Here is a 71920-nt window from a genome sequence, read left to right on the forward strand (position 1 = left end):
TGACAGCAGGCAGATTTGTGTGGTGGGTGGGGGAGGGTGATGGGTGAAGGACAGGATGCCTACTGGTCTCTGGAAGGACTGGAGCCAGGTAGGTAATCCTACCAGTTGCCTGACCAGCCTCTTCCAAGTCCCAGCACTAATCCTGGGGCAATCAGCTGGCCCCGCCCACCACCACCCGGACTGTCGGACTGTCGAGTTTCAGCCTCATTTCCACACCTGGGCCACCTCCAACCACATTTCCCTACCTAGGCAAATGTGCTTCATCTCTCTAGCTGCGGCCCTGGTGCCAGCAGGTGTTGGCAGAAAAGCGGGGACTGCGAGTGACAATCCTTCTGCAGCTAAAGGCAAAGTGCCCCAACCCAGAGATAATCCTATAAGTCCACTTTCAAAGGGCCTGAATGGAGTGGAGTGTCCCTTGTCCCTTCTTTAGCCATAAATCTTTAGGCTGGGGAAGGTAATCGTCCTCCTCTTGAGGAAGCTATAAAGAGCATGGCCCATCAACAGTTGGCAGAGTGCCGGACTATACCCGTCCCTCTGGGTGGGGCCCAGACCGTGCACTCTCTGCCTGCTGAACTGTCCTCTCCCTGCCCCCTGGCACAGCCTGTGCCATCTCAGGAGGGCCTGTTGGAGGATGCAGGGCTCTGCGGCTTGTGCTGGAGGCTTCCATGGAACATTTGCCCTGTAAATAACTGAACTCCCTTCAGCTGCTCAGCCATGCTGACACCACTTTACTTCTCACGGATAAGAGGAGCACTGTAAAGGGAGTTCAGCTCTGCTGTGTGGCTGTGGGTGACTGACTTCCCTCTCAGAGTCTTGATTTGCTTTGAGGTGAAGGGGTAAAGAGGGTGGACTGGATGACCCAGAAGGCTGCTGTCAGCTCTAATGTCACAGCTCGCCCTCCTGAGAGCAAGGCTGTATGAAGGTCTTCCCTTGAGCTCCTGAATTATCAGGAAAACCATAGCTGGCAAGACCAGAGTAAAACACAGCAGAAAAATAATAGGCTTGAAAATCACTCCTTTTTGTATTTTCATTCCTTCTATATCTGGCCTCAAGGTAATAGCAGTATAGAGAGAACAGCATTGGACAAAGGAGTCTCCAAGGCCTGAATTCATTTCCTGTTCTGTCCCTTACTGGCAGCATCATTAGGGGTGAGTCATTTTTCCCTCTGTGGGACTCAGTTTGCTCATCTGTGAAATAGGGATATTTCACATTGCATTCAGCAGGCACTTGCTGAGCACCTGCTCTGTGCTTGGCCCAGTGCTTGGTGGGGGAGATAAAAAGGTGAGAAGACACGATGCTAACTCTCAAGTTGCCCACAGTCTGGTAGGAAGACAGCCAGGTAAAAGGGTGATTGTAATACAGGGTGGTGAGCAATATGGTAAGGAGCATAATAGACACAGTGATAATAGCTAGCATTCACTTGCATCTTATTAGTGTTTGGCTCTCTGCTAGGGGCTTGATCATTTCATTTAATCCTATAACAACCCTATGAGCTGAGCACCACAATACCCCATGTCAGGGGTGCTCACGGAAGGCGGCCCAGAGGACATGGTGCCCGAAGGGCTGGGAGCCTCTGGACTGACCAAAGGCCTGCACAGGCATGGAGCCCACTGGTGGCTGGGTTGGGGGAGGGGGCTGGTAGGCAGTGACGCCATGTGAAGGGCTCAGGGAGCAGTGAGAAAGGGGAGGAGACCTACGGATCTGTTAATGGCAGATCACCCACTTGGAGGCTGTTGTCATAGTTTCAGGAAGAAGGAAGGGCCCGGGCTTAGGGACTGGTGGCCATGTGGGTACAAGGTGATGAAAGCTAATGAGATCGTGTATCCAGGCAGCCTCCTGGAAAGGTAGAGCCTGCAGGTTCTCCCCTGTCCTACCATCAGTCTCACTCCCAAAGTGACCACTGACCCAACCGCCATCTCAGTTGTCAATACACTGGGCACTAGCACCAGGATAGAGGGGCAGAGGGCTGAATACACTGGGAAGCCTACTACAGCCCTGTGGGAGTATAAGCAGGTAGCATCTGAGCAACAAAGCACGTCAAACCCAGGAAGGATGGTGTGATTATTAAATCAGTGGTACAGAGATGATCAGAGAGGCATACAGTTACAACATCTCTGCCTCATATCACACATCCAAATAAAACTCTAATGTCTGTGAAAGAGCTGCATGTAAGTCAACAAACAATTGGAAAACACCATCCAGCAATGGAGAACTGGTTAAAATCACGACGTAGTGACTGTGGACTACTCTCAAGTCATTAAAATCATGTTTTAGGAAAATATTTAAGGCTATCATAGGTTATTAAATAAAATAGCAGACTATCCAAAACTACACAGGTTATTATCACAATTTTGTAGACTAACTTCCCACCCTATAGATCGAAGAGTGATCATATGAGTCCACATGGATGGCATACACTCATACTCACACATGCATGTATCATCAAAAGTCTACAATGAACTTAAAAATTTTTTTAAACAAAAAAAGAAAAAAAGAAAGAAAAGGAAAAAGGGACACCTGGGTGGCTCAGTTGGTTAAGCATCTGACTCTTGGTTTTGGCTCAAGTCATGATGTCACGGTTTGGTGAGTTCGACTGCACAGAGCCTGCTTGGGATTCTCTGTCTCCCTCTCTCTCTGCCCCACCCCCACTCACCCTGTCTCTGTCTCTCTATAAATAAATAAATAAATAAATAAACTTAAAAAAAAATTTTAAGTTTAAAATGAAACACCAAAATGGTAATAGCAATCATCACAAGTCATTTTTACTTACACATACTTACTGGTTGATTTTTTTTTTTTTTGAAAAAATTCTATAGTGAAGATAGATTCATTACTTTTATAATATGGAAAAGAGGGGCACTTGGGTGGCTCAGTCAATTGAGCATCCGACTTCGGCTCAGGTCATGATCTCACGGTTCAGTTCGTGCATTCGAGCCCCGCGTCGGGCTCTTCACTGACAGTTCAGAGCCTAGAGCCTGCTTTGGGTTGTGTCTCCCTCTCTCTCTCTGCCCCACCCCCCTTGCACTCTGTCTCTGTCTCTCTCTTAAAAATAAATATTAAAATTTTTTTTTATAATATGGAAAAGAGATAAATGTTATTTAGAAAATTAACTACATAGGCTCTAATATTAAATAATTTAAATACTTTGGTGAAAGAAAGTGAAAACAAATCTGGGAAACATACTTCATGAAGGCTGGTAATCCAGTTGCCCAAGGACCTCAACTTTTTCCTAATCCCCTGCTGCAAAGTGGCCAAATATTAACGCTCTTGGAACCTGACAGCAGCTTGTGCTTCTCTGGAGAGGGAATTGGCTCCTGTGTTCTACAAGATAGCCCAGCTGACCCAAGGGAAAGTTCATGGTTAGCGCTGTTTTCAATTAAAATTTATCTGCTATAAGATTTTCTTAAACATTTGATGCCTGAAGTTACTGGTATATTAGAATCCAGTATAAGATGATACCAGATTTAGTCCTGTCTATATATTTAACTATAGCAATATGTCACCCTTTCGGTATGCACTGGTTCTCAAAAGAATGAAGACTCCAACAGTCCGAGTTTCTGTTTTTCACAAGTTCTCCAGGTGATTCTGAGACTTGCCAGCTTGAGACCCACTGCTTTTGCTCCTTCTTAGGTAGTAGGTCTCAAACTTTGCTGTAATTAGAATCGCTGGTACATATTTTAAACCTGCTAATGGCAAGACTGCACCCCAGGCTGATAAACTCAGAATCTGTAGTTTTTAAACTTCTCCAGGTTCGAGATTCAGCGCTCTACTTACTGAGAGCGACGTGAAATCTAGGTGCCCGGGCTCCCAAGCCTGAGAAACAAGCCCCGGGTCTAAACGACTTTATGTTCTCTGTCTCCATCTGCTGGCCATTCTGCTGCATTGCCACAATTTACCTGAACAAGAGGTGATGCTTCTTTATAGTTTTAAGAACGTCTGCCTCAAGAAACAAAGAAAAAAGAGTTGAAATTTTTAAGTAATAAAAATAGCTACAGAATATATTCTTGTATGTAATAGGATGGGTTAAGTTATACCTGCGGTAGGATGACACATCCAGGATCTTTTCTGTGCTTGGTAAATTAAAAGCAGCCAAAAGATGTTAGTTAGCTCTTATCATTATTATTAGCAATATTGGCCCCCATATTTTGAGTACAGTGAGTGATTTCTTTCTTTTGTAAGTTTATTTATTTTGAGAGAGAGAGAGACAGAGAGCGTGAGCAGGGGAGGGGCAGAGAGATAGAAGGAGAGAGAGAATCCCAAGCAGCCTCCATGCTGCCAGTGCAGGGCCTCACACTGGGCTCGGGGCTCCGAGCTGGATCTCATGAATTGTGACATCACTGCCTGAGCTGAAATCAAGAGTCAGAGGTTTAACCAACTGAGCCACCCAGGCGCCCTGAGTACAGTGAGTCATTTCGGAATGAATGCTTTTCATCCATTTAAAAGATAGGTTTAGTGCTACTCTACCTGGCACACTGTCCACTATGGGTACCTAAAGGTGAACACTCTGTACACTGAATGAGAGAGAGAGAGAGAGAGAGATAAAGATGTTTTAAATTATCATTATTGGGGCACCTGGTGGCTCAGTCGGTTAAGCTTGATTTTCGGCTCAGGTCATGATCTCACAGTTGGTGAGATCGTGTGGAACCTGCTTCAGGTTCTCTCCCTCGCTCTCCTTCTGCCTCTCCCCCACTTATCATTGTTATAGACTTTTGAGGGAGTATATGTTCCGGAGTCTCTGAATAGATTTATGTAACCACCACAACAAGGATTCCATCAACCCCAAAACACTCCTTCAGGCTTCCCTGCAGTTGGATGCTTCCTCCCATCCTAATCCTTAGCAAACACAGATTTGTTTTTCCTGCCTATGTTTTGCCTTTTCCATAATGCCATGTACATAGCATCATCTGGTATGTAACATTTTGAGAGTGGCTTCCTTCACTCAGCATAATTTTCTTCCTTCTGCTTGCTTTAGGTTTCTCTTATTTTTCTACAACTTGTGTTTGAAATGGAGATTATTGATTTGAGACTGTTCTTCCTTTCTAATTTTTCTAATGCTGCAGATTTCCATCAAAGCCCTGCTTTAGCTGCACCTATACATTTGTATTTTTTGTTTTTGTTCAGTTTAAATGATTTTCTGATTTTCTAATGTCCTCAGAGACTTTCCCTTGGACCAGGGGTTACTTAGAAGTATGTCCATTTCCAAGGATTTAGAGATTTTTCCAGTTATTGATTTCTGGTTTAATTCCTTTGTGGTCAGAGCTCATATTGTGTGATTTTAACTCCTCGAAATTTGTTGAGATTCACTTTATGATCCAGACTATAGTCTATTCATTCTATTATTGGTTACTGAAGAAGGAGTAAGTGTTGAAGTCTCCACCTCTAATAGTATGTGGATTCAACATCTCTCTTTTCGGTTCTAGCAGTGTTTGCTTCACAGTTTAAATATTTGTTGTTAGGTACATGGCCATTTAGGATTACTATGTCTTCGTTGCGTGTTGACCTTCTATAATGTCCTCCTTTATCGCTGGTAAATGTCCTTGCTCTGATGTTGATTTTGTCTGATGTTAATGTAGCTATTCCAGCTTTCTTTTGATCAGTATCTTCATGCTATAGTTTTCTTTTTTGTCCTTTTATTTTTAACCTACACTATTTACTTAAAATGGGTGTCTAATAAATAATAAATAGGTCTTGAGGTGTTTTTTTTCTTTTTTTTTTTTTAACATCCTGACAATCTCTTTTAACTAGCATAACTTAGATCTTTGAATTTAATTGTTGACATGTTTAGATTTAGGGCTACTCTTTTATTACTTGTTTTCTATTTGTTCCCTATGTTTTTCATTCCTGTTTTTCTTGTCTTCTTCCAGATTATCTGAAATGTTGTTTGCATCCCATTTTTTAAAAATTGCATCCCATTGTTAAAAATGTGTCTATTGAGCTTTTTTACTGTATCTTTATGTGTGATTTTTTTAATTTAGAAAGAGAGCACAGGAGCGCTTGAGAGAGCGGTGGGGGAGGGGCAGAGGGCATGAGAGGGTCTTAAGCAGGTTCTCAGCGTGGGATGTGGGGTGGTGCCCAGTGAGGGACTCAATCTCACAACCAACCAGGAAGGAGATCATGAGCTGAGCCGAAATCAAGAGTCGGGTGCTCAACTGACTAAGCCACCCAGGTGCCCCATTTTTGTGTAATTTTTAAATGTGGTTTCTCTAGGGATTTCAAAAAACACTTAACTTTTCATAGTCTATTTAGGATTAATATTTTGTCACTTCAAGTGAAGTGTAGAAATCTTTACTACCATATAGATATACATTTACTAAAAGTCCCACCAGACCATGTTATGTAAATTTTGCTTTCGCCGATTATACACATTATAAAGGGCTCAAGATGAAAAAAATAGTTGGTTACATTTACCCAAATAATTCCTATTTCTGTTGCTCTTCTTCCATTCCCAAAGTTTCAAATTTCCCTTTGGTGTCAGAGTTCTATTAAGAAAATGCCATCGGAGCACCTGCGTGTCTCTGTCGGTTGAGTGTCTGACTTCAGCTTAGGTCATGATCTCACGTCTCTTGAGTTCTAGCCCTGCATCAAGCTCTGTGCTGACAGCTCAGAGCCTGGAGCCTGCTTCCAATTCTGTGTCTCTGTTTCTCTCTGCCCCTCTGCTGCTCGTGCTCTCCCTCTCTCTCTCTCAAAAATGAATAAGCAAGCAAGCAAGCAAGCAAGAAAGAAGAAAATGTCATCACAGTAAGAGGTCCAATAAGAAAACCCAGAGGGAGAGAGGGAGAGAGAAAGCAATGGTCATCACTCACAATGGTCATCACTCCCTTGCAGCAGGGGACTGCGGCTCCACTGGACAGAGAGGAGTTCCTTCCCTGCACTTTTAGGCACCTGCCGCGGTGGGCTGCGGTGGGCTTGCCAAGGGGCTGGTGTCAGGGAGAAGCAACAACAAACAAACAGGACTCCCCCCACTCCACCCCAGGGTCCTCCTTCCCTGTCCTAGAATAGGAGATAGCTTCTCTCCGTCTGCATCTTGTCTGCAGGGCCAGGTCTCTGTCTGCTTGGAGTCCAGGCCAGGGGAGACCAGAGGGGGAAAATGGCAAACCTCATGCCGGTTTGGTGGGGCTCTGACTTCTCTGGTCCCTCCCTGAGGTTCCCGTTTATTCCTTCTGTTCATGATAGCTTCTCCATGCATTTAGTCCAGGCTCCATAGCTGCATCTGGTGGGAGAAACAGCATGGAGTAGGACTGGAATGAAAGATGGATTTTTATGTAGCAGGGCGTGTAGATTTACAGAGCATGGAAAGTGCTTCCATGGGGCACACTATTTGAGGGAGAAATTCTCTTTTCTCTCACGGGGTGGTAGCCAAAAGCCTCATTCCTTGGTTTGAATTTTTGCATTTACTTTTCTAGATGAAATTTAGAATCATTTTGTCATTTTAAAAAATCTTATTTTGACTTTGATGGGAATGTGGTTAAATTTATAGATTTAAAGAGAAGTGGTCTTTATAATATTGAGTCCTTCTATCTAGAACATCGTATACCTTCTCTTTTTTAAATGTCTCTTGTGACCTTTGAAAATTTTATTTTCGCACAAATTCCTTGGACTGGCTTTCTTTATTTCTAGGTATTTTATTACTTTTGTGACTTTTGTGAACGGAATCTTTTTTGACAAAAAAATATCGCAGCCATTATTGCTGACATACGGAAGAGCTAGCGATTTGGGCATATTTGTAAACAGCTGCCTTACAGAACTTTCATTAGTTCTATTTGCCGAGTTGATTTATCTCGACTTTCTGCAAATGGTGCTTTGTGGATTCAGTCTCTCAGACTGGTGTTCTACAAATAATCATAATTTGGAAACTCTTTGAAAAAACTTTCTGGAAAATTAATTGCATGGTTGGTTTAATCACCTTGATCATTAAATCTTGTATGTTAGGTAACAGTCGTGATGACAGGGTTCCTTGTCTTGATTCTGACGTTTTAAGGAGTCACTGATAAGATAGGTATACTTTATGATGTTAACAATGTATCTTTAGTTTTTTTAAAAGAATTTTCATCAAAAAAGGACATTGAGCTTTGTCAAATGCTCTTTCAGCATTCATAAAAATGACCATTTGGGTTTTTTTTATTTGATATGTGATAAATTTTGTTAATAGAACTTCTCATTCAAGAAATGCCCCTATTCCTACAGTAAATACCAGCTGGTCATGGAATCAATGGCAGAGCAGTGATTTCCTTTCCTTTTTTTTAATTTTTAAAAATGTTTTATTTTTGAGAGAGAGAGCACAAGTGGGAGAGGGGCAGAGGGGGACAGCGGATCCAAAGCGGGCTCTGCACTGATGTGGGGCTCAAACTCAAACCACAAGAACGTGAACTGAGTAGAAGTCAGACGCTCAACCGACTGAGCCACCCAGTCGCCCCAACAGGGCAGTAATTTTCAAGGAAAGGTTTTTGCAAATGGCATACGCTGCCGCTGCTTGGAATTAAACCCGCAGGCCGCATTCCTGTGGGCTGTTGTTACTGGTGGCAGTGCTTTAGTCCTCTGACCCCAACCCTAATACAATATCCTTGTCCACTGGAGCTGACGATCCCTTCAGTTGTGACCCGAGGCCTCCAGGTGTGTACCAAAAGCAGGTCCCACTCCAATGACCTTTCTCCAGTGAAGAGACAGACATTCAAGCCCAGGAAGGACATCAGAGAGGTGTGACAAGGGCACCGTTTATTGCTGAGTGCTTGGTCTGTGCCAGCTCCGAGCCAGATATCATGCGACCTACTCCTGAAACCCTAGGAGGTACTATTATCCCCATTTTACAGATGAGAGGTCAAGTAACTTGCCCAGGGATGTGGTTATTAAGTTGCAGAGTTGTCCTGCAAAACCCAGGTGTAATTCCAAAGCTTGTGGAAACTGGATGTTAATTCCTGACTGGCCCTTGGGGATGCGTCCTGAGGCAGAACTAGGAAAGGGGTCACTACTGCCCCGTTAAGTATGTGGCCTCCCACACATCCAGGCATTTCCCTTGTCCATGGGGTCCTGTAGGGGCAAGACGGAGGGCCGTATCTGGCAGGCTACCGAGGTCCTGGGGTGGTGCCTCTCCCATACTGCTGGATTCAGGTTCCCGAGGCATCCCAGGTAACACCTCACCTGAGGGTGCAGTCAGGAGACTCCAGCTATTTACCAACACGAAAGGTCATGGTATGTCGACTGTATTTCTGTCTAGTGCTCTGAAAGTTCAAGGAAAATAAGTATCTGACATTTATTGGGTGCCAGAAGCTGTCTGAAGAACTCTCCGCATACTAACTCATTTACTCATTATAATATCCTTATGAGGTAGGCACTATTATCCCTCTTTTGCAGATGGGAAAACTGAGGCACAAGATGTTCACAGATAGAAAGCAGCAGAGCCAGGGTTCAACCCTGGGCTCTGAAGCACTGCACTGTATTCACAAAGTGAAGGCCAAATGAAGCCGAGTAGCTAGAATTCACAGAACTCTTAGGCTGGAAAGACGGTGATGTTCAGCTCAGGGTCTGTGTTCACGCACAGATGTCAAAATCAAGGAAGCTCTTGCCCTGGTGTTCCACGGTGGGGGGGGGGGGGGGGCGTTTCTGCTGCCCTGTAATCACCATAGGACCCCTGCTTTACCATGAACTACTACCATACAACAGGTTATAGCGTGTGCCTTCCTCAAGTTCTCCAAGTGGGTTGGAATTAGTGGCTTTTAGTGGTCACAGACAACTTCAAAAGTAAGCAAGGTGTCATCATGCTGTCAGTTTATTAAACAGAGGCTCTAGCCATCTGTACCTGGATGGCCCCTTCTCCTGTTTGTTTTCCTTTTAATTTTTTTAAATGTTTATTTTTGAGAGACAGAGAGAGAGAGAGAGAGAGAGAGAGAGAGAGAGTCACAGAGTGCGAAGATGGGGGGCGGGGGCAGAGAAAGACGGAGACACAGAATCCGAAGCAGGCCCCAGGCTCTGAGCTGTAAGCACAGAGCCCGATGCGGGGCTTGAACTCACGAACTCATGACCTAAGCTGAAGTTGGACGCTCAACCAACTGAGCCACCTAGATGCCCCTGGTTTTTTCCCTTTTAAACATCAAAAGAAAGTTCAGAGTTTGGCATTCTGAATTAGAATTCTGCATCAGAGCCAGACTTTCTATTGTTTCTGCATCAGAATCAGTTCTAACCCTTTACTGTTTGTGAGGCTTCCTTTCACGATGGCAGCTTTCCTGAGGCACCAGCGCAGGGCGTGTGGGAGCCCCTGCCCTTGGGGTATACCCACAGTGCTACGGCAAGGAGAGAACCAGCATCCCATCCAGACAGAAGCTGTACCCCGGGCTCCTGGAGTTTCTAGAAGTGCTTACCCTTCGGCTTTCCCTGCATATGAGTACACTAACATCTGTTTTCAGAGACAAGGAAACCTGTACAGAAGTGAAAGTTTCTTCAAAAAATGAAGTTTTATTCAAGATAAACAAAGGATAAGAGCAAATCATCAAATCAGACCACTCAAAGTCATTTCACAAATATTTTTATCAAGAAGGTCACCAGTGAAAGCCCCCCAAACAGTGGGTATCTATGCCACATTTTTACTTTTAGGACAGGGACAAGTAAACAAGCTGCTGCTCAGAACATATTCCTTAAAGAGATGGAAGTTCCAAGATTCATCATTAGGATCAGTACAGGTTCAACTCAGTCCCTAGGCCTCTGTAATAATTCGTGTCCAGAGTCATCTCCAAAGAAAAGCAACTTTAAAGAATGTTCTACATGGGTGTTTTTACTGTACCATAGTCTAATTGTTTGGAAACTGGTTGGCATTCTACCAATGGAAAAGTGGGCCTTCAGTTACCGGACTAATCTGTTCCCCGGTCTGCTTGGATAGTATTTCCTGAACAATCAACAACATAGTAGAGGGAAAAGAGCAACTCAGGGGCAAATGAGAAATGCTGAGGACATATGTATGCCCTAAAATATGAATTTTAAGCTAAATAACAACAGTTAAATAATGTATTGCCAAAATCCATTCTATGTATCTTGATTTTTATTTATCCCAGATCAAATATAAGTATGGAGTAATTTTAGTTGGTTCTTTTGTGGATTGAAGTTCCTACCTGAAATCAATTCTCCTTAAACTGTTGGTGGTTAATAGAGGAATGCAAAATTTAAATGTAAATAATTCTTCAGGGAGAAATCACTTTTATAACGGCTTAGACATTATCAAAATATAGTTTAAAAAGCTTTATAACCATCTAAATTAAATTAGAGAATTCTTTTTCTAAGGCACAGGTGCAAAGGTGGTGAAACAACCATACCTTTAGTGTACGGACCACACTCTCCTCGGGGACTTTAGAAGCTGAGACGGAAGTGGGTGGTGCGGCTACGGCGAACTGGACGCGGGCCCAGGGTGGCAGCCAGGTGCCAGGAGGCAGCTCTTTAGCTAGCGGCTCGTGGGGAGGCACACGGAGGGCTTCCAGGGTGCGTACCTGGGAAGCTCAGTGCAGTAGCTGTTTAGCAGCCTGTGAGGAACTTCTCAGTATTTTAGCAACTGAAGCAGCTACACCAGTGCAGACTGGCCAAACATCAGCTCTGCCTGAGGCTTTCTATAAACACAACTTGATCTAAAAACAGAGAAGGTTATGGGCACGCTAGTTTTCATTAGTTTATTACAAAAAGAAAAACAACTCCAAGACACAATATATAACATAACGGTTCCTAAATTCATTCGTTTTTTTGTCTTTATCTTCGTGTCTGAGGCCAAACACCCTTCGCAACCGTCCAGTCTGCTCAGCCCGCCCTACAACCATATTTCCCGGCTCCCGGCTGCACAGGTCAGAGGTTCCAACAACCTGGACCGTGGCCAATGCAGTGGAACCACTCCCTAAAGTGGTTGAGCCCTTTGGGAAAAATTTAAATAGATGTGAGCCCATTCTGAATAAAATTGAATGGGTTGTTTCTGCCCCTAAAATTGAATCCTGCATATCTGATTCTCAAGCTTGGGTCTTTCCATTACCACGACACCTGGAAGGTATGGCAGACCATTCACCGATCTGTCAGTCCCAGGAGTGCTACCTGTGATCCAGAGGAGTCAAAATAAATGGTGAGGGTATCCTCTAGAAAGTCCATGATGGCCCTTTTGGCTGAGTCGCCAGCCAGTGCCTGGATGCTGCTTATGTGCTCCAGGGCCGTTCTGACCATCTGGTCTCTTTCGTGCAAGCTGTGGGGTGCTCCGGTATCATCTCCCTCTGCTCCTGATTTTAAAAACTGTAGGATAAAGGACTGCACCATGTCCCCATTCGATTCGAGGGTTTCTCTGATGCAGGGCAGGTCTGAGGCACTGGCCAAACTCAAGAGGTGGATCAGTGCCTGGCAGATTTGGGTCCGTAGGCTGGCACAGTACTTGAATTCCAAAAAGTCTGTGGTGTCTTCGCTCTTTTGTAAGGCAGTGACCAATGCGTTCCAGATCTGAACATACTGCTCAGCTGACCCATACTGCTCTCTCTTGCTCGGGATGGAAAGGGCAGTGGCAGATCTGATGCGCACTTTGAAGTTCTTGCATGATGTCACAACCGACGTCAGGGCGTTGTAGGCCTGGGAGGTCCACGGGGCTGTTCCTAGAAAGAACCCACCGGCATTACAACAGATGAAGGCTTAGAAACAAGCAGGGGAGTGGAGAGGGTGGAGGAAATACCACTTATGCTCCAGCTGACACTAGGTTTTCATTCAATTCTCACGCTAACCCTATAGGATCAGGGTGACCGGTACTCACTGTGGGATTCTAGGGAAGGGGTTGAGTACGGATTCCCAAACTTCCCATTTCCTTAAACAGTCTGCCGCACATATGGGGGCCTCTGCTACTCTAAATGGGGACTTTGGCGACAGTGAAAGAGGCAGCTTCTCTGGGAAGAGGCTGTCCTACAGGGGTAAGGCTTGAGGAGCTCGGACTAAACTGTAGTGCCACTTGTGCTCAGTTGCCTGCTTCTGAGCAGTGCACACACTGCACAACCGTATGCCCAGCCTTGTTCCTGATGACAAAAAAATATCTCATCACCCAGATTAGCATCCAGACACTGCTCTGGACATAGCAAGTCATGTGTTTTATTGCAAAGAAAAAGAAGGTACTATCTAGGCAGTGACTAAGGAACAGAGGACTCAGATTAACCAAAGGTGCAATTCTCTAATTTTGAGAAGATGATGTCCCAGTTTCTGTCTTCTTTCCCTTCCTGTTGGTCAGTCTCAGGAAATCAGCCTGCTTTCTTCCTCATCAGAACTACCACTCCCCACTCAATTTTGGGGTGGCTCTTATTCCTCAAGATGGACAGTAGAATAGAATTCAGCTTCCCTGGGGTGCCTGGGTGGCTCAGTCTGTTTAAACATCTGACTTCAGCTCGCTCATGATCTCACAATTCATGAGTTTGAACCCCGCTTCGGGCTCTGTGCTGACAATGCAGAGCCTGTGTGGGATTCTCTCTCTTTCTCTCTCTGTGCCCCTCACTCACTCATGCCCTCTCTCAAAAATAAATTAATTAAAAAAAATTTTTTTTAGAAGCGCCTTGATGGCTCAGTCGGTTAGGTGTCTGACTTCAGCTCAGGTCTTATCATGGTTTGTGGGTTTGAGCCCCGCATCAGGCTCTGTGCTAACAACTCAGAGCCTGGAGCCTGCTTTAGATTGTGTCCTGCTCTCTCTCTGCCCCACCCTGACTCCTGCTCTGTCTCTCTCTCTTTTTCTCTCTCAAAAATGAATAAACGTTAAAAAAAATTTTTTTTTTTTTAAAGAATTCAGCTTCCCTCTTTCAGCCCTTCCGAACTTCTCTGCTGTCTTTGAAGGCAGGCAGGCAGACATCCACCTTAATGAGCTCCAACTCCAAAGGTCACTTTGGGTTATTTCCTCTGTAGAAAACGCCATGAAGCTACTTCTCCATTAGCCCTCGGTTGGGAGCATTTTTTTTTTTAAATTGAATTTATTTATTTATTTAAGCAATCTCTACCCCCAGCGTGGGACTCAAACTCATGACCCTGAGATTAAGAGTCACGTGCTCTTCCAACTGAGCCAGCCAGGCACCCCCTGGCTGGAAGATTGTGGCAATAAAGGGGAGCAGAGCCAGATCTCCCTAACCTGATGCATGCTCTGCTGGCCCAGAATGGTTTTACCTCTCCAGGAACATAACTTGTTTCAAATCTTGTCACAGAGACAAATGTATAAGGCAAATGCTGGTAAGGAGAGGGAATGGGGATTTGGAGGCTTTGACCTGTATGCCTAAGCAGCTATAAGCCACTGATGCTCTATCAAGGTGCAAGGCACGTCATTACTGAGATGCCCTCCTACACAGCAGCCCACTTCAGTACCAAGGGCTCATTTGGGATTTCCAATCTGTACCTCTTCTTCCATGCCAGCTTTTCTCCTTCATTGCCCTCTCCCCCTCCCCCCGGTTGTTAGAACAACATTTTCTTATAGAAAATGAAAGCAGACAAAAGTCCTACTCATCATCCCCTCCAGAGGCAACCACCGTTAATGATTAGGCTAATTTCCTTTCACTCTTTTTTCCACCCATTTATTGAGATCATGTCGTAGAAACAACTGCATATCCTGTTTTAATTTGCTTAACATCAGAAGTACTTTCCCAGATTATCAAAAACTTTTTGTACACATAATTCTAAAGGATCCCTTTGAATATATATACTATGATATATACTATGATTCCCCTAAAGTTGGGCATTCAAAACATTTCCATTTTTTCTAATATGTGATAAGTAAAACTACGAGGAACATCTTGAATACTACTGTAGGCTGGAGTGTGCTGTCCTGAGGCCCTGCACCAGAGAGACACCTTCTTACCTAATGGAAGAGCAGGATTTTTAAATACATTCCCCACTGCGTAGCAAGCATTCCATCGGACTTTCATGGCAGCCTCATTCAGCACAGTAGAGATGAGGGCCTGGATAGACTCCTCAATGATTTCAGCAAACCTGGGCTTTTCTATATGAGACGGTTGCAAAAAATGAAGCAAATTTCCAAGGGCCCGCACTGCGTTGCTTTTTACCTATAATAAAATGTAAAAAAAAGCATTCGAAATCTGCTTTGCCAAAGATATGTTACAGAAAGTATCATTTCAGCTTTAAAAAACCCAGGAGGTCTTGGACAGCTTAAAGTCAGAAAGCCAATGAAAACACCAGCCTGTAAAAGTGTGGCTTCTTGAAACTGCAAGGTCTTATGTGCTGAACAGCCTATGCCATCAGAGAGGTGAGGTCTTCCACAGCTCCTCACTGGTATTTTTGGATTAGACTCCAGAGAGGTCTGTCTTCCTCGTTTTACAGAGACCGTGTGGAAGACCCAGAGGCTACAGGGCAAAGCTGGTTTGCAGCAAGGTGACGAGGAGAGGCGAGGTTTCAAAATTCCAGTCCAGTACTTTTCCATTAGAAAGTCTCTCTCAACCTTCGCAGCACACTAGAATCATCCGAGGAGCTTTCTTTCTCCAAAACCAATTCCCATGCCCTAGTCCCAGAAATTCTGAACAGATTAGTCCACATAGGGCTTCCCAGGTTTTCAGAGTCACTGTACTAAATTAAGCACTCGGTATGGGTCAGGTATCATGCTAGGTACTTTAACACAAGGCATCTCCGAGGCCACTGAGGTAGATGTAATGACTTCCAGGTTCCAGATGAGGAAACAGACCTTCAGAGAAGTTAATGATATACCAAACGTCACCTGGCTACTAAAGGGCAAGCCAGGATTTGAACCATGTCTACCTGACCCTAAAACCCATTTCTATGCTTTTAACTTATTAGTCTAATGGGAGCTATACAAAGCCAAGGGCTGTTCATTTTTCTGACTTGTCACTTCTACTTAAAGATTTTTTAGAAAAAAACAAAAACAAAAACAAAAACCAAAAGCAGACTAATATTAAAACAAACACGGACAGATCATGGAGCAGTATGACAAAGAGCATTGATATTTTTCATGACACAGGACACAGGAAGGAAACTGTACAAGTGTGGAGTAGGCCACATTATACCTGAGTACTCTCTTGATCTCCTTTCAACAGGGATACATTTGGGGGATACAACTATAATACACTAAGTATCTAATGGAGAAATACCAGGCTTTGCTGTGGGTCTACCTTGTCTTTATCCCTGGACGCTTCTATAGCTGATCGCAACATCTTCAAGAGCAGGAGACCAGAGAACTCTTCCTGGAAACTTGGGTCTGGGGTTTCCCTGTTCCATCCAAAGCAGACAAAACACGTTAAAAGTTAAAACTCAGTTAAATATATACATATACACAGGCATTCACTTAGTAGAACTATAAAAATGTGGGAAAACAGCTCAACAAATCTGTTCCGATTATATCAAGAACTTAAAAGTTTATACCTTTTGACCCAGTAGGCCCACATCTAGGAATGTGACCAAAAGGTGTATCTTGAAATAAAGATTTTATGTACAAAAATGTTCATTGGTTAGAAAAGCCTAAGATAATGCACATGTTCGGTAACGGAGTGGTTAAATAATCACTTCACAGTGGTGATTATGTAATAGTAATGAACAATTTATAAAAAGCCAGCAGAAGTTGGGAGGATGCTTAGACATGCTGTATGGGAGAACTAAGCAATGATAAGCAGGGCACTAGTACATGAGGGACAATAGCTGCCTCTAGGGAGGAAGGTTTTATACTGATGACCCCTTTTGTATTGTTTCAATTTTTTTTTTTATTACTCTGAAAAATTACAAATTTGATATTTAAAGAGTAGTGCGACCTATATTATGGTTTTGAATTTCTACTTTAGTATTTTCCACATTTTCTATAATGTGGATACGTTACTTATATCAGCATACAGTATTAAATACACACACACAAACACATACATGTATATATAAAGAATGACTTACTAATCTCATTACTTGAAGGAGAATAAAACACAACAAAGCATGAAGACTGACTACACGATATGGGAGAATTACTGTTCTTTTATAGTAGAGATCAAAGATACCCTCCTGGGACCTCAACCTCAGAAGTCACCCAGGGGAAATGAGCTGAGTCACCTACATGTTGACAATCAGAGTGTCTGTCAAGTTGCCCAGGGACCAGGCTGCTTTGGCCCGGACATTCAGAGATTTGTCTTGAAGTGACATCAATATTGCATTCGCTGTGTCTGCAACAAATATGACATCCTGTAAGAGAAAATAAAACACTGTAGTTACTTTGGGAGCTCACACAGCTGCCTTAGAAATTCTGAAATTTATTTTCAGACAATGATATAAGCCTTTACCACAATTTCTATTTGAAAATCAAAATTTATTTACTCAATTTACTATTCTTATTATAATGTGGACACTCATTAAAACCCCACGGGAAGGTCTTCTGGGATTCTGGTATGTGCCACGCGCACCCGTGGGGCCTATGGATTTTGCTCTTGTTGAACATCTTATAACCTGGTCTGCGACAGTGATCCATGAAATCTGTGCTTAGACTGATTTCCACCTTGGGAAATGACACTGCCAATGAAATGCATTTCTAAAACACATCCTATTCATTACACACTTCACAGTGAGATGTCACAACTAAGAGTGAAAAAGAAATTTATTCGCTTCTTAGCAAAAATTCTACATCAGCTTTCTAAATTATTATTATCCCATGGCAATATCCCACTTCCTTTTTTTTCAATTATTCATTAATGTAAATCTAGGGTCCTGGACAGTGTGCTAAATAATTAGAAATAAATGAACTTACAGGCATTACCGTATTTTAGTAGCAATTAAAGAAACTAAGAGCAATTTGGTGTCCCTTACTGTCCAACTCAGAAGCTCTGCATGCACCCAAATCAACACTGCCCTGGCCTATCACAGAGGCAGAGAAGGGCTGTGCAGGCTCGCTCTGACCTGTCTGAGACAGGGGAAAAGCACATAGACTCCAAGGGCCCGCGAGGTCGCCGCTTTCACTAGACGGTTCTTGCTGTCGTTCAGCCCAAGCAGCATGGTGATGCACAGGATCTGCCTGTCGCTCTGTAGTGAGAAAGGTGGGTGGAGGGAAAGTGAGAAAGAAAGAACCATGAGCCACTGTCCTCAACATGCGACTGGGACGTGTCTGCATCTGAACACAAGGGAGACCTTGAGGCTACCTTAGCAGAGAGCACAGGGGCAACACGGATCCAGGTATTGGGTGAGTGCCTGCTTGGTGCTGGGCACACACAGCACCTGTGACCATTAACCTTTCCCACTGTATGAGTTAGGTCACCGTGTTCTCCTACTTCCTGAAAGCAGCCTCTTTATAAAAGCTAATTCATGCAAATGCCACTGAGGACTAAAGAAGGGGAGCAGCCTGAATATACATGTGGTGGGCACTGGCCAAGTACTGCTCACACTTCGTGTTATTCCTCACATCGTGCCCCTTTTATAGATGAGAACACTCAGGTTAGAGATGTTAAGAAAATCAGGGAGTGGAGTGGAAGAGATAAACCCAGGTCCTCCTAACTCTTGGTTTTGAAGTCTTTCTGAAACGTCTCTTCCAAGCCTCCTCCCTCACCTGCCCTCCGAGGACAGGGAGGAAAGGCTCCCCTGAGACATTAAGACTTGAAGTGTTTCCACCGCCCTCACCCCACACTCAAGCCAGGGATGACGCTGAATACTGGCTCAAGATGACAACGAATCTGAATCAAACTCAAGCTCTGCTGCTTGGGGGCACCACGTAAGGTGAGAAAACACTCCTGGAGTTACCGGCAGGCTGCTGAAGGCTTCGGGCAGGATGGAAGACAGGGCGTCACAGGTGCTCGCCTGCAGGGTCGGGTGCTCTGAGTTCTGCAGGGCTCTGGGCAGAGGGCCGTTTAGCATCATCGTCCAGAACATCACCACCTGGATCAGGGGCACAGTTACAGCTGTGGCCCCAGACACTACAGCAGAACCAACTTGCCGCTAAGACTACCTCAGGTGGCCCTAGTAATGCAACGTTCTTTAAAGCAGTAGCCTTCGGGGTGCCTGGGTGGCTCAGTTGGTTAAGCGTCCGACTTCAACTCAGGGCATGATCTCGTGGTCTGTGAGTTCGAGCCCCGCATCGGGCTCTGGGCTGATGGCTCAGAGCCTGGAGCCGGCTTTGGATTCTGTGTCTCCCTCTCTCTCTCTCTGCCCCTCCCCCGTTCATGCTCTGTCTCTCTCTGTCTCAAAAATAAATAAATGTTAAAAAAAAATTTAAAGCAGTAGCCTTTTGTCAATGCTTCCGCTAGTCCTTGCACAGCAGGGGAAGGAGCTTTAGAAAACAATTGCAGGGGCGCCTGGGTGGCTCAGTCGGTTAAGCCTCCAACTTTGCCTCAGGTCACGATCTTGTCTTTCCCGAGTTCAAGCCCCACATCGGGCTCTGGGCTGACAGCTCAGAGCCTGGAGACTGCTTTGGATTTTGTGTCTCCCTCTCTCTCTGCCCTCCCCTGCTTGTGCTCTCTCTCCTTCTCTCAAAAATAAGTAAACATTAAAAAAATGAAAAGAAAAAAAAGAAAACAATGACTGCATCCTTCCACTTTATGAACTAGGAAACAGCTGGCTACAGCTAGGTGGCCGGAGTGATGGGAGTGATGATGATCATGAGGAAGGGCAGGGGGTGATGGTGGTAACGGCGGCCATGGCTCGTGTTTTCCAGAAAGCCTCTCACACGCCAGGCACTGCTCTAAGCTTTACACATATCTACCCATTTCAATCCTCAGTACAACTAAATGAAGTATGTGTCATTATCTCCATTTTCACACAAGGAAACTGAGGCACAAACATATGGTGTAACTTGCTAGTGGGCATTAGGGCCCTGCACAGCCCAGAGGCCATGTGCCAGAGTCTAAAGAGCACCGGATCCAGGGGCAGAGCTGGGGCTGAATCCTTCAGTGGCTGTTTCCCATCTCTGCAACCTTGGGCAAGTCCCTGAACCTAAGTATTGATTCCTCTTCAGTAACACAGGGTGAAGATGTCTACTTGGCAGAGTCTTGGTGACAGTAAAATGTAACACTGTGTGTCAAGTTCCTTGCACAGTGTCAGGTGCACAGTGGAGACTCTTAAATTGAGCACTGGGCTCTCTTGTGGGTACTATGAAGATTTACCTTTTTTTTTTTTTAATCTTTATTTATTTTTGAGAGACAGAGTGTGAGCAGGGGAGGAGCAGAGAGAGAGGGAGACACAGAATCCGAGGCAGGCTCCAGGCTCTGAGCTGTCAGCACAGAACCCGATGTGGGGCTCGAACTCACAAACTGTGAGATCATGACCTGAGCTGAAGTCGGACGCTCAACCGACTGGGCCAGCCAGGCGCCCCTACCTCACTTTTATTAAAGCTCTCAAGGCAGGCATCTGAAGAGTACCTTGAACCGTTTCTTTCCCATGCTTTCTAAAAATCCTAGGATTTCAGGTGCATTTGCAACTGTCTGTGGTTTTGGAGTCTCTACTTTCTGCCCCACGGATTTAGTCCCAAGTTTTGCCATGTGTCCCACACATCAATTCTGTCCTCCCCTAAATCCTAGTTTCTAGAAACCCAATCTGGGCCTTCCCCACCCCAAACCAGAAGACTTTAGACAGGTATGCTTGCCAGCCTCCAACATGGCCCATACGGATTCTTGTCTCCCAATGTTAAGGAGGTGGCCCCCCACCTAGCCCCTGTCCAGGCTGACCTGTGTAACCAGTAGGGTGCTATGGAAATTAACAGTGTGAAACTTCCAAAGCAAGGGTGGGATGCCTGGGTGGCTCAGTTGGTTAAGTGTTCAATTCTTGATTTCAGTTCAGGTCATGATCTCACAATTCATGAGTTCGCGCCCCAAGTCAGGCTCCGCGTTGATAATGAGGAGCTTGCCTAAGATTCTCTCTCCCCCTCTCTCTGCCCCTCCCCTGCTTATGTGTTCTCTCTCTCAAAATAAATAAATAAACTTAAAAAAAAAACAACCCAAAACAAGGTTATAAGAACACAGGGGTGGGGCGCCTGGGTGGCTCAGTCGGTTGGGCGACCAACTTTGGCTCAGGTCATGATCTCGTGGTCCATGAGTTCGAGCCCCACGTCGGGCTCTGTGCTGACAGCTCAGAGCCTGGAGCCTGTTTCGGATTCTGTGTCTCCCTCTCTCTCTGACCTTCCCCCATTCATGCTCTGTCTCTCTCTGTCTCTAAAATGAATAAACGTTAAAAAAAAAAATTAAAAAAAAAAAAAAAACAAACAAAAAAACCACAGGGGTGCCTTGGGTGGCTCAGTCGGTTAAGCGTCTGATTTCAGCTTAGGTCATGATCTCATGGTTTGTGGGTTTGAGCCCCGCGTCAGGTTCTGTGCTGACAGCTCAGAGCCAGGAGCCTACTTTGGATTCTGTGTCTCCCTCTCTCTCGGCCCCTCCCCTCCCTCACACTGTGTCTCTCTCTCTCTCTCAAAAATAAATAAACATTTAAAAAAAAAAAAAAAGAACACCACAGCTTCTGTCTTGCTCTGTCTTGATTCTCTTGCTATGGGGGAAGCCAGCTGCCATATCCACAGGACACTCAAGCAGCCCTCTGGAGAGTTCCTTGTGGGAAGGAAGTAAGAGAGGCCTGCTGCCAAAAGCCAGCACTAACTTGCTAGGTATGTGAGTGAGCTGTGTTGGAAGAAGATCCTCAAACCCCTGTCAAGTTCAGTTGACTGCAGCCCCTGCCAGCATCTTGACTGCAAGCTCAGAAGGACAAAGCTAAGCTACTCCCAATTCCTGAGCCACAGAAACTATGTGAGAGAATATATATTGTTGTAAGATGCTAAGTGTTTTGGCTAATTTACTACTCAGCAACTGACAAGTAATATAGAAAGTATATCTCTTTTTTACAAATGAAAAAACCTGAACGTGATGCCTACAGTCATTTGACCAGCAGGGGGAGAAGTCCAGGTGCAAACCCAGGTCTGTTTGAGCAAAGTTCAACTCCTCTCCCTGTGAACGGTGACGTTTCAGCTTGAGTGGCAGTCTCAGGAAAGGACTAGGGCTAGATATTCTTAATTGCTTGCAGGGATGATGGAAATTGCAAAGGGAAAAGAATGGGCAGGATGAGGAGGGCAGAAGGTAAAAAACACCACTAATGTTGAGTTGACTTTGCTTTTGGCACCAAGTAGAAGCCCTTTTTGGTAGGGTCACGTGTTCCTCCTCCAAAGAACTGGCGCAGTATGGAGACAACAGAAACAACCTAAGGTCACAGGAATTTTCTAGGAATCCTGGAGCGGGGTGGTGAGGGAGTTAAGGGAATCAACATCTATCAAGCACCTACTATTTGCCAGCAGCTTTACATTTTATTCAATCTAGTTACAGATTATTATTCCTCTTTATGAGGAAACTGTGCTCACACATCCATTAATGTGCTCCCTACATTTGCTCTCATGTCTTCGGATCCCAAATCCTTGGCTCTTCCCACCATTCTAGTCTACCTCTTGGGCAGGATGAGGAACCACATGAGGTTTTACGCGAAAGAAATACTGGTTTTTCAATTGCTGGCTGTACGTTGCACATAATCCGACCACATACTGAACTGCAAATAAACAGAAATGCAAATAAATCTTATTCATGCTAGTCTCCTGTCATCACATATCATTAGCTGTAGTTTTTGACACTGGAAGAAACTACACAGTTTATTTCACTTCATCACTGAGCCTCACAACTGACTGCAGCACTAGGAGAGCACTGAACAACGTGTACTTACCACAGTGACTGGCACTCTCTGGTCAGGAGCTATGGTAGAATCTGGTTTATACTGCTGTATTAAGCCTGTCCCCAGTTCTTCCAGAAGCTGCCAAGGCAAAAGAAATATAGATTATCAAAGCAGATTTGATAATCCGAATTACGGAGGCAGAAGACCTCACTTGTTTGGAGACGACCTCAAATCAAAGGGAAAAATAGTTTCCAACCGAATTTTCTTTCTTCTTTCAGTAATTCTGACATCAGAGGCATTCTTTCAGGAGCAAAACCACCAGAAACATATTGTTTATTTATTATCAAATGAATTCTTTGGGTTTCTCTGGCGAGCTGAAAATGAAGGAATGTATGACTTTCCCTACCCTGATACCCCTTTAAGAAACCTCAGAACTGACAGACATAGAACAGAGGGAAGAACATAAAGGAAGAGAAGAAAATAGCAGGTGGCTTTTCATCAAAGTTACCTTTGCTCCATGAAGCTGAATAGACGGATCTGCTTCCCCCATGCACTTGCAAATCACCTCTCCAAGCTCCATTAAGTACACTTGAGCCATTGAAAAGTAGCCCTTGGCCAGATGAGCTAACACCTGCAAAGAGAACAGAGGAATAACCTCAAGACCTAAATGCAGGGCTGCAATATCCAGAAAAGTGTTTTAATATTTCAGAAATCACTCACATTTAACAAGGGGTAGGCAGGAATCTGATGTTGAATGAAATGAACAACCATAATCTTTATTTTATGACTGAAATCAGTTAACTCTATCATGTAACTTCACGGTGCTTTATAATTTTTGAAATGTGTTTCATTAAGGTTGTCAATACTATTCAAGCCTGGGAACAATTTTCTGAGGCAGGTACTAACTGAATATTTCAGCTAAAGAAGCTAAGGCTAAAAAAGTTAAAGGTTAAAGGACATGTTTAATATCAACCGCACAATCAGCAGCAGAGCCCAGAACCAAACCCATGTCTCAGATCACAGCTGAGTACCAAAGAAGCAAATAAATTAATCTAGGGTTGTTTTCTTCCTGTTGTCTCTAAGCAGACAGAAGATGGAAGAGAAGTTATGGAGAATTAAATATTGAAAGTCTCAGAAATCAAAGCTTAACTGTACAACGTCTTTCAGAATTACTATATAATCCAGCATACCCAACCTGTCACATAAAAACTATGGTCACTAAAGTGACTTGCAACAAAAAGGAATAAATGTGACATTTACAACCAAGTCTTCTCCTAACTGCTGCCAAAACCAAAACAACAAAGCACTCACACCTAAAGCACAGCTCTCTAACACCACTGACCTGCGGCTCAGTTATATGTTATTTTCATAGACTCACTCCTCACAATCAATCAATACTTTGAAAGAAGAGTGATTACTTCCATTCTAAAAATGAGGAAACCTCCTACCTGTAAGGCCTCCAATCGCATGGGGGATGGTTCATAGATGCTCCCCGTTGCACAGCCAGCATCGCTACTGGAACAGGACTCCTCCTTGGGCAGTACAACAGTGGAAATGCAAAGTCGGATGAGCCAGCAAGGCTCTGAAGACCCCTTAGGGGAGCTAACTGAAGCCTCTTCCAAAAAGGGTCCCGAGGGGGCTTTCTTCCACCAATCAGGAGCGCTGAGGTGAGGAGTTGCCGAATTGCTATTGCTGAGTCCAGAAGAGCAGGGCTGTTGTAAAAGGAGCTGGACTTCAGGTAGAGGCGCGTGAGTGGACACTATGGCTCCCAAGAGAGTGAGGCTTGACACTCGAACATTCACATCTGTCAAAGTTGATGGGAATCACTATCACTGTGGGAACAGCTATCGCAAGGATCACAATTATTCCCGCAGACAATGAAGAATGATGGCGTCCTTGTGTAACCTGAATCCAATGAAACCTCCAGACCCAACTTCCAGTTTATAGAAATACATGGGACAGAAACAGAATTTAAACAACACTGTAGGGGTGCCTGGGTGGCTCAGTCGGTTAAGCGGCTGACTTCGGCTCAGGTCATGATCTCGCGGTCCGTGAGTTCGAGCCCCGCGTGGGGCTCTGTGCTGACAGCTCAGAGCCTGGAGCCTGTTTCAGATTCTGTGTCTCCCTCTCTCTGACCCTCCCCCGTTCATGCTTTGTCTCTCTCTGTCTCAAAAATAAACGTTAAAAAAAAATTAAAAAAAAAAAATAAACAACACTGTAAAGAACCTATCTGGCAAACTGAGAAGGTAAAACAGGCTTTAAGACAACAGTCTTGGACTTTTCCCCAAATCAGCGTGGTGAAAGAACAAAAGGGTGATGGGACTACTCTAGATTAGAAGAGACTAAACTGACATAATAATGACATGAAATGCATGAACCAGGAATGAACCCAAGTCCTCACAAAAAGGGAGGGAAGACTTTTTGAGACATATGGTGGAATGTGAATGTGGAGTAGATATGAAACAATATTATGGAATTGATGTGGATTTCTTAGGTGTGAGAATAGGGATGTGTTTTTTAGGAAATTGTCTTTGTTCTTGTAAGATGCATGCTGAGGTATTCAGGATGAAATATCATGTCTGGAGTTTACTTTCTTTTTTAAAATTTTTTTATTAAAACAAAAAAAATTTCTTTAACATTTATTTATTTTTGAGAGACAGAGACAGAGCACAAGCAGGAGAGGGGCAGAGAGAGAGGGAGACAGAGAATCCGAAGCAGGCTCCAGGCTCTGAGCTGTCAGCCCGGAGCCCGACGTGGGGCTCGAATTCACAAACAGCGAGATCGTGACCTGAGCCGAAGTCTGACACTTAACCGACTGAGCCACCCAGGCGCCCCAGAAGTTTACTTTCAAATGGTTCAAAAATATACCTATTTATACACATGTATACACACGTACACAGATACATACATGCAGAGACAAAGCAAATATGACAAATGTTAATAACTGTTAAGTCTAGGTAGAGATATGCACATGTTCACTGTACTATTCTTTCAAGTTTCTGAGGGTTTGACCATTTTATTCATGAAAATGCTGAAAGACAAAGCCAGACACTTGGGAGGGACGTGAGACATGGTCCGCTCCTCTCAGTTTACAGATGAAGAAAAGCTGGTGCAGCGGAATGAGCAGGGGACTGAGCCCAAAGACTTGAGTTGTTTCAATCTTACTTCTGCCACTGACATGAGAGATGTCAAAGGCAAGATTTATCTTTCTGGGTCCCATTTTACACATTGGTGAAACAAGTGAACTGGACCGTGATGTCCAGTGATACATGTGTATACATCATCATCTCCTTTAAGCCTTATAAAAATCTTCCGAGGTAGGTCAACGTCTTCCTGTTAGGAGGAAATGACGGTTCTGACAGAGCCACAGTTATGAGATGGAGGAAATGGGAATGGGCTGCAGACCCTCAGCCTGACTCCAGGTCTAGTACCCCTCCCATGACGTCACAGAAACATCACTGCCTCCTTCAAGAACTCTGACTGAAAAACTTACCAGAATGTGGTCTGGTAATAGACCACATAGTACTTTCACTGCCTGCTTGCTAGCAAAAGAAAAACAAATGTTCTCTAGGCAAATGTTTATAGCACAGATATATCACGTGTGGGAGTAAGTCAGGAAATAACAAGAAATAAGACTCTGCAGTAAGTGGGGGAGTTGAGGTTCTGGAATTTTATCTAAACTGCAGAGGAGATAATCTTACAGCAGTTATGTTTTATATTCGTTTTTCTTTCCAAAAAGAGGATGATGTCTATGTGATTGTCCACCCATCCTTACTTCTGCCTTAAGGATAGAAACTACGTATTGTGTACCAGAGCACTGCCCCCCCATCCACCCCCGCGCCCCCCCCCCAGCGCCGGCCCCCTGCACTTGGCTCAACCAGAACTCTAAAGTCACTACACTGCAGCAGCAAAGAACCACTAATCTTTACAATTGATTCTCCAGCTCACTTCTTCCAGGTGTCCACTGGGGCTTCTGGGGTCAAAAGCAGGCTTCTAGCAATAGCTGCTTTCCCTGAAAACTTGAGAATGAGTAGAGATATCTTAGAGCTGTAAAAATGCTCTCAATATTTTTAAAACTAATAATCTAGATTTGATTGATACAAAAAAGCAATCGATTTTAAACTACCACCAACCTTTGTGGCGGATATAAGGCTTTATCTGGTTCCAGACTTTGGTCAACAGGCTGAGTTTCAGACGGTTGTAAGGTGAATTTGATACTAAATTTGCAAGGCACTGCAAAAGACAAGAATAGCCCATCAATAGGCCTGATTAAGCCACAGCACAGATACAAAATGTTATAGCATTTAATTAAAAAAGAAAAGTCTATGAAGACTCATTTGAAAATCAGTTTTTTTCTTTTTTTGTCCTTTTTTTTAGGGGACTTGCACTTGTGTTCTCATTGGTACAACTTAATACTAAAAATATGGGAGTATTTTTAGTAAATCATTTATTTGGATATACAAAGAGTGTAGGTAAGATCAAGCGAGGAGGCACAATAGGCTAGCTTTTTTTTTTTTAATAGAATAGCTTTAAATAAAACAAATAGGATAACTTTAAATAAAATTGTTACTTCTATTCTTAAGTCAAATTACTTTTGGACAATGTAAAACATTATACAAGATCGAAACAGAGAAAACCCATCCAGAACCCGTTGATAACTTGGCATGCTTACCTTAATTATCTGAGTGAGGGTCTGTGAGGATGACTCCGCCACCAAAGCTAACAAAAGACATCTGTGTAACTCTCTAATGCTGGATGCGATCATCACGGAGAAGGGAGTAAAAGCCCTTCTGTGGTCACTGGTGTCTTCAGCAACAGAAAGAAACTGCTTTGAGCCTTCCAAGATGGCGGATAAAACTTGCAGAGCACACGCACGTGTCTGAAATTTCAGAATGATTCACCTTGATTAGTTAATAATCAGGAGTCAAATCCCCTTCTTCCTATTTTTGTTTTTAATTTTTGAAGTATTTAGGATCATTTTAATTAGAAAATTAGAGGCATTAAGATTATCTATCAGGTCCTAAAAGTAGCCATGAACTAGGCCACTTGCACCCTCACTTTAAAAAAACTTCTAACACATTGCTGTTAGGTTTTCTTACAGGAAGGAGTAAGTCTAAGCTACATGATAATATAAAACCCTGAAATCATGAACATGAGAATAACTTAAAAGATTAGAAGTCTAGTTTATTCAAGCATAAGGCCAAGTAAAAAGAGAGAACTAAATAGCTCGTGGGGTAGGAAAAAAAATACCCAAGTCTAGAGTCTGTTTCACACTAAACATGCGACACTGAAGCATCCATGAGTGCTCGAAGTTAATTAAACAGTATATTAGGAACTTTGTGCACATTCAAGTTGGCAGGCATCATTAGTGATCCAACTTTTCAGAAATAGTCTTAGGTACAGAAAATAATACTGCCTGTAGTGAGAGTCTTTGATAATCAAAGAAAGGAAAACTATTAACTATAACCTTATGGAAGGAAAGGAAAATATGTGCACCTTTGTCAATGGTCTGCTGTACTTGTCAGGAAAAGTGTCAATGAAGCAAAATTTTGTTTATAAGATTAAAGGATTACTTTCAATTGGTACTCTGATGATTCCGTGGTATTAAAAATCAGGAAAGAGGGGAGCCTGGGTGGCTCAGTCAGTTAAGCATCCGAATCTTGGTTTCGGCTCAGGTCATGATTTCGCAGTTGTGGGACTGAGTCCCACATCTCTCTCCCTCTCTCTCTGCCCCTGTCCTGCTTGCACACACTCTCTCTCAAAATGATTAAATAAACATTAAAAGCAAGCAAACAAAAAATCAGGTAAGAAAAAAATAAAAAGAAAGCCAATTTAACCATAATGGAATGCAGGTGATAAATGTAGGACCAGTTATATAATACTGTACCCTCTTTGGCCAGCCCCCCAAAATACCAACTAAATACTTCCAGATATTTTAAAAGTGGGGAATCAACATTATAATTCTAATCTAAATATTTGCTCATCATGAAGCATATCTGAGTTTGGTGTGAAAAAGGTTCTCCAGAAAATCTTCAACTATATCATCTCCAAGTAACTAAGGAATAAATCATTTCTGCGCATCTTTTGTAGAGTGGGCTCACAAACAAAAAACTAAAGATTTACCGCTCTGAGAATAAATTTGTAGTATGACAATATAAGTCTTCAGAATCAAGCATAATCATTTAAGTTAGGAAGCTGACAATGTATTAGGAAATTCTGTGTGTGTGTGTTTGTGTGTGTGTATGGGTGAGAGGGTGGGTGAGAGAGAGAGAGAGAGAGAGAGAGAGAGAGAGAGAAACAGCAAGCGAGAAAGAACTCAAGTCACAAGTCAGCTGACCCAACAAAAACTTAGATAAGGGGCTGCCAAACTTTTTCTGCAAAGGACCAGTAGCACCTACTTTGTATTTTAGACTTTGTAGGCCACAGTCTCTGTTGCAACCACTCAGCCATGACAAGACAGATGCTAAATAAAGAATAAATATGATTATGTTCCAATAAAATTTTACTTATGGACAATGAAATCTGAATTTCATATAATTTTCACACGGCATGAAATACCATTTTAAAAAGTTTTTTTTAACAACAATTTAAAAGTATAAAAGTATTCTTAGCTCATGGGTCATACAGAAACATAGTTTGCCAACCCCTGATTAGATGGCAGGTCTGAAAAAAGGTATGCTATGCTGAACCTCCATTTCTTTACAAGGCAGTTAAAAAATCATGATTCCCACATGTGACAAAGCAATTACAATTTAAAACCAACTTGTGGAAAGAAATGAACTGATACTCAAAAGCCAAAAGTTTTTAGCCTCATTAACTTTGGTACCCTAAGAGGTAAAAGTATCCATGACTATCACAAATGAAAACAAAAGGAAAGGTCACTGAAATATATCACCGAGGTAGGAAATCTATGAAAAATATAATACTATATCACATGATATTTCTCAAAGGTCTGATTTAATTTCCTTTAAACCTTGTTTAATAGATCTCTGTTGCTAAAAAAAAAAAAGCTACTTATGACACTGAATCGTTCAAGTTCTGCTTCACTGATTCTTACATCAATATTTAATATACTGTTTACCAGTTCTGATCAGCACTTTCAGCAGAAATTACTGATGTGCAAGCAAATCTTAAAAGGGGCAGCTCTCCAGAGAACTCATTTTGTTAAGTTTTTATTGTCTGAATATTTACAATGATGGATGAAGACTTTTCAATCTGATAAACATCAGTGTGCTCTGTTTCACCAGGGGGTAGTTTCACTTCCTTGGACATGAAGACTTGTTCAAAGGTAATGAAACAGGAAAACACTTTCCCCTTTTTGCTACTTATGGATGTGGCAGAAATGTTTGCAGAGGTAGCTCAGTTATTCCTTAGTTTTTCCTTTTTTATGTTTGGTCTCAATCTTTCTGGGAGGATGATAAAGAAGTCATGGCTGGGAGTGGGTAGCAGTGAGGTTTCAATGTACTTGGTTGTTCCCTTCTTTAGCTTTGTCCCAGGACTGATTATTCTGCACACATGTTCAAGGTTAACTTTATTTGATCACACTCCTAAAGTTGGTTGCCTTTAGGGTGGGGGCATTTGAACACTGTGTCGGGGTCTCTGGATTTGGAGATATCCAAGCCAAGGCCATCTGTTCTTGGTCAGCCATATAAGGGAAAACCCGATTACCTACCAGTCCATGATAGTTACAAACCTGCTTTATTCTCTTTCCTTATAGGGCATTACTCTAGATTTTGATTTGTTTCCACATTTCATAGCTCTCCAAAAGAGAAATAAAAAATCATGAAATTTGAAAATCGGGATAGTTCTCAAGGTACCAAGAAAGTTTGTCCCATAGTTTGTTCCCTAGATCAAGTCTTGCTATAGCCACATAATCTACCTTTTTAACACCCAAAGAAATCCTATAGAAGAAATTCATAAATTGGTCATGGTATTTTTATTGATAATTTGCTCTGTGCCATCTGGAAACATACAGGATGTGCTTTCTGAAGCACATTTCCAACATGTAAAAATATGACCATTTCCCAAGTACTGCCCACTGCCAAATCCTAAAGGAAATTTCTAAGTTTTCTCCTTTGGAATTAATCATTCTAACATTTCATACTGCAATTTCCTGAAAGTAATCTATTGCCAGTGTTCTGAATGAAGAGTCCAGTCTCCTTCCTTCTGTCCGTTTTTCTTTGGAAAGTTTCTCAGCATATCAGTAAAAACTGTGCTTCCAGTTGAATCTACCCTAGGTCATACCAGAGCTGCCATGAACTTGAAACTGTCATCACTGTGCACTTCAGCAAGATGCACTACTGTCATGTTTTATCCTGACTAAGAGAAACTTCAGGCATCCAACTCTATACTTACAACGAGCCTTTGAGCAGATGACCACTCAGCTTTTACACATGACTGTACCTTTTAATCTAGCTCTGATCAACGATTGCTGCTCCATTGCATTTATGTGAACTTTTAAGTTTTGCACACAACTTTCTAGGAGTCTTTGTAAAAAGTCTCTCTCACTGACATCACCGACCACAACACTTGCTTCTAGCACGTGTCTTGGTGCACAGGGACAGTTTGCAGAGGTGTGTACTAAGGCTCACTGTGGACCATGATCACACTTCTTTACACCTTTCTAACCTAAAACCTGTGACAAAGCTTCTGGCTACAATCATTTCACTTGCCATTACATGGAACTGACAAGTTCTACTCATTACTTTGATCTTTCTAAATCCTACAAATGATGACTGCTTTTCCATTTCTCCAGGACCTTCATGTCCTGGAGCTAGGACATCTCCAGAAGGAAGTTCTATACGTTTCCTTTTCATCACATTTCTTGCATTGCATTCATCAAAGTTAAAGAGCAAGACCATATCTAAAAGGTACCCAAGGCTCCATAGCTCAGGGGTTAGAGCACTGGTCTTGTAAAAGGTACCCAAATCAAGGAGGACCACTTTGCAGCATGTAAAATTTCTCATGGCACTCTAAGGCAAATGTAAACATTAAAAACTATAAAGACATAAACACCATGACACAGATTTCAATCCACTTTCATGAAATCCAACTCCATAACCTCTCTATACTCATATCCCAAACTCATACGTTCGCTGTCCCCTTGGCTGGGCAGCTGCAGTGCGGGTGGTTTACCTAGCCTGCCACTTGCTCCATAGGACGATCTCCTCAGCTCCTGCCAGCAGCTCCCCGTAGCAGAAAAGCAGAGGCTTTTCTTTTCTTTTTTTAATTTTTTATTATTTATTTATTTATTTATTTTTTGGGGAGGCTTTTCAAATGTATGTATTTTTTAACCTTTATAGTATTTTTCCTTTCACTTACAAGAATGGCTTCAGTATTGACTTATTTGTTACCCCTTATTTTCCATTTTTCTTGCAGGTTCTCATTTGCTACTGATTCAGTTAATCTGAAAATTTCCTGCTGGTATAACTACTCAGGATATTGGATGTTTGAAATTTTTGTGCTTAACTGAGGCCTGTTTATTTTTTTCACCCTGTAAGAGCTTTTGAAGGGTCACCCACAAGTTTTCTTATGTGTTCTTATCATAGACATTTTTCTAAGCTTTACGTATTCTTCGTAACCATTATGGACCAAGATATTCCACTGAGTGTTTAAACTGCTTTTGATTTTTTCCTATTATAAATCCCATGGCAATCAACATTCCCATAAAAGGGAAAGAACCACGGCTGTCTCAGTGCAGCTCCAAAGGGATACAGAGGCTACAAGTCAGTGCACTCAGGCTCCAAGCAAGCCCTAGGCAGCAGGGCCCCTAGTGTGAGCGTTCTCAGCCTGCTACTCACATACGCCCGTGTTCTGTCCTCCTGCCTGTCCTGTGGTTCTCGAGTCAGGAGTTGGATTGTTAGTAATGAGAGCTGTGTTCAGATGAGAACAGATAAGGCAGGGAAAACAACAAAGACTTTCCTGGTATTATGCTCAGAATTTAAGTGCTCTTACCTTTGGAGAAGGATCTTTTAACGTAAGAGTCATCAGGGACACTGACTGAGGGCTTCCAAGCTCAGGTGTATCAGGAACAAAGGCTGACCAGTAGCCATAAAGAACTTTTTTTTCTATTGATTTTATAGTAGAAAGAAAACAAGCTAATGCTCCTTGGCGAACTTTGGCTTGGTAAGACCTATCCAAGAGAAGGAAGAAAAAAAGTCTTTAAAAAATACAAACATGAAATTCTATTTATTCCAGCCAACTCACATGATGCACTGAGAAACTCAACATTCTGAATAAACCCAAAAGTAAATATGCCAACGTGATAGTTGAAAAAATATCAACTTTGAAAAATTTTCAAAATGCAATCAAAACATGCTAAAGCAATTTGTTTACATAACAAGTTAATACAGTAAACAATATAAAACACAACTAGACAGAAAATAAGAGGGCAACAGCTTGGCATCAGGAATAGTGAGTATGTGCCAGGCACTGTGCTGAGGCTGGCAGACATAAAGCCCGCCCTGCCCCCAAGGAGCCTGCGAGGGGCAGAGACAGATGGACAGTTAAAGAGATAACTGCAGGGCATTTTGATCGATGCTAAGATGGAGATACATCAAAGGGTCACAAAGAAGGCACCAAAGCCAGAACTGGGGAGCAGGGGTGCTAGTAAGAAAAGGCTTCTCAGAGGACATGATTGCTGAGCTCATACCAAAGTGGAGTAGTGGTTAATAAGAAGGCACACAAAGTGGAAGAAAATTCCAGGCAGAGGAACAACATGTACAAAGGCAGATGAAGGGGACAAGGCAGATGTAGAGTGACACAAAGCCCAGCATAAATGAATCTTCAAATTAAATCTTGTGTAGCAGTCAGGTTTTTAAGCAAAGTTATTAACTTATGTGCACCTGAGATTATAAGGCGTAACAACATAACAAAATACTACTACCTCATTTTACTCTGCATGCCTCCTTCAGCATCCGAATAGTCAGACTCACTACTGCTGACCTTTTTCCAACTGGCAGAACGGAAGGGGGTGGAGACTCGGTCTCTTCCTGCCATGCTGCTTCCCTCTACAGGCAAACTTCGGACTCCCAGGGAGGAGGAGCAGGGAGTGCTCCCCTCACACAGGTTCTCTTTGCCTGAGCCAGTGATGGGGACTGCTTCTCTTTCACCACTGGATTCTTCCTCTTCCTCTTCTTGATGGATTTTCCTTGATTTTACTTTTGATTTCTTCTTTTTATTCTGATTTTAGGAGCAAATGAAAACATACATATGAGAGCTATTGGTACTTTCTCACTTGATAATTACTAAATATGTCCCCAACATGTAGTCTGAAGAAAGAAGAAAAGAGGAGAGGAGAAAAAAATGGCACTTACTTAATACTCTGTGTGTCAGGTGCTGTGCTAAGTGCTTACACACACCCTACTGGACTACAGGAAACAAGGCATGACGTATGTACAACAAAGCCATACTGGTAGCCTGGGTTTAAATTCTACCTCTGTGACTGTGGGCAAATCATTTCACCTTCCACTTAGCTTGAAGTTCCTGATCTGTGAGTATAAGGCTAATGCCACTTTCCTTGCACAGTTGTGAAAGCATTCAGCAGCAACAGATTTCAAGTCTATAGAAAATGACTAGAGTGACAATTTTCTCAGTTCTTCCAGATAAGACCCATAGCTAGCACCACTCTAGATGTAGAAGAGAGATGTTAATCCACTATATACAATGCACGGTTTAGGTTACTGAGGCTTTGTAGATAGTAAGTAAGAGCCAGTTTCTTTCTTTTCTCCTGCTTCCTTTCTGACATCCAAATATCTTTGGAATCTAGGCCTCCCTCTGCATTCTCAAGGTCCCCTGAATTTAAGAAAGGAAGGTCCTCATCACTTCTATTTTGTATTATTAACATGGCCCCAGACTCACACCTTTTACTTGCTACCACAGTGATGTTTCCTAGATGTGTATCTGATCATATCACTCCCCTATATAAGAGTCTTCATCTCTGCCACCTGTAAGATAAAAACTAACTCCTTAGCATACTATAAAAGACCCTTATGATTTGGCCTCTGCTACCTACTTGTCCCAGCCTTCTCCTGCACGCACCTGACACTCTAGACTACTGGTTAACAAATAGGCTGCACACATGCTCATCCTCTATGCCTAGGCACCTTCTGTTTCCTCTGGCGGAAAAAAATAACCAATACTTTCCTTCCTTTTTGTACTCTACTCATTCTTTAAAAAAAAAAAAAAAAGTTTATTTATTTATTTTGAGAGAGAGAGACAGAGAGAGCAAGCGGGGGAGGGACAAAGACAGAGGGAGAGAGAAAATCCCAAGTAGGCTCTGAGTTTCTCCCCTAAACTCCTAAAAACAGAATCTATATCCTTAATGTTTAGCATAATGTCTGGGATGTAGCAAGTATTCAGTAAATGTTGAGTAACTCAATGAGTAGAAGAATTTCAAATTATAAACATTTTATAAGTAATACCGGATACACGTCCAGATATAATACAGTGGCCCATATATCTGTATGCTCTAGGTTCTCCAATGGAAACATGAGGGAGATGGCAACTATATGGACAGGCTGGGAAACCTGGCAGTTGTAACAGAGACCTACAATATTTACCAATTAGCCTTTTGTAGAAAAAGTGGGTTGACCTGTGGTCTCGAGCATTTGGGGAACGAGGATGTGCGGCTTCAGGCGTAAAGTGAATGTCCGCTGCTATAGCTCTTACACTGCCTAGACCTCTTAGAAATATAAGATGCTCTAACCAGTGTTTTCAGCAGTCTGATGAATTTACATTTACTATGCTAAAAACCCAAAACTGAAATCAAATTTAAGGTCAGCCTTTGGCGCAAGTAGGGATGCAAATCACAGAAAATATATATAACAGGCAATTAAAAACAATCCACAACTTCGTGCTAAGTAAACACAAGCATACCACAGTTGGTCGAGAAGTGCTGGATTCGGATTGCTGCGGTTTGACAGGTGGCCGCCCGTCATACTGAGGAAGCGGAGTGGGGTATAACACCGTGGGCAGCTCTATGTTTAGTCCCGGGAGTCCATGAAACATAGATTTCTGATGATGATGATGATGAAGGAAGCGCACACACAAAAACAAATCATAAAACAGAATCATTTGCCATGTTCTGAATCACATCGATGAACCAATTAATGTCTAGAATCTTATTGAAGAAATTCAAAGGGACAGAAAATTGGTATCTTGAAGGTTTAGGGCTTACAGAAGAGTTTAATCCCATTTGGGTGGATCTGGTCTGGTCAGATGAGTTTAAGTTTGATTTTACTTTATTTACTTACCATTTTTATTAAGTTTAAAAATTTATCCAACCTGTTTTATCCGATTATTTTATCTATGATTTTTTTAAACAATCTATCATTTTTATTTCACTTATCCATGTCCACATCTAGCTGTCTATATGGGAGATGGGACAGGGAAAGATTTAAAGTTTTAGTCAGGATCAAGGTAAGTTAAAAATGGCTTTGACCCGAGGCCACTTCCTGGCTGACCTGAAAGGTGGGTCCCCAGAGAGGAACCTTCCCACCGACCAGCAGGCTCAGAAACGAAAGGAGGCAGCCTACTAATTGCCATCTGACTGGCCTGTCTACTTATGTGGGCCAAGAGCCAAAGAGAAGCCCTGGTTCCTCTTTCAAGTACAAACAGGTTTAAGAGGATCTACAATTAAATTGTCTACAGATCATAAGCTATTCCCTTCCTAAGTGAAGATTCATACGTCAAGTTTTAGAATTTTGATGAATTTAAAGCACAGCTTACTGTTTTCAGTTCTTAATTTGACATATCCGTACATATGAACATTTGAACGATCTCCTAATATATACTGCCAAAAAGCTAGCTTTAGAGAAATGACATAAAGTGGTCCCTATGCCTGGGGTCTGAGTAGGAAAGACACTCATCGCGATGAGCACTTACCTTTAGCACAGCCAGAAGAGCTCCAAGTTCCTCGGTCTGTGTCAGCTTCATCTTACCCCCATTGAGAAGAGACTGTATACCTTTCAATGCATTTTGTAACAACTGGGGGAGAAAAGAGGCCAAGTTAAAAGGTACAGAAAATTTGGTTATCCAGGGGTCGGCCTCCTAGCACCACCTAGGATGAAGAAGTCTTTCAATGATGAAAAAAATCATGCAACAGGGGAAAAGAAAGAAGATCTAGAGGAGAGATGTGATGAACTACTAATTATTTTCCAGAAGAACAGAGTGTTCTCACTGAAAAGAGTGGTCTTACTGTACATGTTTATAAGCTAGCATGTACAAATGGTGAGCAAGGAGGAAAAAAAAAACAGGAGGTGTGTAGTGGGAAGGAGGTGACAGGGATGGAAAAGTGGCAGCAGAGATTGGAAGCGGGGAATCTCTATGATACAGCAGCCTCACTAGTTATTAAAGTCAAAGGAATGTATGTGGGAACAGGTTTCTAGAGGGCAATTCTGATCAAGATCGATCTTTTGACTCAGCATTCTCATTAAGAAAGAGTCCTTGGGTGCCTGGCTGGCTTAGTTGGTAGAGCATCCAACTCTTGATCTCAGGATTGTGAGTTCAAGCCTCATGTTGGCTGTAGAGATCACGTAAATAAATAAAACTTAAAAAAAAAAGATACTGTCCTTAAAAAACACTCCCCACACAGAGAGGATGTGGAACATAGCCTTTTTCTGAAATAGTGGAAACACTGAAGAAACTTCAATGTCCATCTGTTATGACAATCATTATGTAAGAAGCTAGCCCTCTGCTACATGGCAAACTCAATCATAATAACAGGAAGCATCTGCCAAGCACTTTAAATGATATATTTCATATACCGCTCATGTAACTGTATCATTCGTCCCATTTGAGAGAAAAAGTACATGGAGACTCAAGAAGTTAAGTAACTTGCCCAATGTCTCCCAGCTACAGCAGTTAGAAATGCATGAGGTACACTAATAGGTACCGAAAAGATGCCCAAGAAATATTAACTTTAAAAAGGAGATACAGTGGTAAAAAACAGCATATTTAATATGATCCCACTGAAAAATTATAAAATATAGTCATTTATATACAGAAAAAGATGTCTAGGGGCATGTAGAACAAATTGTTCCAGGTGGTTATATCTGAACAGGGAACTATAGGGAACTTTCACTACCTCAGATCTGTAAGTTTTGAAATGTGTCACTCTCTCTGAATTTAAAGCATGTTAACAAATTGCCATATCTGCATCAGAGTTTTTAAAAAGAAGTAATACTGCAGATATTGTTGAAATCTACTCCTTTCCCTTCCATCTAAATGACTGTTACTAGTCTGAAACTGTATTGCTTTTCTTCAAAAATCTAGAACCACAAAACAAACAGAAACTGTTTTGTAATTTAAACCTGAAAGATATGATTTCCATCTTTGCAGGTTATAAATATCTCACTTATGCCTTTATCTCCAGACAAAACTGATTCAGCAACCAAATTATATTCTTTAGTCACAACTTCTGTTCGACTACTGCTTCTAGACACATCTGTAACATTCACAAGATTAGTGGTAGCCCCACCTACCATGCAAAACGTGATATCATCCATATCAGATGATTTTGGAGACTGTAAAGTGGTCAAGAAAGCCTGGAAGCAGATATTTGGGTAGGGTTCCTCCAAGTATGGCTGTCCTGGTACACTAAAACACATACAGAGAAAGTAACTCAAACTCAGTCTCCTTTGAAATGGGGCTTGCAAAAGAATAAGAATTAAAAATAGCAGTAATACAGACTAGTGGAGTTGGAATGTACCTTCAGATGAAACTGTATTAAGGAAGACTGTGCACTTCGGGTAAGTAACTACGGCTGTGGAACAGCACATGGCTGGAATGAATACCAAGAAGGAAGAGGGGTTTCCACAGGGAAAAGTTACAGAAGTTTGTAGTGGAAGAAGTATGGAGAAAGAAATCTTTTTTTAGCTCTACTTTTCAATGTGTAGAGGGAAACAATGCACACAGGTCTTGTCTGGCTAGAATCACACAGCTGAGCCCGACTCCTCCCCACTGGACAGCACCACAATGGGGAGATAAGATACATCGGTTCAAGTCTGTGCTCCTCAGTTTCCATTGCACAAATCTACAATTTGGTGGATGGGATTGGTTCCATTTTATTCGAAGAAATTGGCTTCGATAGAGGCCTCAACAAAGCTTAAATTCATGACTATATCCTTCTAGAAGACTTAATATGGTTAGAATTTGTATCAACAGAAAACAAAACCTTGACATATTGCGTATGTACTGCTCTTTCCCTATTTTAGGGAGAAGATCCTAGTCTATTTTTTCCTTTACTTTACCTTTTTAAACAAATACCACTAAAATAAACAATATACGATGATCTTATTAGCAAGGAACATGGGAAACACAAAGTAGGTTATTTTTCTAAGTTGGCTCTGGCTTCAGACACAAGAGGCCCTGTCTCATCACAGCCAGGAGATGTGGCCGGACTCACATACCTGAGACACAAGTTTGCCATGCAGTGCACTGCAGCTCTCCTAGCTTCAGGGTCAGGCTGAGCCGAGTCACTCAACTTCATCAAAATCCCGTTCTTGCCGAGCAAGTCTGGGAGGTACTAGAACAAAATAACAGCTAACGTGCGTCAGAAAAGGCTTCTTGGAAAATTATTACTCTTTAGGTGGGTGTCATTTTTTTTAACTAATGGGCGGTTAAGTCCCAAAAGACTAGCTGCTAGCTAAATCTTTTAGCAGCTAAATCTTTCAGATGGGCATGCAAAGATGTGCCCTGAAACACCAGTAGCGATCATCACTCTCAGCCCAGGTAGCTGCTGAAGCTCTTCAGTCTTGGGTGCACACTGAAGGATGACGATAACAATAGCGGTTCATGTTTAGCGAGTGCCAAGCACTTTACAAGGACTGTCTCACCTCATCCTCAAAGGATCTACCGTATACATGAAGAAATGAGATTCAGGGTGGTTGAGTAAGGGTCGACCAAGGTCACACATCTCATTAATGACAGGATGGAAACCTGAGCACGAGTCTATTGGTTCAGAGCCTGTGTTCCTAACCTTTCGAAGAAAGGCAGAACACAGTTTAAACTACCTTTTGACATTTTGAGCCATTGCAGTAAACCAGAGCTGCCAGGGCTTGGAGAATCTCCATGTGTGTCCAGGAACTACACTGCTGAATAGCAGAAATAGTATATGCCAACAGGAAATCCAGGTTTTGTTCATCAACAATCACCTATGAATACAGGAAAAAATATGCATCATCTAACTTGTAAGAAAAAATACTTTTATCTTTTTCAGACATGTATGCTCATCTGAACCAGGCTATGAAAGAAAGGGCACATGTGTCCATCTTTTTGGTGTCAGAAAGATCAGCTTTAAAGGCCTTGAACGTCTGATCAAGACAGGGCCTTCTCCTTGTCCCAGGGCCTTGCTCACTTCCTCCCCTTTACTCCCTCCACTCAAAATAGAGCCTGGCAAAGTCCCTGCAGCTTTTCCTGGAGCCAACCAGATACTGGTAGCTGTAAATACACAGATACGTAAGACTCAAGCCACTGAAATGGCCTTCTCTACATCATAAATGCTCAACAAACACACTATGAATATAAATGCCTGCTAAATAGCTACTATGTCTCACTATGATGTGGAGCATACAATGGGAAGAGACTGCATATACTTGTCATCAAGTTTATAATCGTGTTGGGACAAAGGAGGCTAATCGAAGTATCAATTAATGAATAACTGAGATAAACTGTCATCAAAAGCTAGAAAGTTGATTAAGGGCTGTAGGTACCATCTGTGATCAGGAACTTTTCCAATTGCCAGTGCTACAAAGGTAATACATCTGAGAACAGTAAACCTTCAGAAGCTATGGTACCAGTGTGAAAAATTCTGAACTTGAAAACAGCCTCATTTCATTTAGGACGTCACAGGTAGCAGACACTGCTTACCTATCAGCACTCATCTCCTCTCTCCTGCTGGCAGAGTATTGATTTTATTTGGGTACTCACCTCTTGCACATGGGACCTGAGGGTAAATCCTAATTAGCTAAGATACTGGTTCTTTACCAGGGGAAATCTTATTTCCCAAGGAAATGGGAATGTCTGTAGACAGTTTTGACTGTCACAATCAGAGGGATGCTATTGCCTTCTAAGGTAGAAGCCAAGGATGCTGCTAAAATCCTACAATGCACAGGAGAGCCACCCTACAACTAAGAATCATCCAATCCAAAATGTCAGTAAGTGTCGAGATTGGGAAACCCTGATATAAAAGTTGAGCTGCACAGTGTAATCATCTAGGGAGCTTAAGCCCTGCAGTTGATTCTAATGTGCAGTCAAGGTTAACCCCTGGTTTCAGTCACCCATGGTAATACTATTCCCTTGATCAGACCTAGGTCTCCCCAGCCAGATATGAGGGGAGGTCTGATGGAGAGTGAGGGGACAACATGCTTCATTCTATTTTTTTAAATTTTTTTTAATGTTTATTTATTTTTGACAGAGATAGAGACAGAGCATGAAGGCAGAGGGGCAGAGAGAGAGGGAGACACAGAATCTGAAGCAGGCTCCAGGCTCCGAGCTGTCAGCACAAAGCCTGATGCAGGGCTCGAACTCACGGACCGTGAGATCATGACCTGAGCTGAAGTCGGACACTCAACCGACTGAGCCACCCAGGCGCCCCAACATGCCTCATTCTTTTTTTTTTTTTTAATTGTTTTTAACATTTATTTTTGAGACAGAGAGAGACAGAGCATGAATCGGGGAGGGTCAGAGAGAGAGGGAGGCACAGAATCTGAAGCAGGCCCTGGGCTCTGAGCTGTCAACACAGAGCCCGACGCGGGGCTTGAACTCACAGACTGTGAGATCATGACCCGAGCTGAAATCGGACGCTCAACCGACTGAGCCACCCAGGCGCCCCGACAACATGCCTCATTCTTACAGAGACACAAAATAAATCATTTTTTTGCTTCTGCTGGGGGTTATTTATTTATTTCACATGGAATGCCTGGAATTGAGGCAGCCATCTTGACTAGGAGAGATGCTAGCTGAGGACAGCCCATACACCGATAGCAGAATGGAAAAATGTCAGGAAGTTTCTCATAAAGTGCCCCTGGAGTGCCTCTCTTGGGGGTTGTGGTATGATATAATTTAAAAAAAAATTTGTTTTTAAGCTGTTCTAGGTTGACTTTTCTGTTTCTTGCAGCCAAAAGCAGCCAAAAGGTTACATAGTGCTAATTGTAAATTTTGTGCTAACTACATTCACATCCTCATGTGGCATCTTATGGTAACAGCCTCAATGTCTGAACTGTTCCTAAAAAGATATGAGATTTATTTAGCAAACTGAAAACATTCTGGAGAAAGGAGAGCTACAGCACGGACCTTGTTATAAATAACAAGGGTCTTTCTATCTTTTAAAAAAAAAAAATTTTTTTTTAATGTTTATTTATTTTTGAGACAGGGAGAGACAGAGCATGAACAGGGGAGGGTCAGAGAGAGAGGGAGACCCAGAATCTGAAACAGGCTCCAGGCTCTGAGCTGTCAGCACAGAGCCCGACGCGGGGCTTGAACTCACGGACCGTGAGATTATGACCTGAGCCGAAGCCGGATGCCTAACCGACTGAGCCACCCAGGCGCCCCAAGGGTCTTTCTATCTAGTGTCCTCTTGCTCCCAAGCTACTTATGTTTATGAAGATCAAAAGCGGACCACAAAAATGGGAAAGGGGAAAACATATTGGTAGGAAAGGAGTAGTAGATTGTTTCAACTTATTCTTAGATATATCTTGGTCAAATACATCTTCCATGAAAAATTCTAAGACTCAATGATATTGCTTTCTTGAACCAAACAGAAAGGGGTAACTCTAATGGACAAATTTCTAGAATTGCGCAGAATAATTTTTTTGGTCAGAATTATATTTAATATCATCCCTAGTAAGGAAGTGCTTCTTCTAATTTCTCAAAAGATCAGCCCATTGCACCTAGCACAAATGTAGCATTTCAAAGGTACTTATTTAGTTCATGATAAATTCTAAAGTTATGCACATGATTACCTGTAATCTGTTAAGTAAATGGTGGATAAGTTGAGACACTTTGCTGACAAGATGATTCTGATTAAGAGGCACCAGTCGGCAAGCTTGGACAAGAAGAGCACTGACATCCTACCAAAAAAACAAAAAAAACAAAAAAACAGAAAACAATGAAAGGTGATATACCTATTTATTAGTCAAGTAAAGAAGCAACCCCTGCCCCCCAAACACAGCCAAACAGAAAAATGAAAGGCAATGTTCACACTCAAAATGAGGAAAGATGAAATGTGAGGCAGGAAGTAGGAAGAAAATTAAATGATAGCACAGAAGTAGGATGTGCTAAAAAGAAGGAAAAGACACAATATGGTTTTTGTCAGTCTAAAAACTCCAGAGTCTCTACATATGTAGAGAGTGCAATGAAATAGCCAAAGAGAGGCTTCCAGAATATAAAAACACACACCGAAGTTAAAAATACCAAAAAGTAAGCAAACAGACACATGAAAAGATGCTCAACAACACTTACCATCAGGGAAATGCAAACCAAAACTACAATGAGATATCACGTCACACCTGTCAGAATGGTTAAAATAAAAAACACCAGAAACAACAGGTGTTGGCAAGGATATGAAGGAAAAGGAACCCTCATGCACTGTTGGTGGGAATGCAAACTGGTGCAGCCACTGTGGACAACAGTATGGAGGCTCTTCAGAAATTTAAAAATAGAACTACCCTAAGATCCAGCAACTGCACTACTGGGTATTTACCCAAAGGATACAAAAACACTAATTCAAAGGGATACATGCACCCCTATGTTTACAGCAGCGTTATTTACAATAGCCAAAGTATGAAAGCAGCCCATGTCCATCAACAGATGAATGGATAAAGAAGATGTGGTGTATACACACACACACACACACACACACACACACACACACACAATGGAATATTACTCAGCCATAAAAAAGAATGAAATCTTGCCATTTGCAATGACCTGGATGGATGGAGCTACAGAGTATAATGCTAAGCAAAATAATAGAAAGACAAATATCATATGATTTCACTCATCTGTGGAATTGAAGAAACAAAACAAACAAGCAAAGGGGGAAAAAAAGAGAGAGACAAACCAAGAAACAGATTCTTAACTATAGAGAACAGACTAATGGTTACCAGAAGGGAGGTGGGTAGGGAGGGATGGGTGAAATAGGTGATGGGAATTAAGGAGCGTACTTGTTATGATGAGCACTGGGTGATATACGGAATTGTTGAATCACTATATTGTACACCTGAAACTAATACAACACTGTATATTAACATACTGGAATTAATTTTTTTAATTAAAAAATAAAACTCATTCATTCCCATCTTGAAAAAGAAAACAGAAAGCAAGCAAACCATATTTTCAAGGCCACTGGGAAAATCAGGAGTGACACGTGTATAAGTTTAATGTAAAATTAGGTAATTCTAAAAAAAAAAAAAAGCGGGGAATCTATTTGCAAATCACACCATTCATTCCTCTATAGACGTTTACTGAATTAAAAGTCTGGAGCACCTATTATGTGTTAGATCTTTGGAATCCAAAGGTGAACAAACATATTCGTGAACTTCAAAGAGCTCATTATCTAGAAATACTCACAAAACATTAAAAAATTAAATGTTGAAAGAATTAAGTACAAACTCTATGGGGAAATGGTAATTAAGGAGGTCTTACAGAGGTGATTTTTAAGCATAACCTGGAATGATCTGAAGGATGACTTAAAAATCTGCCAGACATACAAAGCAACGAAAGACGCCGCAAGCAAAGGGAATGGAGTGTGCAAAACCTGGAACACCAGTAGGTGTGAAACACTAGTAGAAGCTTGTGGAAGAGCAGGTTTTAAATGACTGCACACAGGGCACAAAAGAAGGGATGGGAGACTGGAAAAGCACATATTTTTGACGTAAAAATATCAAATTATACCAATAGAGCAAAAGTTCCCGAGTCCTCCCCGAATTCCACTCCACTCCCTAGTGATACACACTATTCTGTTGTTGTCAACTCTTCCATTTGTTGTTGTGAACGCTTTACATCTATAAATATACACAGCCTGTTAAACAGGCTCCTCACCCTATACTGGTGTCACACTGCATGCATGAACTCTTCTGTAACTTGCTCTGATCACTTACAGTATGTAGTGAAGATCATCCCAAATCAGAGCTTTGCTTTCTAGTCAGATTTTTTTCCCACAAAAGAAAAGAGCACTCTAGCAGCAAAGCAAAGAATGGTATGGAGAAGGGCTGGACTGGAGGCAGAAGTTTAAGGAGAGTTCAGGAAAAAGTCATCTTGCCTGAAGGCTTAAGGCACTGGCAATGGAACACAGAAAAGGAGATGAGAAACATTTATGAAATAGAGTCTGAAGAATCCAGAGTGGATAGATCCGGGAGGAGGGAAAGGGAAAGCACCAGTGTTTGTGCCAGTGCGATTTGGCAGACTGTTCATGTTTCCCTGAGTGGGGGGAGGGGACGGGTTGGGGATACAGTGGTCTCTGCCGAGATAATGTAACTCATTTTTAAGAACTGTCAGGTTTGAGGTGCCTCTGAGCACCGTAGGCAGTGGTATGACTGGGTCAAGAGTTCTAGGAGTTCATTAAGTAGTCTCCAAGGCCCGATGTGTGTGAATATTATTATTATTCAGAGTCACAGTACTTCTAAAGAGGAGGCAAACAGGGAAAAGCTAGCACGGAGGAACAGAAAATGGCAGGGACCATGTGACAGACTTAGGCTCCAATTCTAGCGCTGCCGTTCGCCAGCAATATGACACTGGACCTTTACGTGCCTCCGTATTTTTAACAGTAAAACAGACCTAATATTACCGACGTTGTAAGATTCCTAGAACCGTGCGCGGTATATAGTACGTGACGGTCCGAGTTCCATTACTTAGTAAATGGTAACAGTGAATTTTATATACAAAGTGTTTTTGTATGCAGAGAGTGGAGCGGAGGCGAGGGGCGGACCAAATGACACCTGCGGTGTTACCAGAGCAGAAGTCATCAGTGGCGTTTTGAAAGATGCCGAGTTTGCCAAGCACTGCGGGGTCTTCCAGACAGAGGAGGGCAGAGACTGCCACAGTCGGAGGGAGCAAGCATGCCTGGAACTAAGTAATGCGAAGCGGTGCCGAGAGAAGCCAGGAGAGGCCAGGAGAGGCCGGCGGGAGCTGCCAGCCCGGGTCTCTGAGGGTGGGGCCGGGGCGAGCAGGCGTGGCCCGAGTCATCCCGACCCAGCAGGCCGCCTACCTCCGGGGCCACGCAGCCGACCTCGCCGTAGTTCTCAGAGATGAGCTGGTCGAAGAGCAGGTGGATCTCGGTGCGGGAGGAGCTGCTGTCGTCAGGACGGAGGGCGCAGAGCCTGGCCGATAAGCAGCGGAACCCACTGCCCTGCTCGGGCGGTGGCTCTCGTGGAACGTCTCGCGCCTGCCCACCCGGCAGCGACTCGGCCACTTGCATCGCCGCCATCTTTCCCACGTAGGACCACAGGGAAATACTTCCGGGGCATTCCCGGCTCCGGGCGCCAGCTCCGGAAATAACTTCTTTAGACCAGAGCTGGCGTTCCTAGACGTTGGGATCTGCTTGCACTGCTGTGCGAATGGGTTTCAGAAACGGCTTGGAGGCTTTACTTGCCGCCTACTTCGCTTTGAGCCCTGACTGAAGTTGAGACTTTATTTGTCCTCCTAGAAAGTTTGTTCCTGGGCATGGCTGACATGCCTATTTAGTACTAGCGTTTCAAATTCGGACTGGAGTTGGGGAGGGGCCGTTGTAGATGGCAATGGCAGAAACTGCTAGGTCTGCGACATCTTGGGCTCTTACCTTTTTTCCCAGGCACAAAACCACCCTGCATAAAGGATATAGTAACCAGTATTCCTTGCAGCTAGCTGTGCATCCTTTTGTGAATCTTGAGGCACTTCACCACACGAGAAAAGTAATTTGGAAGTTCAAACTCAAGCCATGTGAAATATAACCTGCCCGAGGGTGACCTAGTTGAGATTGGACACCCCAAGATTTCCTGTAACCTTAAAAGCAAGAAACTGGAAAAGAAAATAGCGATTTTAAATGCTATAAACAGTTTTTAGCCACCCAAGAAGTGAAGGCATGAAATTTACATTTGGTCATCTCAAGCCTTTTGAGTTATGCAAATGTAAAACAAATTATCATCAATGGTTCTTAGGGAAAACCTTGAAGGCACCTGAATATACATGTTTTATCTTGAGACAAACACTTCTGTTTAGCAATGGCAGTTAGGGCATGCTTTAGAAGAGCTAGTTTTCTAAAGACTTTGGGCTTTTGGGGGAGGAATATTTTTTGTTTGACTTTAGATTTCATTATGCTTGTATATTATTGCTTATTCTTGAGATGTATGTATGTGTATGTTATGTATGTGTATTTGTGATGTTCAAGCACTTGCTCAGAGAAGATCAGGAGCTGAGGCTGAGTCACAGATGTCTTAGTCTGAGTTCTTCCAAAGCAGAGCCTTAGATGAGGTTGTTATATGAATGATTTATTCAGGAATGAACAGGGAAGAAAGGGGAATCAATATGCACATGGGCTATTGAATTAACCATTGCAAGGGGTGGTATTTGCTCAATCCCCAAGATTTTCTGAGAAGCTTTATGGAATGCTGTCAGAACCCCCTTCCTGAGGAATGGAAGATGGAAGCATATATCTGCCAGCCTTTGAATTCTGTTGTCAAGCATTGCCCCACCAAGCATCAGTTCTCCAGTGCTTTTCATTTGAGCATGCATCAGTGGGTGGTGGCTCTTGTGGGAGTTTCTAGATGCACAGAGAAGCCCTGAGGCAAAAGTGAGAGGTGGAGGGTACTGGGGTACAGTCCAAGGTAAGGCTCTAACAAGAGCCTTAACTTGTGCTAAGCTAGTAGATGCCTGATAGAAGCTGGTTGCTATAGCAATGATTAGACTAAGAATAAGAGTGTAAGGCCAAGAGTATTCAAAGCAGTGCACAAGAGATATCCAATATACTGGGCTAGAAGGATGTGAGACCTGATCATCATCACAGTGGAGGTGGTGTGATAGAGACTGGAAAGGATCAGGGTTTGGTGTGGCTCATCTTAGGTTGCAACCTGAGTGGCCCACGCATACTGTTATTCAAGACTGAATGACCCAGATATTGTATACTGATACCAGTCTGTTGAGTTCTGATGGAATGTACCCTAGCAGATGGCAATGTGGTTTCTCCAAGGAAATGAACATTCCTACACTTTGCTGATCACCAACTGAAGAAACATATCAAGCTTTCAGGGAGGACTTGAAGGCCCACTTCATTGGCTTGTGTTTAGATGATAACCCCCAAACTGTGGAATTCATAGCTTGGCAAAAATCTCTCCCAAGAAAATCTCCTCACATATCCTTATTCCTCCTCACTCTCAATCTTTTTTAATCCTACAGTGGCATTGGGACTTTAAGGGATGCCTAGCATATTCATAGCTATTTCCTTTTGTAAGTTCTGCATAAAGTGGTCTGGAGCCTTACTCTGGAATATCACCTCTTTCATATTTTGGAACTGTCAAGACTTCATTTTTATTACCTCATTAGAGTGTGGATCATCCTAACTAAAGTAGGCTTTACCTTGCCCTCTTCTTGTAATTCACATCCTTGTTTATTTCCTTCAAAACCTTTACCATAATGTGTAGTTATTTGTTTACTTGGTTTTATCTGTTTCCTCTTCTAGAATGTGAGCTTTGTGAAAGCACACATCCCATCTGTCTGGTTCACTATTGTTCACTGTCTGCATCATCTATCGCTGTTCATCAATGCTAGCACAGCAACTGCATCATGGAAGACACTCACCAATACTTGCTGACAGAATTAGTGGATTCACTATTTATTCGGAGCCCCCAATTTGCCATTTGTTACTTGTTGTGAAAATCAAATGGGATCTTTGTGAAAATACTTTGTAAACTATAAAGTTCTATAAATCTTAGCATCCAAATGAGGGAGACACTGTTACTTCCCCCTTTTTATAGATAAGAAAAGTTTAAATGGCTTAAAAAAAGAAAGTATAAAGAGTTTAAATGATTTGTCAAGGGCCACACAGGCAGTAAGTTGCCAAAATCAGACTACAACCCAGGCCAGTTGTGATTGTGAAGACCAGAGACAAGAAACTATAAGTCTGTTTTTACCCATGTTTTGTAATGGGGAAAACCAGAAGAGAGAGGCTGGTCCTAAGAATTGAGATCAACTAGGATAGGCTAGGAAGGAGGATTGGCCTTGGCTTCTCTTCTAGAATCTTAGAAAATTAGGACTAAGGGCCATCAGCCCATCTATTTGGTAATAATCATAACAATCATAGTCAACATTTATTGAATGTTTTCTGTGTCAGGCACTATGCCAAGCATGCCAAGCACTTTACATGAACTAACTTCTTTTATCCTTGTAGCTCTAGGAAGTATATATTGATAATCAGATCAGAAAACTAAAGCACAGAAAGATTAGGACACTTGCTGAAGGTCACACAGTTGTGTGGTGGAACTGGGTTTGGAATTCAGAATCAGAGCTCCTAACTACAATGCTATAATGCATAGGCCCTGGAGCTTGAAATGAGATTAGCGATAAGGTCCTGACACTTATCTGCTATATGAGTTTGAGTAAATTACTTAATCTCTCCAAACCTCAGCCCCCTTATATGTAAAATGGTAGTGGTAATAAGCAGTCACAAGGTGGTTGGTTGTAAGGATAAATTAGATGATTCCTGTGGAGACTATAACACAGTGGCATACCAAGTCCTGAGCAAATGTTTCCCCCACCTAATCATCACCCCTAACCAAATAACTCAAGCAGTGTGGGTACTTTTAACAATGATGATTTATTGAAAGAAGTGACTCTTTTTCCTTCCCCACCACATGTAATCTCCATCCACAGGTCCCCATTTTCATCTGTCTTCCAGGGCAAGGAGTTCCAGTCACATCTTTGAAGATAGGAAGTGATGAGAAATTATTAGAGAAGGATGACCCTTAAGATAAATCTTCATCTGAAAAATGGACAAAAAAAATTATGCATGAGACCTGCTGTTTTTGTGACCTAGGGTCGCAGACTGCAATTGAGAGGTGACAGTTCCCAGTTCTGGGAATCAATAAGCACCTGAAAAGAGCGAGCAAGGCTAAAAGCATCCCAAGGATTGTGGGTGGATTTGACAAATAGTAACTTCTGAACACAAATGGCTTACTTCTGAAGTTTATGTTGATTCTGTTGTGTTAGTTATTACGTTAGTTAATAAATACAACCTAATTTATAATCGACTGAATCATGGTAGCTTTCCATTATGCATTTTTTTTCATTTGATGGCTACTAAAAATATCACATGAGGACCCTGAAATTTTTCTACAGGAAAGGGGTTCTCATGGGCTAATCTGGCAATGTGCATCAGAGGTTTAAAATGAACATACTCTCAGTCAGCATGGCCAAAATGAACAAATCAGGAGACTATAGATGCTGGCGAGGATGTGGAGAAACGGGAACCCTCTTGCACTGTTGGTGGGAATGCAAATTGGTGCAGCCACTCTGGAAAACAGTGTGGAGGTTCCTCAAAAAATTAAAAATAGACCTACCCTATGACCCAGCAATAGCACTGCTAGGAATTTATCCAAGGGATACAGGAGTGCTGATGCATAGGGGCACTTGTACCCCAATGTTTATAGCAGCACTCTCAACAATAGCCAAATTATGGAAAGAGCCTAAATGTCCAACTGATGAATGGATAAAGAAATTGTGGTTTATATACACAATGGAGTACTACGTGGCAATGAGAAAGAATGAAATATGGCCTTTTGTAGCAACATGGATGGAACTGGAGAGTGTGATGCTAAGTGAAATAAGCCATACAGAGAAAGACAGATATCATATTGTTTCACACTTATGTGGATCCCAAGAAACTTAACAGAAACCCATGGGGGAGGGGAAGGAAAAAAAAAGAGGTTAGAGTGGGAGAGAGCCAAAGCATAAGAGACTGTTAAAAACTGAGAACAAACTGAGGGTTGATGGGGGGTGGGAGGGAGGGGAGGGTGGGTGATGGGTATTGAGGAGGGCACCTTTGGGATGAGCACTGGGTGTTGTATGGAAACTAATTTGACAATAAACTTCATATATTGAAAAATAAATAAATAAAATGAACATACTCTTGGGCCATAAATTCTAATTCTTAGAATTTATCCCAAGGAAGTTAATAAGGGCGTGTATACCAATTTAGTATTCATTACAACTGTATTAATAAAATAAATAATAAACATATCAAGTGTGTATTAATGGGGGTTACTAAGTATATGAACATATATGATGAACTTTTTTATAAGGCTGTTAAAGGTATAACAGCCTTATGCCTGTTGACGATGGTATAGAAACATTGGTATTGTTAAAAGTTGTATTAGAAAATAGCTATTTTCTAAGTGAAATAATTAAGAAATCAAAATAGACACAAATTATCTCATTTCAATATATATATAATATATACATATATTAATATATATAACATGTACATATATATATATATAATATATATGTATGTATATTATGTATTTGCATGTGTGTGTTTAAAATATGCACCAAAGTATTAAGCAGATATCATTTGGGGATGGGGCATAATGTGACTGATTTTAATGTTCTTTTTGTTCAAATAAATAGTCTGATTTCTCTTCTGGATATATTGGGTAATGAAATTATTTTAAAGGTTTGGAAGCTACCATCCTGTGATGGATGCTTCTTTTTCTTGAGAAGGGTGTAAAGAGGGAGAGGCCACAGAATGATAGTCTTCTGTTCCACCCAGCTCTGGAAAGTCCCACCAGAGCCAGCCTCCTTAGGTTGGGCAAGGTTTGAGGAAGCAGGGAACGGCCTGATGTTTTCACCTGTCCTTAGGCTGGAACACAGACGTGGCCACATCCATTGCTGGCACAGCGTTCATCTGGATCACAATCCCAGTCACCACTGCATTCCTCAATGCAGCTACCTATGTTAGAACAGACCACCTTGGTTTAAGCCCAGGTATCAGAGAGGACAGCCCTTGACTGAAGCGGCTAGTTCCACTTTCTTCTTTCAATTCAATAAATATGGAATTTTTAAATAATTACAGAATAATACTCTTTAACATCTTATATATTTCAGTTAAAGACAATACATTCACATAATCACAATAAAGTAAGGCCTACTTTAAAGAAGAGAATCACTGTATTTGCAGAAGGGAAGTGCAAAGAAGCCCACTCAAATGTCCTCACTTCCCTACTTTGCAGGGAAAAGGGCAGAAAAGAGGAGACTCACATTAAGCAAATGCCATCCAGGGTGCCTTGCTGTCACCCTGCGCAGTGAATCTGATTAACCTCATTTAATAAGTGTGGTGACTGGTGTGCACAGAGGTGAATTGCCCACCTCTGTAGGTACAGAAATGGAATTGAACCTAGACCAGCCTGGCCCCTAGGCCAAGCTCCCTCTTCCGTCCCACATAGTGAAACAGACTCTGAGATGAAGTGCACATTGCCAAATGTCAAGGAGTCACTCCTGACCTGAGTGGAGGCCCCCTAGGTTCCCAGAGCCTCACAGTTAGTCTTTGAGAACCAATGAAATAGGTCCAAGAAGCCAGTTAAGACCCCACAGGAACTTCTAGCTAAATGTACGCAGAGCTCTGGACGAATGTGTGCTGTGCTTTTGCTTCTACTCAGGGGTTTCTCTACCTGATTCTGTGTCTGGACTTCTCTGGGCTCTTGTTTCCTCATATGTAAAATGGAGCTCTTAGATCTAGCAGGGGAAATGAAGTTCATTCTCCAGTGTCAAGTCTGATCAACAGAGATGACTACCTAATGCTGCGTTGAGAAGGCTGGGACATCTTGTCCAGGCTCAACAAGAAAAGAATCCTGTGATGACTAGCAATGTTTAAGAGTATAAGAAGGGAGCCTGGTGGGATGTCTATAATATACTTGCAGACCTCAGAGAAAGTCAGTACGATCCCTCCCTGCTTCTGTTTGCTGTTGTTGATATATGGTGAGATGGTTGAAGACTTTGCCCCACTCCTTAAATCTGTTGATCTTTGCTATGTATGAAGCATAGAGCTAAGTTATTCAGAAAATATAAAGATTTAAGGGGTGCCTGGGTGGCTCAGTGGGTTGGTTGAGCATCCAACTTTGGCTCAGGTCATGATCTCGTGGTTTGAGTTTGGGCCCTGCGTTGGGCTCTGTGCTGACAGCTCAGAGCCTGGAACCTGTTTCAGATTCTGTGTCTCCCTCTTTCTCTGCTTCTCCCCACCTCATGCTCCCTCTCTTTCTCTCTCTCTCTCTCTCTGTCTCTCTCTCAAAAATAAACATTAAAAAAAAACAGTTAAAAGAAAAGATGTCAGGTAGAGTCACTATCTTAAAGCAGCTTAGAATCTAACAACAGAGATAAGACTTGTGTTTAAAGTACTAACAACAGGGTGCCTGGGTGGCTCAGTCAGTTAAGTGCCCAACTTTGGTTCATGGGTTCGAGCCCCACATTGGGCTGTGCTGTCAGCACAGAGCCTACTTTGGATCCCCTGTCCCTCTCTCTCTCTGCCCCTCCCCACTCTCTTTCTCTCAAAAATAAGCAAATATTAAAATATTTTTAAAAAACGAAGTACTAAAAACAAAGCAGTATGTGACAGGTGTCCTGGGAGAGGTATATCCAAAGGAAAAGGGGCTCAGAGGAGGGAGAACATTATTTCCAGTTAGATTAGCCACAAAAGGTGAGTCTTGAAGTACAGGAATCTTTTTAAGGCAGACTTGATGGGGCGGGGGTGGGGGGGGGCGGTGGTGGTGTTAGAGTCTTGTGAGAAGAGAAAAGAATTACTAGCAAAAGTTCACAAGGGGAAATGCAGGCATGTGAGGCATCCAGGGCACAAAGTTTAAGGAACCACTTGCACAACCTGAGAGTGAACGTCTCCTTCAATATTGCACTCTAGGCGTCTCCTCTCCTCACTGCTCGGCCTGGAATGCAAGGAATACAGGAGGACTGGCAAATGTGAGGCTGGAGAAGTACACGGGAGCAGCTGGGAGTCAAGCAGGACAAACAGCCAGGGGATAAAGTTGCTGGGGTCAGATCTTGAGGACCTGATGAGTTTGGATTCCATTTGGTAGGCCAAGGGAGGGATATGACTGCAGTTTGCTTACAAAGATTATTCTGGTGTGAGGGCATAGAATGGACCAGGATTCAGTGAGCAAGCAAACCTCAGAGGGGAAAGAGGGTCAGGGGGTGCGGTCAGGAAACTTGGGCACTGGCCCAAGCATGGGGTAGTCAGGGCTGGAAGTGCTGTGTGGCAATGGGGAGGGGAAAGGAAGGAACACATGCAAGAAACAATTTCAAAGAATGGACAGTATTTGGCAACTGGTTTAATGGAGGGGGGAGGAGGACAGCAAAGAAGAGAGGGGAGTAAGCGAGAACCCAGGAATATTTAGGGAGAAGCAGGAGCCACAGTGAAGAGAATCCAAGAGAGAAGAAAGTTTGTGGATTGGCAGGGCAGCAAACCATGTCAGATGCAGAGGTTACAGGCTTTTACTGCCGAGGAGCATCAAGAGATTTGCCAGCAGATCCTGGGAGCAAAGTTTCTGGAGACTGATGAGGACAGAAAGGGTGACAGTCAGTCTTCAGGGTGTGAAGGAATGAGTTGTGGGGAAGTAGGGGCAGAGAGTTAAGATGGCTCCTTTGAGAATGTTGGTGGTAAAGGGAAAAGTAGAGATCAAGATGATTTGTGTGTAATGTGACTAAGACAATGTGTTCTCTAGTGATCTGATTTATTTGTTGCAAAAGGCCAAGAAACCCATGGGGAGAGAGATGCTGGGGGAGATGGAAGAGATGATGGGGCAGCAAAAAGGGAAGAGTGGAGAGTCCGGATGAAGGGATGACCTGAGGAAAGGAGGGGGAAGGGTGGAAGCAGAGGGAGAGAGGTTTATGCGGTCAAGATGGCTCCTTGACTAGAACATCTTTCCTTTTCTCCTTTCTTCCCTCCTCCCCCTGCACACACCGGTCCCTGCTGGCCCACTTTCCAGCTCCCTCATTCAGAGAACAGGGCTGTCTTCTGCCTGGACTCACCCAACAATTTCAGTGGCCTCACCGCAGCCTGGAGCTCCTGCACCTCCAAGCTGAGGGTGATGAGCATCACCAGGAGGAGGAAGCCCCCCACCTTCATGTTGCTGTAGAAAGTCTTTGGCAGAAAGGCAGCGAGGCAGAGAATGGCTGAAATTTATACTCTTCCACCCCCACCCCCGAATTAGAATGCAAGGTCAGGGGTGGGACTAGGGAGGTGAGAGCCTTAAGCCCTGCCCAGAAACTACTTCTGAAGAACTCACACCAGTAGGTATCCTGGGTAACTCCTCCTTGTTGCCTAGGCAAGTCTCTGACCCAAAGGAACACCCTCCTCTGGCAGACAAGAGTCTCCTGAAGCAGGTAAGCTATGAGTGACAGAGAAAGGGGTGGAGTGGGATGGGGGGTGGGCCCTGGCCTTTATTATGTACTTTATCCACTCATTCCTTTTTTTTTTTTAAACACAAAGAAACATCTCCTCTGGGCCAGACACATGCCAGGCATGGAATACATCCCTGTAGAAATCACAATCTAGGAACTAGGTGTTAGCAAGGGCGCAACCCCTTCTTTGACATCTCCCCTGTCTGCTCTGGGCCTAGGGCCTTTGGTATTGAGGACAGGGAGAGTCAGAAGAACCAGCAGGGGTGCTCCTAGGTCACCTGCTGGTGGGAAGGAGGCCACCTTAGTCTCCTGGCTTGGTCTGATTTAGGCACTTGTGGTGGTCTTTGCTGACACGATATATGTCGTTCTCTTGGTGTAGAGTTTCACTTCATCTTGTCCACTTTCTTTTCCGAGAACCCTAGCTCTCAATATATGTGTTAGGCTCTTCCAGGATGTCTCTCATCAGACAGCACTGTGGTGGGATTGGGGGATGCCAGGTAGCTGCAGTAACCAACCAGATGGGGAGTGAGAGTTCATTTTCCCCTTCTTGTAAGCACTCCTCAACTAGATAAGTGATTTTCTGAAATCTGTACTCCCCTCGGCTTTTTGGAGGAATATGTCCTCCTTCCCTCCCCAGTGGCAGTAGGCGAAGGCAGAGGTGTGTGTAACTTCTGGCCATGAACATCGTGTCCCATAAGATGTCTTACTTAACATGGGATAAGGATGACTCAGCTGCTTGGGTATGGCAGGACCAGTTTGCAGATTCTTATGACTTTAGCAATATGGGTGACTTCTCTTTAGAGAGTAGTAGAGTCCTTGTCATTTCACCAGGGGCCTGGGTTCTAATTCTAGGGCTACAGGAAGAGACCCTCCCTACCTTGCTTTCATTTCTCACAGTTTCTGAAATGCCACCAGGGAGAGGTCCTTTGGACAAACAACTGACCTCATAAATTGCTAGTACTCCTGGGTAGGTTAGGGGGTGCATGAATAACTATAGGTTATTCATGAAACAATTCTGCAAAACTGCCTCAACACAACCCTGCCTATCCCAAAGCTGAGTCTGGTTGGTGTCCAATTTCTGAAACAGAGTCAGAGCCAGAAAGAAACCTTAAAGAGGCCCTAAACACTGAACAAATGATAGAGATGTTCTCTATATGTAACCGCAAATTTTAAGAAAGTGCTTAACCATGAAATAAAAACATATTTTGAAATAATTTTGAAATTTCAATAAACCTCAAAGGTGTGTTGAAATTAAACTTGTTTCTTTTTAGATGTCCTCTTTTCTGATTTTATTTTGGGTGCCCTGTTTTGCTGGTGCTCCAAGAACCTGCTTTGTTTGTCCTTTGGGCTACTCCAAACTGAGTGGGGCCTTCAGAGCCTTGGCAGTGGGGCCCTAGCCTGCCTCCCTGCCTCCTGTCTTCCTCCTCACCCTCAGGCACTATGGGATGCTCTGGCTGCTGCTCCTTGCCAGGTACTTCATGCTCAGTTCAAGCTGTTCCTTGAACTTGGAACACCATTTCCCTTTCTTTCTCTACCACATCTCACAAGGCTTAGCACAAATGTCACCGCCAAAACTTTCCTCAATCCCCACCCTTGGGAGAGGTAACGTTGTCTGTATACTTGTCTGGTCATAGCACTTAGCACATTGTGTTGCAATTATTATTATTTTTACATTTCTCTCCTGTGAATATCCTGATGGCTAGGGTGGGAGAGTGTTCTTCTTTATCTCTTGTCTTCTGTGCTTCAATGATAAGTATTTATTGTGCTCAATAACTATTAAGTGAACCCACAGTAGAGACAGTGATAAATGAATGGGAGTTTTGGTTAATGGGTGGGGACAGAGAGAAGGGCAGGAGAGTGGGGACATGGGGTTGAGATTGGGTGTGAACAGGACCAATAGGGTGTCCTTTATTTGCCAAATTGGAAGCCCCATAAGGGCACTAATGACAGGAAGGACACGGCTTTGGAGCTGGATAAACTTCTGTTTGAATCCTTCCATGTGGTCACTTCCTGGGGATGTGAGTGGGCCAGTACTAACATTAGTATATTAAAAAATCTCATTCAGGTTTTAGGAAAATCCTTGTTGATCTCTGACTATGTACCACACCCTGTGCTAAATGCTGGGGATGTGGCATGAACAAGGTGGGCTTGCCCTTAGAAAGGAGGAAGTAAACATTCTATGGCACCCCTGCTGGTCTGAGACAAAGAAAATATTCCGTTCATACAAACAAACTTTAAGCAAATGTCATCTGCCCTCCCCCCCCATCACCCTGGGCCCACCAAGGGGAGTTCCATTTGCATTTAAACTTGATTGTACTCCTAATCTGCCCCCCCGCCCAAATCGGCAACCTTCAAAGTGTTCCCAGTTGTAGATCTTGCTGTTTCTCAAACCATATGTTGGAGGGAATGTGACCATTCTGGAACCCTAAATTTAAGTTCAATCCAGAAAGTATTAGATTTTCTCAATCTCAAATTTGGAATGCTGCAGGAGAGAATTTGATTGTCAAATGCTCCCTGCCCCCCACCCTATAATACAAAGCTGCTGAGGTGTGTGTGTGTGTGTGTGTGTATGTGTGTGTGTGTGTGTGTGTGTGTGTGTGTGTGTGTCAGAGAGAGAGAGAGAGAGAGAGAGAGAGAGAGAGGTGGGGGTGGCATTTAGGGAGCGATTGTAATTAGGAAGACATCCCATATAGTTTCCAATACAGACAGGCATTATTATTGCCATTTTACAGACGAGAAAACAAAATCACAGAGAGGTTTAGTAACAAACCCAAAATAATATGGCAGAACTAGGATCAAACCTCAAAGGCTGCTCTTAACTGGTGCACATTCCTGTCAGGCTAGGTCCAAGTTCTTGACTTCTCTCTGAGACACAGGTAAATGGGCTTTTAAGGACACAGCAACAGGCATGGTGTTACCATTTCATCAGCAGAACACAATTGCTTTGTGCTAAGCTGCTTGCTATGGAGGACTCTGATGCCCAACCAGGTTAAAGGTAGGGCTCATCCACCTAAAACTGTAACTTTGGCTTTAAAAGAGCTGAGGAAGAGCAATATGGCCCTTATTTCTGGCTGTTCACAAAGGCCAACGCGAGTATAGCCCAGTGCATGAGAGTGAGGACTCTGGGGTGCAACAGATCTGGTTTGTATCTGGCTCCACTACTTGGTAGCTGTGTAAACTTGGGGAAATTAATTTCCCTTTCTGAGCCTCACTTCCTCATCTGCAAAGCAGGCATTATAATTCCTACCTCAATGGCCTGTTGGGCAGATTAAATGAACATATATGTACACACATCTATTCCTGGCAGAGTCCTCAAAACTGGCAGCTACTATCATTATTAATTTCTATGAAAGGAAATGTATGCCTTTCTATTCCCTAGAACAGGGCACTTATACACAGTCCATGCAAAAATATATCAGTTCATTAAGGAAATATCACAAAAGAAAGGGAAATCAGAATCTGCCCATATTCTACTCTGCTGCAAAATATAAGCTGAACCATGAAGAGACTTCTAGGGCTTAAGTAGGTATTACTGCTGGCTCAACAACTGTATGTGGGTTCATGATGCCCATCTAGAGGTCAGGAAACTTAGCATGTGACCAAGTTTTGCCTAAACAGACATTTGCCAGAGGAGGATCAACGAAGTCACAATCTTACATCATTTCTCTACAAGGTAGTAAAGAGGATAGCCATTGTCTACAAGGGGCTATCCCCATCCTAAGAGTCCCCCCTCCAAATGAGAGCCTTTGCTTACAAAGAGCCCATGGTCAGCAATGAAGAGTGAACACTCAGCTGCTCCAAATACCAGCTCTGCTGCTCCCTATGCTCTGAAATTAGAGCGTGGGACCAAGGTTGAGGATAACATCTGGTCTCCAGGAGAATGTTAAGCATGTCCCTTCCCACATAGACCTCTCTGTGCTGTGCCAAATCTAGATCGTGCAACAGGCAAGAGTCTGAGTTCAGGAGCCGGATCACCTGGGTCAGATCCTGACTCCCACTCAGTAGCGGTGTGACCATGGACAAGTTACCAAACCCCTGTGAGGCTCGGTTTCCTCCCCTGTAAAATGAGCATGAGAATAGTACCTGCCCCCATGGTGTCAGGTGAGAATTTGGTGAGATAATTATGTCCATAATTCAGCACAATGTCTGGAAGACAGCAAGCACCCAATAAAGGTTGCTGTTTTCAGGATCAGTGATGGTATTATTTAAAAAGGAATTCTTGGGACGTCTGGGTGGCTCAGTCAGTCGAGCGTTCGACTTGGGCTCAGGTCATGATCTCATGATTCGTGGGTTCCAGCCCCTCATCGGGCTCTGTGCTGACAGCTCAGAGCCTGGAGCCTGCTTGGGATTCTGTGTCTCCCTCTCTTTCTGCTCCTCCCCCACTCATAAGCTGTCTCTCTCTCTCTCTCTCTCTCTCTCTCTCTCTCTCTCTCAAAAATAAAAATAAACATTAAGAAAAATTTTTAAAGGAATTCTTGGAGCACCTGGGTGGCTCAGTTGGTTAAGTGTCAGACTCTTGGTTTCAGCTCCAGTCATTGTCTCATGTTTTTGTAACTTTGAGCCCCACTTTGGGCTCCATGCTGTCAGTACAGAGCCTGCACGGGATTTTCTGTTTCCCTCTCTCTCTGCCCCTCTCCTGCTCACTGCTGTCTCTGTCTCAAAATATATAAATAAACGTAAAAGAAAATAAAAAGGAATTATTGCTCACAACTAAGTGCACCCAGGTTTAAGCCTCAGAGTCATGACTGTGTGATGTTGGATAAGTCATGCTGTCTTTACAGGACACTGGTTTCCTCATCTCTAATGATTGCTGCTAGGGTGGGAAGCCCACAAGTCCCCCCTCCTCCACCTTTTTTGAAACCCCACGGATGCGAGCACTTCTCCTTTACACAGACATGGGCTCATGCTTCTCTTTTACATGAAGTGAATTCTGTATCACTGAGCGCCAGTGATACAGCAGTGAATGCAGGAATAGAGGAGGACCATGGGAAGGGAGGGGAGTGCAGGTGGAGGGCTGAGCACAGGCAGAGATGGCATGAGATGCCACCCTATGCTTCCTCTTCAGATGCAACGTCTTATGCCCCTGCCTTCCCCATTCTCTCTCCTTCCTCCTCATCTTTGCACACACATCCTTCTACCTAGTTCCTTACACTGACTCTAGCAAGCAGCAGCTGACTGGACTTGCCAATCTCCTTGAGAGTCTGAGAGTGAGAGTCTGCACTCTGTGCTGAGAGTGGGGGGGGGCAGCAAGGAGGAGGACACCCCCATGCCACGCTGCTGTGTGGAGTCTCCTGTGATGACCAGGCAGATGGGCAGAGATGAGCCAAGGTTTACACCCTTCCTCCCACTGAGCTGGGCTGGGGTGTGGAACCTGGTCAAGTCACAAGTATTTGGAAGCTTAAGCCCTGATGGGCAGTTGACCTTTCTGGATTAGAGAGATCCGTGTTTAATATTGAGTAATGGTGTATCTTCACATAAGCTCTCCAAGCCCAAGTGAAATAGTTTCTTCCGTCTAATAATCAAGACTGCCTAAAGAACAGAGGGCACTTTGAATGGCAGAGGGAAATGGGGTGGGGCAAAAGGGAATCAGCATTTATTAAGCACCTCTACTACCAGATTTTACCTCTACTACATAGAAAAATTGGATATTATATATATATATATATACACACTTTAAATAGTATATATAATTGAGGTTTTTTTAATTAAAAAATTTAATTAATATTTTTTTACAGAAAGAGAGAGTGTGAGGGAGGAGGGTCAGAGAGAGAGAGAGAGAGAGAGAGAGAATCCCAAGCAGACTCCATTTCCAGTGCAGAGCCCAGCATGGGTCTTGATCCCATGAACGGTGAGATCATGACCTGAGCTGAAATCAAGAGTTGGACACTTAACGGACTGAGCCACCCAGGTGTCCCATAAATTGATCTTTAAAATAACATATATATATATATATATATATATATATATATACACACACTATCTCCACCCCCTTTAAAAATAAAAAGTACTCTCAAACGTTATCTCCATTACACACATGAAAAGAAGTTACTCCCCAGTAACTTCCTGCTCAGGTTCTTCTGATCCAAATCCTAAGCTCTCTACTCTGCACACACAGTCTATGCCTTTTCCTTACATACTCCCATTCACCAGATTTTATATCCAAGTTACAGGGCTCAGGGTCTGGTCTAGAAATGGGGACTGGCATCTTCTCGACTTCTCCCCCCAGTCTCCACAGAACTACCTAGAATTCCTCATCCAGTCACATTACCTGAAATACTAACAGGTAGAGATTTCCTTGGGTAAATAAGCCTCTTGCCATGTTCAGGCACAGGAAAAAAACAAAAAACCCATATCTGAGCATTACAACTTTTTTTCTCCTTCCACCTAATCTTCCAGCCTTCTTTTATTATAGGTTCTCAGAAATGTTGATCCAGTTTTTATGTATAAGTTTTAATGTTTCCTTTTGCAAAGCTGTTTGGAAGAACATGCATCTTGCAAGCATGGCTCTGTGGAATGTCTGACTGCTGGTATGGACCTATGTAACCTTGGCCACAATCGAGAAGGCCAGCCTTCATGTAAGCAGCAGGTGGACTTCTTGAGAACAGTACATTGCAGTTTCCAGCCTCTCCTGCAGTTACCTATGGCCATGTGACGGAGTTCTAGGCAATGGAATGTGAACAGAAGTGATATGCTCCACTTCTGGGGTGAGGCCCCTAATCACCCCCTCCCCACCTCATACAACCCTCCAATTGCTAGCCTAAAGCACATAGATAAATGATCCTGGAAGCCAAGTATTGAAAATGGTGACTCAAGATGGGAGGCGCCTGATCCCCAAATTACTACTTAGAGGAAAGCTGTCTGTTGTTCAAGAATACCCATTTTAGGAGGGCAGGGGTACTTGAGTGTCTCAGTTGGTTGAGCGTCCAACTTCAGTTCAGGTCATGATCTCATGGTTCGTGGGTTCAAGCCCCGCATCAGGCTTATTGCTTTCAGCACAGAGCCAGCTTTGGATCCTCCATCCCCCCCTCTCTCTGCCTCTCCCCCTGCTTTCTCTCACTCTCCCCCACCTCTCAAAAATAAATAAACATTGAAAAAAAAGAATACCAATTTTGGATTTCACACTGGATTGGAATAGACCTCAAGTGAGTTAAGCCAGTAAGATCTGGGGATTAATTTGTTGCAGCAGCTAATTAATTGCAGGCTGGTGGGACTTGAGGACTTTGGGGCTATAATATTGTGCATTGCATTGGTGTAACAGAGGGAATATTTGTGAGCCCTGGGATTTCATGAGACTGAGAAAGTGAAGCTCAGTGAAGAAGAGAAGAAGGGTAGGGTGACAAATATTTTGGAGTTGGAGCAGCTTGAAATACGCACGGATTTCTGGGCCATCAGCGATTTTCTATAGCACAGATCCCAGTGTACCAGTCAGGAATAGCTGCTTCCCTGGACAGCATCATGTGGCATTTAGACCTCAGGGACATTGCAAGCTGCTGTCAGGTGAGATGGTACTATTCTCACAACCGAAACTTAGAGTCCCCTTTTCATCTCTCAAAGTGTCAGGAAGACCCAAGACCCATAGCCTCTCTTTTAGGGACTGTTTAATCAACTTGGCACAGAAAGAGACTGCATAATTGATCCATGTCTTTCAAGCTCTTGGCCTCCCAAATGTTAATCAAGATCCTGTAACAAGTCACTAACCAAGTGTTAGGAAATCCGCCAGGGTTTGTTCCCAAGGCTCCGATTCTGTAAGTGCTTCCCTCTATGGGAGCGTGGATGGCACACGTGATTTCAAAGTGGTTGACTGGAATTAAATTGCCAGATAATACACATGCTAATTTTTATTTTTGGAGGGAGTATAGTAGAGGGCAAAAAAGGGGGTTTTAAAGCCACAAAGATCTGGCTCTAAAAGCAGGCTCTACCAAGGTGCTGTGACCTTGACAGTTTAAGCTGAGTAGGTTTCTTCATCAAGAATTAGAGGCTCAGAATACTCCACTCATGAGGCTATTGTAAGGATAAGGAAATAATGTAGAGAAAATATCAAACATCTAATAATATATTATAGAAAATGTTTTCCTTCTCTTCTAAATGTATTTCTTATCCTCAGTTGGGTTTTAAACTCCCAAAACTAGGAGGCTATTCATTTTTTTTTTAATTTTTAATGTTTATTTATTTATTTTGAGAGAGACAGAGACAGTGCAAGTGGGGGGGGGCAGAGAGAGAGGGAGAGAGAGAGAATCCCAAGCAGGCTCTGGGCATCCAGCGCAGAGCCCAATGTGGGGCTTGGATTCATGAAACTGCGAGATCATGACCTGAGCCAAAACCAAGAGTCAAACACTTAACTGACTGGGCCATCCAGGTGCCCCACTAAGAGGCTATTCTTTACAGTCTCTGTGGAGCTCCAGTATTGTGAATAGAACCACAATCCATTTGTCAGTACCTCGGGCATTATCCTCCAGACTACTACTCCCTCAGCCTCTCTACTAGCTCCTGAGATCATTCGTGTTGGGGTGTGCTAGCTTTTTTTCCCTGTGACCTGCTCAGAGGTCTCCAGGGTGAGGCAATGTTCAGGCCACACACATGGCCTGAAGGTTCTGTGGTAAAATTGCAACTTTCAGCCACTGCTGGCAAGAATCAGGTGGGCAGGTGTAAAGATTGGTGGTGGGGCACCTGGGTGGCTCAATTGGTTAAGCATCCGACTTAGTTTTGGCTCAGGTCACGATTGCATGGTTTGTGAGATCAAGCCCTGTGTCGTTGGGATTCTCTACCTTCCCCTCAAATTAAAGATCAATTTTTTTTTAACATTTATTCATTTTTGAGAGTCAGAGAGAGACAGAGCACAAGTGGGGGTGGGGCAGAGAGAGAAGGAGACACAGAATCCAAAGCAGGCTCCAGGCTCTGAGCTGTTAGCATAGAGCCCCACGTGGGGCTCGAACTTTCCGACCGTGAGATCATGAGCTGAGCCAAAGTCAGACCTTAACTGACTGAACCACCCAGGTGCCCCACAAATTAAAAATTAAAAAAAAAAAAGGTTTTGTGGAGTGAATGAACAGACCTGTGTGTTTCACACCAGTGTGGACATGTGTTTGGGTGTGAGATATAAGATAACTCGTTCATACTTATGTTCTTTCCAGCCCTTGCTGAGGAATAATTTGGTAGCTTAAGGATTTTTAATTTTTATTTTAAGACTGTTTTCAGCTTTTTATTTTTTTTAAAGTTTTTAATTTATTTTGAAAGAGAGGGTGTGAGCAGGGGAGGGGCAGAGAGACAGGGAGAGAGATAATACCAAGCAGGCTCTGTGCTGTCAGTGCAGAGCCCAACATGGGACTGGATCTCATGGACTGTGAGATTATGACCTGAGGTGAAATCAAGAGTCAGACACTTAACCAACTGAGCCACCCAGGTGCCCCTATTTCCAGCTTTTTCAAGTTTTACAAATCCTTCTGAAACAAGATGCTATTTTTCTGTTTCTTCATAGTCTCCTGGACCTGGGAGGTGGGGCATCTTTTCTAATTTTAGCAGAGACTAACACTGGCCCCATCTGTACTTGCCTTCTCTCTCTCTCTCTCTCTCTCTCTCTCTCTCTCTGTGAGGTAAGCCTGACAGCCATTGTCTGGGCGGGCTAAACCTCAGTTGGTCTAGGATTCGCAAGGCAGGACTTGCGCTCTTACCCTGGTCTTGGGCCAGCAAGCAGATGTGGTTGCATACGCCACTGACACTCAGTGTCCTACACCACAGACCCAGTGTCCCTGGCACTGTTCCACCCAGAGACCTGCCACCAGAGAAAGAAAACTGTCAAGCCTGGCAAGAGAGCAGGGGAGAGCTGTGAGGAGGCTTATTTGTTTTAAACTCTTGTTCAATTCAAAATATATAGATATCTACATAGTTTGCACTATTGTAAAAGTAATATGTTTCATTCTTTTAAAAAAAGACAAAAACACTCAGCTATATAAAGTAAGAAGTCAAACTCTTTCTCCCCCAACCCATCAAGCTCATTTCCCAGGAACTATCTACTATTTCCTGTGGTTCCTTACAGACTTTTCTCTTTGTTTTTACAAATATAAACACAAGCACATCAATAATCCACATATATACACACATAAAATGTTAGCACACATTTGTCTACTAAATTAAAAATATGTGGGGTGAGCCTACATTTTTTTTTTCGGTGTTGAAGGATGTCTTCATTAGGCACTTACAATATACATCAAAAGCTTTCAAATGTGCATTTGGCCATGCTGCTTTTAGGAATTTATCTTAAAGAAATATGATTTCACTCTAGGACATTTATCTTGTACTGACTCGGGACTTGAGCCCATGAACTGTGAGATCATGACCTGAGCTGAAATCAAGAGTCAGATGCTTGACCAGCTAAGCCACACAGACGCCCATGAGCATGCATTGCTTGTACATTAAAATAAGAGAAGAGAGTTCTGTGCTCAAAAAGTAGAGCTACACGGCACCATGTCATGCTTTTCCCTTGGGAATGAGAAACCTGAAATCAGAGACCAGGGGGATTAACCACCCAAGGAAGAGAAGAGAAAGTCTGGGCAGAGCTAAGCAAGTCTCCCTGAGTTATGTGTGGTCTGGGGATTCGGGCAGGGCTCGGGGCTTTTACCTGGTTCCTGGGCTGGAGAGCAGATTTGACCACATCCTGTCCTGATACACTGTTCTCTGGCCCTCCCAGTCCTGGTTTCCTTGGCAGTGATCCATACAGACGCCTGACGTTAGAAAAGACCCAGTGAACACAAAGAAGGCTCATGTAAGGATATCTGGAAGCTTCTACATGGTATATAATACATAATGTGAATATGAAACAGGACATAATGTGAAAATAAGTTTAAATTGGCATATTCATAGAAGAAACTGAAATAATGTTTACCCAAGTAGTAATGGTGATTATTTCAAGAGGGTAGGACTGTAGGCAAATTTATCCCTTTTTGTTTAGTTCTATGACATTTTAGCTTCTGCAAGAAAAGTGTAACTTTAATAAAGAAAAACATAAAAATTTAAAAATGAAGAAAATTCAGAGAAATAAGCTTTAGCTTTTTGGCCGATGCTGTTGACCAGCAGAAAAACAGGAGAAGAAGGATTTCGTGCTCACCAAGCCATTCCTGTGTGTGCCAGTTGCACAAAAACAGAGGTGTTGAGAGGCATAAAATTCTCACTTAAGAAACAAGGACACAGGGACCCGGAGAACATAAATTGACTTGCCCACAGTCAGGGCTTGTGAGTAGTGGTGCTGGGGTTGGAACCCAGATGGCCCTGGCCCTGAAGTCCATATCAAATACAGACATTCTCTGTGATTCCCCAACACACACACATACCCATGTGGATTTAAGTACACTCTTGGACTGGTTCTGCTGGGGCCTTATATGTCTGAGGGTCCAGTGTGTCTTCTGGGAGGCACAATGACAGGGAATTTTTGCAGGAAGGCTAAGAGTGAGACTTCAGGGCAGAAACTCATAAGCATGTGAGGAATCATTCCATCCTTGATCTCCCAGGCATCTGTTGCATTTCATGACTCCCACCACTGCACCTCCAAAGATGGCTTCCTCCCTCCTGGGTGCATAGGGTAGCTTTCTACCTGGTGTGGTTCCCAGTTAGGGACTCTATCACCAGGAAAACAGTGCTGCTGCTCAGCCTTCTGAGCCCTGGTGCCTCCTGAGATCTCTTGCTGACAGCATCCCAGATGTATTGGCATCAGCCAACACCAGAGTTTTCCAGGGGCTGAAGTCCAACACATGGTGAACTTCATTGTCTCTTCCTCCATTCCTTGAGGTCGATGGGAAATGTGCCACCTACTTAGAATGGCAGAGGAGTACTTGCTCAAAGGCTAATTTGAGAAAAACCACTCTTTTTGTTGTTTTGAAAAAGTGCTTTCCAAATTTACTGTACAGTTTTTAACAGTTTGTTTCTATGTTGGCTTCTGCATGCTCTTACATCTGTGTAAAACATTTATACATATTCTTTACAATTTGTACATATATTAAATGGCTGTATCATAAACATTGTTCTGTGAGACTTTGTGAAAGAAAAATCAAATGGGGAAAATTACTTATAAAACATTAACAAAACTCATGATATTAAAGAACAAGAAATTCTTGAAGCTGTAAAATCAAGTACTGTGACAGAGCTGTTAAAATCACCAGACATAGGATGAGGTCTCTCTCTGATCCTAGCCGCAGCAGAAGCACAGCCTCGTCCCTTCCCTAACAGTGAGGCCAAGGGTATGCTCAAGAGGCCCGAGTGGCCACTGTAACCAGAGTCCTTTGGGTTCAGGGGAATGTCTCCTCCTGTTTAAGTGACTTGGCTGAGTTGGCTATTTGTGCTTTTAGAGTCACATATCAGGATCAAGACCTTAATTATTACCAGCTTACAGATTAACAACCAAAATTGAACAGGAAAGAAAATCATTCAGAGGAAGCAAAGTTTTGGTCTTGGAGCACTGGTGGAGGGCAAGGTTGGGGGACAGCATGGGGTGGAGCTTGTCAAGGGACTTCTCAAGTGTTGTGCAGATCATGGTGCAGAAAGGTGGCTAGGGAAATGGGGTAGAGTGCCCCCCAAAGAGCAAGCCAAACCAAAGAGAATGTGCAACCAAAGGGTAGTGGGGCCACCCTGCTTTGCACCCCAATAGAAAAGTTCCAGAGAGGGAAGCTGCATCAAACCCGGCATCCTGCAGGGGGAGCCAACACCCCCGACCCTGTCCACCAGCTGTGAGACGGGCATCCAGAGGCTTTGGGAAATGGGGCTAATGTGGGTACAAGCTTACCCCCAGTGAGCCTGGATGTAAGGCCTCCGGCTGGGGTCAGAACAAATGGGAGGGGCATTCAGGCCCTAGGTTTTCTGCTCCAGGCTCATGGCTAGAGGATGGTATAATGCTGCACGACTTATTCTCTGGTCTGTGAGAATGTTCCGTGAATGAGCTCATTTCCTGTACGATTTCCAGAGAGAAAGAATCATCGCGACAATTCTGCCAGCTGAGCCGGTAGACAAACACTGGCTTCTGGAAGTGTCTGTTTCTGCTCCAGGGTAGTTTCCTTGTTTGACATGTGGAGTTTCTTACACAAATAAGGTACAGTAATTTGAGAGTCAAGGCTGAGCCATATCAAACAAACACCATGTCACCTGAGAGTCTGATCAGCTCCTTTCCAATTTTTGTTCCATTTAATTCTCTTGGGTGATGTGAATTAAATGTGCCTTGTTTGGGAGGAAAAGACGGGGAGGAGGAGAGGACCCTAAGACCCTTCCCTCTCACCCCAGGCCCCCTGAGTTCCACCACAGGGCAGCCCATGCCATGTCAGTCACTGGTTTCCTGAGTATTTACACATTGCTAGATGCTTCTTCCATACACATTCATACATTTAATTTATTCCTCATAAAATTCAGTCACAGAGGGATCATTTTCTGGGTTTCACTGATGAGGAAACAAAGGATTCAGAAGTCAGAACAACATTTTGAAATCAAGTCAAAATCCCCCTGTGATGTTACAAGCGTTTCCTGCCACCTCATTCTTTTTCCTATTGTTCATTTTCCTTCCAAATTTTGTGCTGGGGTCAGGGCCAAACACATTACTACATTAGGTCATGTAGTCATCCCCACACCCCTGTGGGATAGGTGTGACCCCATCTTGCAGATGAGGGACCCGAGGTGAAGTGACTTGCCCTCAACCCCACATCAGGGAGCTGCGGGGGCGGGACTGGAAGACCCTGGAGCCCAGTACCTCCCACCCTGTGAAGCGCAGACCTGGGATAGAGCCTGACTCAGCCACGAGCAATTCATGTGTCCCTTAAATCTGAGGAGCCACAGTTTCTTCATGTGGGAGTAATAAGGAAGTCTACAAAATTTAGCAAGAATTACCATTGAGGCTTTGCTTAATATAGCAGCAATTAACGAGATAAGAGAATACCACACCTGGAATGTCCACCAGAAGGTGATTTGTTGAGGTGATGTGGTGTATTCTGTATTATTAAATTAAGTCAATTAAATAAACCAGTGTATTCATTTTAATAATTAAATATATTAAATTAAATGTATTAAATAAGTGTTGACAGCAGAGATGCTCACAACAAACTGAAGTTACAAAAAACTACTTACTGGATGGTTTTTGGGTTAAATATAATACTAAATATTATTAATACTTATGTAGATATAAATAATACATATAATTCTGTGGAAATGTTCGTTTCTGGGCAGCCAAAATGTGGGGCAATCTGAAAATATAAATCAAAACAACTCAAGGTGTGCAGGGCTATGGGTTTGAATGGAGGCTTGTCAAAGGGTCTTCAAACAGAGACCACGGTAATAACGGGAGAGAGCCATGGCTGGACAGGGACTCAGATTGAGATTTGTAGGACTCCAGACATTCTGGTTTCCCACCATCTCATGAGGGTGATGTTTCCTCTTCATGAAGGGTGTCCTCATAAATGGGGCATATCTGGCTCCCAAGCTCCCAGGGATTTTTTTCCTATCATTTAGTGAGGACTTGTCATTGTGCCTGTGATCTCATTTATGTCTCACAAGATTCCTAGGAGGTAGGTGTTCTTAATCCCAATTTACATTACACGAAGCTCTAGGAGCTTGAGCAATTGTCGTGAGACCACAGAGCTAGGAAAAGGTAGACACAGAATCCGAACTAAGTCTGATTCCCAAAGAAAGACTTGCAAAGAAGCCTCTTCGCTACTGCTGCCAAGTCTGTGGAGCTAACAATCATGTTCACCCACAAGCCAGAACGATGTAGGCAGCCCCAGGAAGAGATGCCCCCCTAGTCAGAGCCCCCATGGCCTTCTCAGGATGGGGTTGTGTGTGTCCCAACAAAGGAAGGGAAGGGAGTTGTGGAGGAAGTCTGGCCAGCCAGCCAGAGGGGAAATCTTACAGGTTCACAGTTTGCTTACTGTAGTTGGGCTTTTCAGAAAAAAGAACAGAACACACCATATGCAAAGATGATGTGTTGTTTGTTCTTGAACTTCCTGTATGTTGAGAAAATGAAGGAAGGAAGATGCAGAAGTGGGCAAATGGTGGCTTTTTAAAGGTTTCATGCAAAGAGGTGGTATACTGTGGTAGAAAGTGATCTGTTTTTCAAGTTAAAGAGATGAGCCTTGCTGTTTTTTTTAACAGATAACGTTACCTTTATGAGCCCCAATTCTCATGTTTATGATGAGCATGACACTATGACTCCAAAAAGATGTAATGAGGAATGAAGGCACCCGTACTTCCATCTCATCCACTCTAACCAAGGCTGCCATGTATGGTTTTAAAGGTTGTGCACTGCACAATCACATCTGATAACAAGATGAATGGGTCTGTAACCCATCCATGACTTCATTCCTGAGGTCCTACACCCAGGCACCCTCCACCATGGAAAGAGGGATACTCTTTCCATATAGGATAAAGATGTTTGTTTGCCAAATTAAGTACCCACTGGATGTGCTGGAAGGGGCCTTTTTCTGATTCTCACAAAAGTGTCACTTGAGCTAGTTGTGGTCTCCATCCAGCCTGTCATGATTTTTTGAATTCCAACACAGGCTAGGCTGTTCCCACATAAATTTCCCACCCTCTGTAGATTTGATACTATGGTTTTCCTGTCTGGAACCAGGTTATCCCTTTGTACAAACTGGGGGACAATTGTAGGCATGAGAGTCTAATGAGGCCCTGTTTATTCTGGGAATAGAGTAGACATAAACCCTGGCAAGAACAAGATAAAGGAAAAAAGCCTTTGATTCATCCCTTTAAGAGAAGGGCCTTTGACAACCTGGGGTCTTGGTCTTTTCTGAGTCCCTGGCTGTAACTGAGATTTTAAAGTACAACAGAATTTGGGAGGTCCAAGACCCAGACTGACTGTCAAACTCCAGCTCCATCACAAGCACCCAGGAAAGCCAGAGCTGGGACCCAGAGCCAGGGAGAGAGATGACAGCCCAAGCTCTTGGGGGCCAGTTTCCTAAGCTTTGTATATGTCATGCAGAACCAGGCAATGGGGGAATGCGTGGGATTGGCAAACCCAAAAGAAACCCATATTTTGTCCATAAAGTGAATAAATATTATGCTCCTCTGTTCAAATAGAAGTATAGACTGCTGTAAATATTAACATAAGCTTGTATTTAGTGACATTCCTGAATCTATTAGTCATGATTGTCATTAGGCATGTTGGATACTAAAAGTTCAGCAATCTTATGAGTGTCTTAACATTTCTGGCATTTTATTTTTTTATTTTTTTTATTATTATTTTTTTTAATATATGAAATTTATTGTCAAATTGGTTTCCATACAACACCCAGTGCTTATCCCAAAAGGTGCCCTCCTCAATACCCATCACCCACCCTCCCCTCCCTCCCACCCCCCATCAACCCTCAGTTTGTTCTCAGTTTTTAACAGACTCTTATGCTTTGGCTCTTTCCCACTCTAACCTCTTTTTTTTTTTTTCCTTCCCCTCCCCCATGGGTTTCTGTTAAGTTTCTCAGGATCCACATAAGAGTGAAACCATATGGTATCTGTCTTTCTCTGTATGGCTTATTTCACTTAGCATCACACTCTCCAGTTCCATCCACGTTGCTACAAAAGGCCATATTTCATTCTTTCTCATTGCCACGTAGTACTCCATTGTGTATATAAACCACAATTTCTTTATCCATTCATCAGTGGATGGACACTTAGGCTCTTTCCATAATTTGGCTATTGTTGAGAGTGCTGCTATAAACATTGGGGTACAAGTGTCCCTATGCATCAGTACTCCTGTATCCCTTGGATAAATTCCTAGCAGTGCTATTGCTGGGTCATAGGGTAGGTCTATTTTTAATTTTCTGAGGAACCTCCACACTGCTTTCCAGAGTGGCTGCACCAATTTGCATTCCCACCAACAGTGCAAGAGGGTTCCCGTTCCTCCACACCCTCTCCAGCATCTATAGTCTCCTGATTTGTTCATTTTGGCCACTCTGACTGGCGTGAGGTGATATCTGAGTGTGGTTTTGATTTG

The 71920-nt window shown here is 43.1% G+C and overlaps 1 protein-coding gene and 1 long non-coding RNA gene across 3 annotated transcripts; both read right to left on the reverse strand.

Moving 5' to 3' along the window:
- Positions 1-11631: 11631 nt before the first annotated feature.
- Positions 11632-46066, reverse strand: HEATR6 (HEAT repeat containing 6). Of its 2 annotated transcripts, XM_049636576.1 has the most exons (20): positions 45788-46060; positions 42543-42650; positions 39594-39734; positions 38991-39106; positions 38064-38178; positions 36466-36567; positions 35458-35595; positions 33467-33762; positions 32536-32713; positions 27254-27460; positions 26715-26814; positions 24030-24385; positions 23090-23212; positions 22633-22719; positions 18691-18825; positions 17857-17979; positions 17024-17148; positions 16101-16197; positions 14819-15023; positions 11632-12596 (listed from the first exon to the last, which is right to left on the reverse strand). In XM_049636576.1, the coding sequence occupies exons 1-20, from the start codon at positions 46004-46006 to the stop codon at positions 12025-12027; spliced, it is 3543 nt and encodes a 1180-aa protein (XP_049492533.1). In that variant the 5' UTR covers positions 46007-46060; the 3' UTR covers positions 11632-12024. The 2 variants fall into 2 exon arrangements, with proteins under 2 accessions (XP_049492533.1, XP_049492534.1); XM_049636577.1 differs by lacking the exons at positions 38064-38178; positions 38991-39106 and having other exon boundaries at positions 45788-46066.
- Positions 46067-49352: 3286 nt separating this feature from the next.
- Positions 49353-54726, reverse strand: LOC125926781 (uncharacterized). Its single transcript, XR_007459168.1, has 3 exons — positions 54583-54726; positions 51399-51499; positions 49353-49531 (listed from the first exon to the last, which is right to left on the reverse strand). It is a non-coding gene; the product is annotated as an uncharacterized LOC125926781 (long non-coding RNA).
- Between the last annotated feature and the right edge of the window lie 17194 nt (positions 54727-71920).

The sequence above is a fragment of the Panthera uncia genome, chromosome E1 (genome assembly GCF_023721935.1).
Source record: "Panthera uncia isolate 11264 chromosome E1, Puncia_PCG_1.0, whole genome shotgun sequence".
Taxonomy (NCBI): Eukaryota; Metazoa; Chordata; class Mammalia; order Carnivora; family Felidae; genus Panthera; species Panthera uncia.

Excerpts from the sequence above, each read along its gene's own strand:
- HEATR6 (XM_049636576.1), bottom strand. The coding sequence starts at position 46,006 with ATGGCGGCGATGCAAGTGGCCGAGTCGCTGCCGGGTGGGCAGGCGCGA. Across the intron at positions 32,714-33,466 it reads GGCATGCAGAGTAAAATGAG|GTCTTACCAAGCCAAAGTTC; the intron begins GTAGTAGTATTT and ends TCTCTTGGATAG. Across the intron at positions 12,597-14,818 it reads AAATCCTGCTCTTCCATTAG|GAACAGCCCCGTGGACCTCC; the intron begins GTAAGAAGGTGT and ends GGTTCTTTCTAG.